At 29.6% G+C, this 60,948-nt stretch overlaps 6 protein-coding genes and 2 non-coding genes across 9 annotated transcripts; 1 reads left to right on the top strand and 7 right to left on the bottom strand.

Annotated features, from left to right (window-relative positions):
* Positions 1–2,860: 2,860 nt before the first annotated feature.
* Positions 2,861–3,758, bottom strand: LOC8276077 (short-chain dehydrogenase ptmH). The gene has a single exon (XM_002533531.2). It carries the CDS (start codon positions 3,756–3,758, stop codon positions 2,910–2,912), a length of 849 nt encoding a protein of 282 aa, XP_002533577.1. The 3' UTR covers positions 2,861–2,909.
* A 4,085-nt stretch (positions 3,759–7,843) lies between these two features.
* LOC8276076 (heterogeneous nuclear ribonucleoprotein 1) lies at positions 7,844–9,667 on the bottom strand. Its single transcript, XM_002533530.4, has 2 exons — positions 9,202–9,667; positions 7,844–8,503 (listed from the first exon to the last, which is right to left on the bottom strand). The coding sequence occupies exons 1-2, from the start codon at positions 9,421–9,423 to the stop codon at positions 7,871–7,873; spliced, it is 855 nt and encodes a 284-aa protein (XP_002533576.3). The 5' UTR covers positions 9,424–9,667; the 3' UTR covers positions 7,844–7,870.
* Positions 9,668–9,798: 131 nt separating this feature from the next.
* Positions 9,799–12,413, bottom strand: LOC8276075 (thioredoxin-like protein AAED1, chloroplastic). 2 transcript variants are annotated; one of them, XM_002533529.3, is made up of 7 exons: positions 11,864–12,404; positions 11,732–11,778; positions 11,516–11,630; positions 10,985–11,029; positions 10,844–10,903; positions 10,643–10,738; positions 9,799–10,179 (listed from the first exon to the last, which is right to left on the bottom strand). In XM_002533529.3, the coding sequence occupies exons 1-7, from the start codon at positions 12,146–12,148 to the stop codon at positions 10,060–10,062; spliced, it is 768 nt and encodes a 255-aa protein (XP_002533575.2). In that variant the 5' UTR covers positions 12,149–12,404; the 3' UTR covers positions 9,799–10,059. The 2 variants fall into 2 exon arrangements, with proteins under 2 accessions (XP_002533575.2, XP_015583491.1); XM_015728005.2 differs by lacking the exon at positions 10,985–11,029 and having other exon boundaries at positions 10,844–10,930; positions 11,864–12,413.
* A 5,893-nt stretch (positions 12,414–18,306) lies between these two features.
* Positions 18,307–21,419, top strand: LOC8276073 (growth-regulating factor 1). Its single transcript, XM_048376469.1, has 4 exons — positions 18,307–18,783; positions 19,544–19,759; positions 19,962–20,322; positions 20,467–21,419. The coding sequence occupies exons 1-4, from the start codon at positions 18,399–18,401 to the stop codon at positions 21,185–21,187; spliced, it is 1,683 nt and encodes a 560-aa protein (XP_048232426.1). The 5' UTR covers positions 18,307–18,398; the 3' UTR covers positions 21,188–21,419.
* A 6,952-nt stretch (positions 21,420–28,371) lies between these two features.
* Positions 28,372–28,465, bottom strand: LOC112536919. Its single transcript, XR_003080829.1, has one exon. It is a non-coding gene; the product is annotated as a small nucleolar RNA snoR8a (small nucleolar RNA).
* Positions 28,466–28,510: 45 nt separating this feature from the next.
* Positions 28,511–28,633, bottom strand: LOC112536920. The gene has a single exon (XR_003080830.1). It is a non-coding gene; the product is annotated as a small nucleolar RNA snoR126 (small nucleolar RNA).
* A 3,206-nt stretch (positions 28,634–31,839) lies between these two features.
* Positions 31,840–33,316, bottom strand: LOC8276071 (cysteine-rich repeat secretory protein 38). Its single transcript, XM_002533525.4, has one exon. The coding sequence runs from the start codon at positions 32,697–32,699 to the stop codon at positions 31,968–31,970; it is 732 nt and encodes a 243-aa protein (XP_002533571.1). The 5' UTR covers positions 32,700–33,316; the 3' UTR covers positions 31,840–31,967.
* Positions 33,317–45,483: 12,167 nt separating this feature from the next.
* On the bottom strand, positions 45,484–46,573 carry LOC8276070 (basic leucine zipper 4). The gene has a single exon (XM_002533524.4). The coding sequence runs from the start codon at positions 46,457–46,459 to the stop codon at positions 45,854–45,856; it is 606 nt and encodes a 201-aa protein (XP_002533570.1). The 5' UTR covers positions 46,460–46,573; the 3' UTR covers positions 45,484–45,853.
* Between the last annotated feature and the right edge of the window lie 14,375 nt (positions 46,574–60,948).

Here is a 60,948-nt window from a genome sequence, read left to right as displayed (position 1 = left end):
CACACAAGTTTATAATAAATAAATAAATAAATGAAAATAGTAATCTAATTTCTTCATCTTGTCTGAATTAAAATACCCAAATGTATTAATATGCATAGTTTATTTTAGGATAATCGCATTTATTTTACGTTTTTTTCAATGGAAAAATGTATTATAAAACTAAATGATGAGTAAAAACATTGGTTAGTTGTAGTTTAGATGGGAATTACGATGCATTATGATTTAAAAATGAATAAATGACTATAACATAAGTGACTATAATTGTTTTGTGTCTTCTCCTTATACCGTCTTAATTGTTTTCCACGTTTCTTACGTTCATAACAAATATTAGTCTTTTCTTTATTGGATTCTTATATTGGCACGGCTTCATGAAATATCACTAAATGGAAATCTTATAGAAAAAATAATATATATATTTGCTAACTAAATCTCAATTTTGAGAACTAATATGATTCTTGGATTCTAATACTTTTGAAGAAAATAAAAATGTTGGGTCCTACATCATGAGATAATGCTATTGCCTAAGAGCAAATTACACTCAAATCTCGAGCCATAAAACGAACGACCCGAACTTTAAATTTTTGATGCTTTATTCAGATAAAATGAAAAATGAATATTTGAAAAAAATATTTATAGGATAATGTTTTATTGACACGTACAGTTCTTCTACAATAATATATGTTCACTAAAAGTTAAAGTACTTATGATCATTTTTTTCCTTTCTTTTCTATAATTTTCTTTAATCCCTTTTTACGACTCTTCTAAGAAATTGATAAATCTTTCCTCGGATTTTCTAGCTGAGCCTGTAAGATATGGAGTTAGAGGAAATATCGGAGTTGTGTTCCGATATAAAGATAAAGCAGGACCAAATCCTAATAGGATTCTTTTTCTAAATACAGTTCGGTTATTACTTTCAAATTTATCAAATATTTATGTGAATAAAATAGTTTTACCTCCTCGATCTTTGAATTACTAGAAGGTCCAATGGTGGAAAATGGGTAAAAATTAGAAATGCCCGTTGTTTTTTATGTGGCTTGTCCTTAATCATGAGTTCAAGTCTAAATATTTTAATTAACATTGTAGGTGTTTATATATTTATTTTTATGGTAACCAAGAATAAAGAAAGGAAGAAAGAAAGAAAGACAGAAACTAGAAATGAAAGAAAGTGGTAGGCTACAAAGTGATATTTTGTTCAATGTAAGGGGGCATGATTGGGTAGCTCAAAGTTAATATTCTTGGAATGATGGATTGAAGGTCCCTTAAGGAACATGCTTTTTGTAGGATATGCATTTTATATTTGTACTACATATCATTTTAAAGGCTTATGAGTCTCAGAAAGCACTTTACTAATCCACTTTAGGTTCTTAATTAATTCCTTGGAGACAAAATTTTAAGCCGAAAAAAAGAGAAGAAGATAAATAAATGAAAGAGACTAAATTTATGATTATTGGGATTGCCTTATTGTCTTAGTTGGGGGGGCCAATCCAACAGGTTTCCATCTTCGGCTTTTCATGGTCTAAGGTCTATAACAATTAACAAAAATGATAATAACGAAACTGAAGCATGAAATTATTTTGACATAATTTCGTTATACTAATCTAGGCAATTTTCCTATGATAACTCAGGACCTAAATGCTGTCCCTTTGCTCTTAAATTACACATTTATTCAAGGATTTATGAAGAGCAGAGACAATAACTTGACAAAAGGAAACATAATAAAGGCCAACTTCTCCAATGATTTTGACATTTTTCATGGTTTTCTATGATGTTACTATAGAAGTAATTACTTCAAAAAGAGAAATGAGTCCAAGGTGGGTATTGTTTTGAGACTGGAATGGACCTTATATTAATCAATAACATCAGTAAGGAACATTGGCAACACATGTATATATATAATTGCCTAACAACTTTCACAATATATTTGCATGCAAAATTTTGCATGACACACACAGGTTCATGGAGACAGATTTTCAAGAGGAAATGATTTGGGTTTTGAAAAGAGAGTGAGTGGGGGGAATTTTAGGGTTGGGAAGTTGATTTAGCAAGGAAAGAGGAGGAGAATTTGGTGAAGTGAGAGAGAAAGAGACCTTCTTTTTTGATTGAAGTAATGATGAGTAGATCCACCCACAATAGCACTTGGGGCCAGTGAGATTTTGCTGGAAATGGTGGGATGGGCCTAGCTAAAGAGCTTTGTTTTGCCTCAACATAATTTTTTGCTCTCTTTCATTTTCACCACCCTTTTAGTGGGATGCAAGATGAGCAAGGATTGGCTGTTGCTGCCTCTTTTCTCTTCACTGTCTGCTTTTAGTAGGGCCTGTCAGTAAACCCTTCATTACAGTTATGGTGATAGCTCAATACTCCTTCCCATTCATTGACTATTATGCCCTTTGTAACAGAATTAATCCCTAAGTTTGACATATATCTAAGGCTGACACTATAATCCAATGCCCCTCAAAAATATTCTAAAGCTTAACTAGGTTTTGAATTCTCACCATTAGCAAGCTATTTTATTAGATTGGTGCCATATTGGCAAGTGAGACATTTGACAGCAAAATTTACAAGTTTGCTCTCTCAAGCTACCTAGAAAGTTCACCTCTTATCTGTTTTTACTTAACAGAGACCTCAAATAATAGAGCTTTAAAGGATTTTTGTGCTCACTTTGGGTAAAGAAGGCACTAGAGCAGGGACAACTCTAAGTATATAAAGCTCAAGGTGCACTTGCATTGCTACAACAGGTGTCTCATAGAAAGAAAAAATAAAAATTAAGCATAGTCATGAGACACTTTATTCATATAATCAGATAATTTCTTTTTTCATATTTCATAATTCTTTATTCAGTCCTACTTGAGTATTTCTTACATAAACTTCTGAAAGCTGATAACAAGTTTATGATTAGGGTACACATATACTTAGGCCTTCCTACTTACATTAAAACGAGTGGAAAAGAAAAGGTCTTTAACCCAAAGGGGAGACCAAGAAAGCACAGCAAACAAACCAGTCATATGACCAAAAACAATTTGTTTTGGTGGTTTAGGACTCAAGACTTTCTTGGCTACATGTCTTGCAAAAATTGTAGCATCAGTTGCTTTGCTACCTTGAGAAGCCTTAGCTCTTTCAGCAATAGCATCCTTAAAATCCTTATACAGTTTCCAGTCCTGATTTGCCAATTCCTCTGATGTAGCCCTACCAAAATTTGATCTTATAGCACCAGGAATAACTAGTACCACATTAATTCCAAAAGGTCTAAGTTCAACTCTCAATGTATTGGTCATGGCATGGACCCCTGCCTTACTAGCACAGTATGACCCTGCCCACGGTGTTGGCACTACCCCTGCAACACTCCCTACATTCACTATTCTACCGCTTCCCTTCGACGCCATGTGAGGCACAACCTTTTGCACCAACCTTAATTGCCCTAATGTATTAATTTCCCAAGCTTTCCTGACTGTGTCCAGCGAAAGTTCTGCCAATGGTCCTGTACTCCCTACACCGGCATTGTTGACCAATACATCAATTCGTCCATATCTTGAGATAACATTGTCCACCGCTGTGGATACACTTTGGTCAGACGAGACATCAAGCTCTAGTGTCTCTATATTCTTCTCCGAATTGAGGTCTAACATGTGGTCGGCCCGTCGAGGGATGTCCGAGGCAATGACATGGCAGTTTTGCTCGGCAAATGCTTTGCAATATTCATAGCCAATGCCACCTTTAGCACAGCCAGTGACTAGCACAATTTTAAGACCTTCCAATTCCATGATATTGGTGTTCAATTAAAATGATTCTTTAGTTCTTATAGTTGGTGTCTTATCAAAATCCGCGAAGGTTTTCTTGCTCGTTGATGTAGAATATGCCCAAGGGATATCCTTGGTTTCTATTATTCGCCGGCTAAAATGGAGCTCCTCTAGTACATGAAGGAAACCAATTATTTGTACTTTTGTTTCTTGTATTCTGGTATATGGTAATACAAACTATGTATACGTTCCATACGCGTAAGGCCAATTTAGAGCACATTTTTGCCTTTTTTTTTTTCTTCCCAGGACATGATTGAGCAACTCAAGGACCAACTTAACCTTGCTAATCTAGAAAGACAACATCTAGAAAATCAGTGGTACCAAGTTGTTTTTATTAATACCCTGTTCGTTCTATTATGAATCTAGAATGTAGAATTTACAATAGAAGACAGACAATAGCTAAAGGTTCAATTATGTTTTTGAACTTTTTGCCACCATTTTCAAACAGGGGACACGGCGAGGTGGAGCTGTGCAGAGGCCTGCAGTGCATTATTATGCATTATTCAGGTCCAACTGATTACACATATACATACATACATGAGGCCTAGAGGACAGCAGAATAATGCTGATCAATTCAAGAATTATGATTATTGGAAAATGATGAACAAAAAGTAGGTGCTATTAAATATATATAATCATTATGGAATTTCTAAAATGCAATCATCACTAGGAGTTCTTCTGCTGTTGCGTCCTTATCTCGTCTTTCATTCGATGGTTTGAACTTTCTTAAAAGATTTTTTTTTTAAAAAAAAAAAGAAAATAAAAAAGTTAAGGAGTTCTTTTATAATACCTTATCATAATTGATCTCTTGGATTTAGTTTCTTTCCCCTCATTCAACTAGTTTTTATTTTACAATACGTTATCAATAATATAAGGATGTAAAAGGTAGAATGAAATTGAGTTTGGAAAAATATTTTTTCAAATTTATTTGTTTTGAGTTTTAAAAGTTATTTTTATAAAAAATAGATAAATTGATTTTAAAAAAAATATATTTTTAGAAAATAATTTATAAAAATTAAAATATTAAAATAATAAATTGAACAATTATGAATTTGTCTTTTCAATACCCAGTAATTCTAATAAATAGACCCAAAATATGTTATCAACAATATAAGAATATTTAAGGTTTTTATTTTTTTTTATAAATATGCCCCATTATGAGATAGCAACTTGACTAGGAAACAAGAGGACACATCTGTCATTCACAGTAAATAAAAAAAGGGAAAAGAACATGATATTAAATAAAATAGATCTGAGATGAGTTTGCATTAAATGAAAAAGAAGTTGATGGGTATTCAGTGAGCTCCAGGAACAGAAAATCCAAACAAAATCTAAAACAAGATTGCAGTAATGGGGAACAGAAAAAGCAGATTATGGATAGCAACACAACTGAGAGAGAGAGAGAGAGAGAGAGAGAGAGAGACTTGAGAACTGTGTTTGTGCAATTACTGTATGCATGGGTATAAAAGGTCATGCCCTTCTTTCTGTTTTCAAGGGACAAGAGAAAGAGAGTAATTCTGTGTTGGGTATATATACATGTCAATAAGAAAGTGTCCCTCCATTAAGCTTTCCTGCCATTTTTCTCTGCAAAAGAACTCTAACCTCATTTACTCTCTTTAACTAGCTTTACCTTCCCCTCCCCTCCTCTCTCTCTTATTCGGAAATGTCATGGTCTCTCTCACCTAAGGCAAAATATGAAATGTCCTAGTCAATAAACAACAAGATTCTTTCTCTCTAGAGCTACTTTGGCCACTGTAACATGCAGCTACCACCTGCATATTATTTATAAAAATTAATAATCACTTTTCTTCTTTTTGAATGAGGATATTGTTTTGAATAGTTTCATTCCGTTGTTAAATAAAGGCTGGGACTACTCTAAAACTCTAGTCCTGATTCTAGCCCTGCTTCACAGATATTTTTCCTTTTTCCCCCTCTTACAAATAGAGAAACCATTATAGATATAGCAAGAAAGTAATGACCCAAATCTCTTCTTTATTATTTATTCATTTATTGAAGTCATCAGAAAGCTAAACACCAAAATACCCACATTCCTAGGGTGCCTATATTGTCTGAAAGAGAGTGCAAAACAGAGAAAGTCATCTACAGGGAAAAACCAAAAAAATTGAATTATTATGTGTGCATGTTTTTATCTAATAAGGTGCATATTGGAGTTTCTTTCATAGAAGAATCCAAAATCCTCAGCTTATCTTGGTTACATGAGAAGGTGCCTTTCATGTCTGCTTCAAGGCCCTGGAAATATGGATGCAATGGATGGACTAAAAATGCTTTCCACTTTTGATTTGTCTTCAAGACAGCATGAGGAATGAGACACAGATAAACAGTTCATTTTTTTTTCTAAGAAATATATATATGGAATTTTGGTATGTTTCTTTTTCTAATTTCTAAAGAGGTACAATGCATCACTTGTTTGACTTGGAAAAGAACTGAAATGAAAAGGACAGGCAAGCAACTGTATTGACTCTGGTGCTATTTTGCATGGTGGAGAAGCTAAGGCATCTGCTAATAATTCTCAAACTAGCAACTGTATGATATGAAATAAGCATAATTAAGAAAGGAGCAGAGACACAATTAACAGAAAAATTAACAAAAGAACATAAGAATAATGAACCATTCAGTGTCTAAAATTCATTAATGAGGTTAAAACAAAAATTGCATGTCCAATAAGAGGTTCAAATTCTAACTTCACTCCACCATTTATGATTGTTGGGGTGGATTTGTTGATCTTATGAACCTTCGGTGCCCTTCAGAGTATGGTACATATTAGGATATGGTTTCTCCATCCTCCATGAAACAGATGCATATGTACCTGAAGGCAAAGAATTTGAGAATGAAAATCCCAAGATTATATTTAAAAAAAGGACAAAAAGAAAAGAAAAGGAAGTCCTTAAGGGAAGATATGCTCAGTTGTCTGGCTATAGAAAAATCAAACGAGTTGGGATCTGCACCCTTATCAATATAAAGAAAAGTCACCGGAAAAAACATATCACCAAAAAAAGTAAATATAAAATTGTTATTTAGATTTTGTGCATAAATCATAATAAATATAAAAAAATATATATATAAGAAATGGAATCGTCTTTTTCAAGATTATGAAAAGAGACTTTTATATATATATATATATATATTTTATACTTTAAAATTGAATGATTGATACAATACTCTATTATTTGAAATTAATAAATATGTGTCGATTATTTATTAATTTAGTACATATATAATAATATAAAATAGAGTTAGAAAAGAATTTTTTAAAAATAACAATATAATGGCTTAATTGCTACTTTGCACTTATTATCAACTCTGGAATATACTATTTAAATTTTTAATTTAAGTGTCACATTTTAATATTAATTTAAGTTTTAATCTCTAATAAAATTATCAACAAAATTTGTTGATGTAGTGTAAATTCCAGCAACAATAACAAGTCAAGCTAGTAGATTTGTCAAATAATCATATTAAATGCTAAAATTAAAATCAACGTTAAAATTAAAAATTTAAAAGTTCTGCATCTTTTTTGTTGACAATTAAACCTAATATAACTGACATGAAAACAAGAAAAACCATAATTGCAATCAGGTTCTAAATGAATAACAGCACAGAGAGTTGCTGATAATGTCAAAGCATTGGGCCCATCATTAACAATTGGACACCTTTTCAACTCACTATAACTATCAAAGCCCACTTACACAATCCAATCCAATTAATATGTGAATGATTCGAGAAATTAGAGCAGGAACATCACTTGTTTTTCAGAAAACAATTAATATATAATAAAAGAATATTTCCATGTTACGAAGATTTTTCATATCCATTATGCAAAGCTTTTACATCCTTAATAGTATATTGATAGTACAAAGAAATCATATATGACAGTTAACTTTTTGTGCGATGATGAGCAGAAAAAAGACTTTAGTATCAAATGAGATTTAACAGATATAAACTATTAATTTCTTTTCAAGAAAAGATATCATAATTAATTTATAAAACCACGATGATCAATAAGAATAAGCAGAAACTTACTAACCTGATTAGCATTAAGAGATGATAAACTGCCATTAAACAGATGGCTGATTTGGTTTTTCATGGTGTTCGAGACCATCACCGTCTGTAACTGCTGAGACTTTATTGTGGTAATTATTTATGTAATATGCCCCATTTGAGTAATATCTAAACATAGAGTTTGGACCATAATAATTATAACCATTTATGTTTATAAATGGTGGTGTAGCTTGCCTATCGTCGGCAAGAACCAAATACAAAGATGGGATTTCGGACCCATAAAGATAGTAAGGCACCATCTGATTATGACTCTGACTCTGCTTATCATTCTCACTTCTAGGTTTAGCCATCTTAACCTCTATTTGGCAATCTTTGAGTTGGTAATATTTATTCCGCAGCACAGTATCTGCTGAATCCTCAGAATCGAAAGTTACAAATCCAAACCCTCTTGATCTGCCTGTTACTCCGTTGTACATAACCACCGCATCCCTAACTGTACCAAATGTACTGAAGAAATCTTTAAACTCTTCATTACTTATGTCATGGGGCAAACCTCCCACAAAAATCTTTTTAGTCCTCAATTCTATCCTATTATCATTCTCGTCCCCGTTGCTCTGAATGGGATCAATAGTATTTTGTTCCTGACTGTTGTGACATGGGTTTCTTGGTGTTGCCCATTTCACATCCACCTGTGTATGCAAAACAGAAAGAAAATTTGTCAAATCATACAATTTTTATTCAGTCAACATTCATAAAGCTTAAACTGGAGTAATGACCGGGAACCCATCAGAGATCTAATGAGAAAAGTAATCAATTAAGTTGTCAAATGTTATCCTAATAACTTTCAAGATATTACTCTTTCACATTATAGCTTCTATGGGCATGCATTGCAGAGTCTGGAGTCTTCTATTTTCTATCAGACAAAGAACGAGGTATCAACTTGTTCTTAGTTTTTCACTGTTGCCCACTCCAGACCAGTAGACAACAAGTACCGTAAATTATTCAATGTTACTTCTGCTATTCAACAAAACAACTGTGTCTTCCAAGAAAACATAAAAGCTTAACAAATATAGACTTTTATAGCTACTGCATTAAATTGATATAAATATTATTCGTATGAAAGTATTAAGATACAAAAAATAAAATACAGTTGCATTCCCTATCAACTGCAAGGGATGACTGCAAAAAGCAGTAGTAACACAGTGTATTAGCATCTTTTATTTTCTTTCTAGTAAACTATAAGAACCAGACTACCCTACTGAAAGATAAATATTCAAACACAAACGTTAACAAAACAATAATTATATGCATTTTGGGAAGATAAACAGGATTCAAGTTTTCATTGATAAAGTAAGATGATACCAAAATTAACCAAAAAAAAGCTAACCTTTTTCCCAAGAATAAAATGTTGATCACGAAAGGCGGTATCAGCAGCAGAATGGTCTTCAAAAGTAACAAAGCCAAAACCTCTGCTAGAGCCAGTTTCTTTGTCCATCACAATTAGAGTTTCTTTGACTTGGCCATACTTACTGAAGTGCAGGTTTAAATAATCCCCATCAGTCTTCGAATTCAATCCTCCTACAAATAATTTTGAAGGGTTTTGTGCCATTGATAAGTTTTCAGAAAGAAAATAGCGTCTTTGTTCTCGCTATGCTCTCTGTGTAACTTAAAAAATCAAGGTATGTGAATGATAGATATTCACAGATAGAGTTTTATTAAAAGGAAAATACTGATAATCTTTATTTTATCGGTAAAAAAGATAAAAAAGAGTAATAGCAGAATCAAGATATAATCTCTCAACCAATTAAGCTGAAAAGGTATTTGTAGTTAAATAGGTCTGTTTCAAATTGTTTTGGATAGAGATATAGATTCTTTGATTGATGGCTTTATTAATAAATATTATTAGTTAATATTGGTGAAACAAAAAACAAACTTATTGTAATCTGTTGTCCAAAATAAAAAATAAAAAAATCCAATGAGGATGTGAATATAAAAGCCTCCAGTACTTATATTTATTTAGTATAATCACTGCAGTATTTTATGGTGCATAATTTAAACCTGTTTTATTGGTCCATAATTTACATAAATAGAGGATTCCCAATATGAACAATTTGAACACTGTGCACAGAGGTACCAAGGCAAGATAAGTGGAGCTTATAAATAATCAATCCACAGGCACAGCAACATATATTATCTTCATAGCAAGAAACCACCATTTATTTTGGAAGTGCTGCTCACCAACGCTTCATGCAACTGGTACCTTGCAACATACGTCAAAGACATCATCCAAGGAAGCATGATCACCTGTTCCCTCATCTTTCCTAGCATATAACAACTGCTTCCCTTTGAAGACGAACATCCCTCCCTAAGAACAAGAAGCAAGAATATCATACACAAATGCCAAAAGCTGAAAACAACACAAATGTGCTTAGATATTCATGAGAACCTTAGCTTTGCTCAGAAAGCTTGTTGGAGAGTCTACAAATGAAAATAATTAAAGATTATTCTTAAACTTATTTAAACAAGCAATACAAACTGAGCTAGCTAGTACGTTGCTGAACAAGCTTTTTAGGGGAATTTAAATTATGTATGACATGCCATACACTTATCCTGATGTGCTCTGCTGCCATTATAAAGAATTAGAGTATGATGAGGGAGGGTGCCAGTTGGTGAGTTAGGAATTGTATTGATCTCTGAAATTTCATTAGTTTTCCTCTGTGCTTCACACCCTCTAGATTGGCTCAGCCAGTTTGCAGCTTACCAGGATAAACCAATTATATGCTACAAATCAATTAACAAAAATCACTAGTTTCTGGAATAAATTATACCTGCTGCAGCACACCACTTCTATCATCTGGCGTGGCTTCAATAGTGTAGTTTTTAACAGCTTGTCTAAGAGAATCAAATCTAGAGAACACTTTAGCCTGTTCCAAACAAATGGAGATATTGCAAACTCCAAGTAAACACCTATTCAAGTGGAAAGAAGCAAAAATTTTTGACAAGAACAAAAAGGCAAAGAAAAAGTTTACACTAGCTGGATTGAAGAATGTGCGTCCAAAGCCATAGTATAATCCCAAGACATTGTAGGCCTGAACCAAAATGAGTGTCTTCAGTATCTACAATCAATTACTTGGGATATGTCAAAAAATGGGCATAATGACAAATATTACCTCACGTTTAGGATCAGCGTACAGGCAATCCATTGGAAATGGTAACTGAAGTGAAAAACTAATCAAGGAAATCCGCATTTTGCAAATACAGTTTAAAAATATAATCACATCATTGAATTCATGATACTAAATACATCATTGATGCAGAACACCAATCGAGAAAAGAGCAAATTGAAAAAGTGAAATGCAAATCTAACACAGGAAGCACAAAAGTAGAAGATGAACTATACATAGCCTCAAAAAAAATCTAATGAGATGCTTTGATGCTACTTGGAGAATAGTTGAAATAGAACAAATTAAAGCTTTATGACCAAAATGAAACTAAATTATTATCCCTTATAGTCCGCCATACATGATTATCCAAATGAATGTTGCCATCCGTCCCTACAGTACTTAAAAAAAAATCTTTAATCTTCAAAACGTTACAAGGACAATGCAATGATTTCTGTTAACTATGGAAGCAAGCAAAGGCCTTCCTTCATAATATAATTAAGCAAGCATATGAAAGAGGAAGAAGAAACAAATTTATACCCGGTCTGCGAGCATTCGAGCTTTATTAGGAGCACCAACACCAATTGCAATTAGTTTAACACCAGCTGAATCAAATTTTGATTTAGCTTCTTTCAATACTGAAGCAAGCTCCCAACTTTACACAAAACCACCGACAACACTTCAATATTGACTCCCTCAGAATAATAATACATATGAAACATTAATAATCAGTTGTGCAAATGGAAACTCAGTTACCAGCAAGGGCATCCAAAGTGCCTCAAAAGCGCCACAACAGCAATTCCCTACAATTTTTCCAAAAATTGTTTAACCCAACGAGAGATAATAATTAATATATACGAAAAAGTAACTTTGTAATTGAAATTAGACCTCGTTTTGGTCCCAAAGATTTTTAAACATGACGGGCTCACCAGCGGCGGTGAAAATAGTAACATCGCCGAGAACGTCACCGATATTCCCGGCGTAATCGGAGGAGGAGGCTCGCATAATAAGACCAGTAGTAGAAGTGGAAGTGTTTGTTATTGGTTTTGGGAAGGGAAACTGATGAGAAGTGAAATTGAGAGACTTTGGAGAAGATAAATTAGAGAAAGGTGGTAAAGATTGTAATTGTAGAGATTTTGTGGACGTAATAGACATGGAAATGGACATAGCCATCTTCAATTTCTTTGTAATTTTACAGCTTCAAGATTTAGGTAGCTGCAACTCTCATTTCATCGTCTACTTCTCAATGCGTGGGAGACAGAGATGTTGATGTTTTGTGTGGCGGGAGGAATTTGTTGGAATATATATTTTTTTCTTCTTGTGTTTGTTTTTATTGCGGTCCGTATAAAATGTTTTTGTTTAACTCACAAATTAAGCCAATTTCAATTGGGAATATGCTATAACCATGAGCTCCAAGATTTCAGTCAAGTTTCTTCTGCTGGGAGATGACTTTGGTATTCAAAGAAACTATTGTGTTTTTACAGATGATTATAAACAAAAAGTGCTTATTGCGCAGTTATACAAAAGTCTCCAGTGTCAGTGTCCATTAAATATCTTAACTGGTGGCAAAAGGTTTCAGTCAGCAATTATGTCTTGATTACGCAGTTACATCTTCACCGGTGGCAAAAATGACGATAATAAAGACACTTATTGCGTTATCATGTATCAAGAATTGCACCTTCACCAATTAGATATCAAATAATGCATCTCTCTGTGTACGAGGTTACCTCCTGGTTTTACAGCAACTGTGTCAGTCAAGAAAGGTGCAAGCTATAGAAATCTCTATATAGGCTTAAGCAAGCAAGTAGGTAGTGAAATGCCAAAACTCATTGTTTCTCTACTTTACTTCATCGAAGTTTTTTTTTCAGCATCTTTCTGATCCATCCCTTTTCCTGATTAAGATTACTACCAATTCCTTTGTTAGCCTACTGATCTATGTAGCTGATGTTATATTGGCTAGTAATTCACTGTAAGAAATCAATTTTATTAAGGATTACTTGCATGATTCTTTCAAAAGCAAGGACTTGAGGGCCCTCAAATTCATTATTAATTGGACTTGAGGTTGCATTATTTTTTGTTAGATATAATATGCTTCAGATCTTCTCACGGCAATAGGGTTCTTGAAATCAAAGCTTCACATCATTCTCTTTCTGATCATAGTGTTAATTAACAGCAAACTGCTCTACTTATACACAACAAAACCTGACCTCTCATTTGTTGTTCAACAACTCTCGCAATTTCTTGATAAGCGCAATGAAGCACATCCAGCTGCAGCTCACAAGGCTATTAAGGGATCTTTTGGGGCATGCATTTTCTTTCCTTCCTCCTCTTCTCTTCACTTGAAAGTTTCTCTGATTCAAATTGGGCAGCTTGGCTTCTTTTCCCAGCTCATAAGAAAATTTGTTTCAAGATATTGTGTGTTTATTGGTCATTCCTTCGACATCTCTTGGAAATCAAGAAGCAAATAATTGTTTCAAAGTAATCTTGTGAGGCAAAATGCATGTTTTTAGCTGCTCTTAACATGTAAAATTCAGCTTTTGAATGATCAAGACATCATTTGTTGCTTAAATGGTTTTCATTTATTGCATTCTTTAGCTTGCATATGAATTAGATAACTGTAGTCTCTGCTACTACTTGGTCAATGTCGTATGAAGTTAGTTTGTGCCCGAAATGCTTAAATATTAATCTGTTCTTAATTAAAATATTAAGTAGATCAAATCAAGACAAGTGTAATTATTGAATCTAATTTATTGCGGATGACCAATTTGATTGGCATTGCACTTTCTAGCCAAAATCGAATTTGCTTATATCCAAAACTTAAAATAAAACTAGGTTCGAACTTAGCCGAAAGGTCGAGATCTTCCATTTTTTTTAGCCTTGAGTTGACAAAATTGTACATTTGTGATTGCATGTAAACCACTTGTCTATCTCTCTCTGTTTTCAAGAAAATAATAATAATAAGACGAGATTAGCAATAGGTTTCAGAGATTCGCTATATACATGTACTTAACCTCAAACGTTAATAATACACTCGTTATAATGTGGATGACAAATTTTCAACACTTTCAAAAGCAAAGGTTTGATCTAAATTTTTTAAATGTACATATCATTAAATATTTATCTCATTATATATAATATTAATGTTAATTTAGTGGTTGAAGGACTTATCTCATTATGTGACAAGCTAAATCCCATTTTCTTTTTGTAATTTATTTTAACAAAGAAAATTGAAGTATATAAACTGAATTACAATAAAAAAAATTTATAGTAATATTTTGTCTTAAATAATTGTATTATAATTATAAAAATTCGATTTTAAATTAATTAAAATAAATTTTTTATCATAATAAATTGTAAATTTTTGAGTTATATTTTAAAAAAATATTTCTCTATATAATATTTATATACAATTTTAAAAAATATATTATATTATATTTTAACTTGCTGTATTATTATTTTATTTTATTAATTTTATTTATATAATATAAAAAATATTGATATATTTTTTATTAGTATTTAAAAAATTAAATTTCTAAATTTCTATAATAAATATAATTTGGTGTGAAATGTATAACTATAAAAAATTATTTTATTTTTAATTGTTGCTAGCCTATGCCACGACGGTAACCTGGCACGAAAGTTTTAGAGTTTAGACAAATGTGTTTAGATTTGGGATGGGCCACTTGGCAAATAACATGTTTCTTTTAATGGCAAAATGACCATCTTTTAACGGGGCGGATAAGAACTCCCGAAAATCAATTGAAACTGCTATTTTGATTCTTGAAGGTTATGGCCAATGGATGCTATCCTGTCAAATCTTAAGAGGACAAATGGCCTATTTGAAAATCTAAAACATAAATTTTCTAAATCAGGTGTTTAATTGGCAGTAGTACCCTTTATCTTCTTTCTTTTTTTCTTATGTCTTCTCGTGAGAAATTGCCTTTCTCACTTCATTTTTTCCTCTTTTTTCTTTTCTTGCGGCGAGACATTATGCAAACCGTTCTTATGCATTTCCATTATAAAAAATTGCTCGCTTTCTGTATATTTTCAATTTATATATTAAATTTATAGATAATAAATATATAATTATTAATATTAAAATATAAAATATTTATACATATATATTTTAATTTAGATAAAAATTTATATATATTAAACATTGTGAACCGATCAACAAAGATTTTTCATTGACCTTTAATAAATTCCAACTTGAGTTGTCATTAATTGAAAATTAAATAAAAGAAAATAATATATAAATGGTTGTATTATTATTATTATTATTATTACTACTTTTGTTGATAGGGTAGTACAACTTAACAGCAACGTTAGCAATTTGACAATGTTGTAACTTGAGAAAAATACATAGATCAAGCACATTAAGAATCATGACAGATTCAATAAATTATCTTCAGTTTTATTTCTACATACTAATTTTAAAAATTGTTTATATACTTTACAAAATTAATTTTGTGTTTTCACATATCAATTATGTTATGAGATATATCTGGATTTTACAATCAAATTATATACTGCAAATGTGTTTGCTTCTTTCATTTTTTATTATTAACATGTGCATAAGTGTATTAAATAATTAAGAATAAGCACCATGGTTCCACCTTATTATGGATATACACCTCATTTTTATTTGTTTGGTCTTTTCTTTCATAATCATTTGAAAGTTCAAGAGTGAGAGTGACGGTAATGATGCGGATAAAGAATAAAAGATAGAAACCAAAGGAAAAAGAAAAAGAATTACAATTTGGTTGCAGATAAGGTCCTGATTTTTATATTATAATACGGAATATTGATTTCTTTTTTACTGTTCTCAAACATATATCTATCATAATATATGGGATTACATCAACTAACTCTATATATTAAAAGAAATTTTTTGTTTAAACTTGGCGTATGTTTTCACTTTTAAGTATAAAATTTTTATACATACTTATTACTCTTTTATTAATTATGATATATACACCAAACTTAAATAAAAATCTTTTTATATTAAAATATATTTTGCTAATAACTTAAAAATATCAAACTGTTATGTATAGTAGTGGAGTTGCTAACATAATTGAAGAAACAAAAAAACAAAAGGTAAGCAAACCTTTTTAGCAAACTTTTATTCTTTAGTCACCTAAGCATGGAATTCATAGCTCAATATATTTCAATTTACTACTACTACCAATAGTGATAAAAACAATAGAAAAAATATGCAATTTTTTTGATATAGACATAACAATTTCATCTATTCCGACTTTTGGCTATTTTTATGAATCTATCCTTACTTTGAAAATTTAACATTATAGTCCATCACTTTTACGTCTTTAATCAAATCTATCCAAGTTCATTTTAAAAATTTAGCATTATGGCCATCACTTTTACGTCTTTGACTAAATCTATCCAAGACTAGGCGTATACCACTAGTAATATGGCGTGCAGACATAGAATCTGGCCTCACTAACATTTAGATACACCATTTTGAGCTGTTGCTGCTGCCGCTAAGCAACCATCATGTCCTCGAGCTCAGCCGCAACATCACCTAAGAAACTCCATCGTCAATTTTTTCAACTTTAAAAAACTCCTCAATGGATGCAGGTTTTGGTTCATCGTCGCTGCAAAGCCTCCACCATCTACGCTGTGGTTGGAGTTCTTATTGGCGTTTTAATCTTTCTTGTTCTTGTTCTTATTTGTGGTGAGTGCAATGGTAGTTCCACCACCACCAACAGCAGTCATGTGACTGAGAAGGAGCTCTGAATGTAATGGCTGGGAATGTAACGCCCATTAACAACTTGTTATGATGGAGGTTTTTGAAGGTTTTATAAAGTATTAGAACCTCTAACCCTTGTTTGGGAAGAAATTACTATTCTGCAGGTAAGGTATTTGAAGGTTTCTAAAAACTTCCAAAACCCTTCAAATCTCAATCTATCAAATTGGTGGATTGAGGAGGTTATAGTTTAAAAGACTTTATGTTATCAAATAAAATCTTTATTTACCATCCATTCTTCTCAAGAAAGTAAAATTAAAACTTTTATCTTTATTTACTTTATAAAACCTTATCTTACCTTACCTTCATTTTTTTCCAAACATAATGTGAAGTGATTGATACTGTGCTTCTATCATAAAGAAAGAACCCATGGACTATTAAACATAAAACGAAGAATAAACTCAATAATTAAGAAGATCAAGAAAATAGAAAAGTTGGGTAATAAAAAGAGAGACCCACAAAATTTAAAAGGAAAAGAATTAAATATAATATTGAAGATGTACCTCAATGCGGAATTTCCATCGCGTCATTGCTCGTAAGGAATGCGTGCCTCAGTGTGGACTCTCCGCTTACCTTGCTCGTAGTCCTTGAGCGACGTCGCATCATCAGTTGTACGGCCGTGATGGAAGAACTAATTCTAGGCTCTAAATTTTATCTTTTTTTCTTCTTTAATTTGAAGCTCACACGACGTGTTTTATGCTTGATGAGGTTGGATTTTATATTGGAAAAAAAAATGAGATATGTATGCACGCCACGTCATTAATGACATATTACTAAATGAGTTTAAATAGATTTAATAAAAAATATAAAATAATAAATTAAAATATTAAAATTTTAAAATAAAAATAAATTCGCGTCAATAGCAAAAGGTCGAGATAAATATGATCGTTTTGCCTTTAAAATAAAGGTGTATAAGCAATTTGAACTAGAAAAACACTTTTTATTGAATATTATTATATTTAATTTCTATTAAATATTAGGAATGTTGTATGTGCCAATATAAGACTTATACTTCATTTTATTTTCTTTTCTTTTTAATAAAAAATAAGGACAACTTTGTATATCTAAAAATGGACGAATATTCTCTTACCTTTTATACATTAATAAAAATATTATAAATCTGACATGGCAAGTTGTTGTTGATATTCTGGCAAATACATTTTAAGATATCGGCATTGAATTTCATATCTAAAAAAGATAAATAATTATGAATTAGATATCAAACTTAGCAATTCAGTCCTAAATAACCTTATAAACATCTTTTTAAGTTAGGTACCTGTCTTATAAATTTTGAAGAATTTTCTTGTATATTTACTATCTATACATCTATTGGTGCATTGTAATTTTTCATGAGGAAAAGGAGGGTTTGGTAAATTAATCTTAAAAAGCATTTACCTAAAAAATCCAAAAATAAAATCCAAATCTAGTATCATATGAGAAGGATATTGTTGTAACTTATAATTTTCTCTAAAAATGACCAAAATGATACTTTTTATTGACCTATAAAAACCATGGACATATATATGTGCTAGCATAATATATCTAAAGATTTTGAAGAGTGTGCTTGGTACTTGCACCTTTGTCTTCTCCTTCACTTTCAATTCTCCTCACCACATCCTTCTACATCAGGTTATACTTTAAAAAGAGTTCATAGATATGGATTTTGGTGTTTCTAGTTTGGTTGGTTTTGTCTCCTCTGAAAATAAGGAGACTTCACAGTTGTTATCAATGGAGGCCAAACCAAAGCTGGTTCCTGATGAATTTAGGTTTGGTAATAAGCAAGAAAGATCATCAGCTGTGTCAGATGATTGTTATGTTCAAAAAACAATGCTATTGCACCGGAATAATACTCCTTTGTTGAGATCTAATTCTATGGTGCATGGTGATACTCAACAACAAGGGCTTATATCCAACTACTCTTCATCTAAACCAGAAGTTACAACACTAACAAGGAAAGATGATGGATTTGTGCAGAGAAGCTTCAAAACCCACACTGGCTTTCCTTACTATCGATCACCATCTGCTTATGCTAGAAGAATTGGTATGTCAAACATTCATGTATTTAATAGACCAAGTTTTCTTTTGTTTGTCAAAATATTTTTTCAGTGAGTTTTGTTGCACCTTTAATTTGATGATCGGAACTGGGATGAACTATGAGCCAGCATAGTTTTCAGCATTTCGAGAAACGAATGATTCTGAAACTTTGTTTTAATTTTTATTCTATAGTCTAAATATTTGTTAAATGGATTTGCTCTCCATCGTATTGATCAGAATTGAAACTTTATGATTCGTCTGTCTTCAACTAAACTAGAGATGTAGGCTTAATGTAATGCACAAAAGCTTCTTTCAGATTGTCAAAATAAAAAAAAAAAAAAAAAAGAAGAAAATTCCTTTCAAATATATGTCAGATCTGTTCTACACTTTATGTACATTTTAGTATTTTACGAGAAAATTTATAATATTAGCTTAAAAAAGATGAATTTTTTTTTTGTTTAGATATGTCTCTGCCAATATATCAAACCGATAAAAAATCGATGCATAATTATTTTAAATAATTGAGTATGTATCAATCATTCAATTCTAAAATATAAAATATTTATATATACGTGTCATTTTTCTATTCATTGCGGTGTATACATCCGGTATAGGTAAGAATTACCCAAAAACATAATTATAAACAGTTTTCTTATCATTGTATGATCAATCAGTTTATTTTGTGAAAATTGGGGGGAAAAGAAGACTATGATAGTAATTGTTTGCATGAATATAAAGTGGTAAAACTTTTGCATCTAATTTTGCAGGCAATGTTACTGGAAATGTGAATAGGGCTTCAAGTGGGATAAGAGGACCATTCACTCCATACCAGTTGATGGAGTTAAAACACCAGTCCTTGATCTTCAAGTACATTTCCGCAGGCGCATCTGTGCCTACCAATTTGCTCATACCTCTAAGAAATAAGTCGGTTTACCCATATGGCTTGGCTCCTCCTACTGCTTCATTACTCAGTCCCTATTCATGTAAGCTTCTTCTATTAGACATGCAGTTTGTAAGGAACATTTACCCCATTGTTGGGTTAAGCTGTTGCGAATAGCTCGTAGTTGTCTGACTAACAGTATGCGTTGTTTGACAGAAGAAAAATATCAGCAGCTGTTAGCTATTGGGTACCGACTCGATTATATTCTTGTTATATTGATCTTTTTATTTTTCTTGTTCATGTAGTGGGAGGGAGTAATCTCGGTCTGAATTATGCCAACACTAATGATCCTGAGCCTGGAAGGTGTCGTCGAACCGACGGAAAGAAATGGCGGTGTTCAAAGGACGTTGTTCCTGACCAAAAATACTGTGAAAGGCACATTAATAGAGGTCGCCATCGTTCAAGAAAGCCTGTGGAAGGCCAAACTGATTCTGCTGCCAAAGCCGGTAGCAGCAATTCTAAAGTAGTGTTGCCCGTTAACACCTCCATGGCGCCATCTGTTCTAACCAACCCTGGTGCCACAAACAGCCTTGTGATCACACAGCAGAAGTTCAAGAATTTAGAACCTGAAAGACCTAATTCTTCTCTAGATGCCTTTCTCAACAGGTAAAAAGACTACACTATGCACTTATCTAAATCATTTGCTAGCTATAGAGGTTATAATCTTGAATATTCTTATCATCCATGCCATTGACTTTTCAGATTGTTTTGCATTAATGTTCTTTATTAAATTTATGATTTTATTCATAGGTATAGTCAAGGCATAAGGAATGTCCATGACAGTGGCAAACCACAAGATTTAATGGGTTTTTCTAATAATGTGTCTTCTACCATGAACCTGAAACCTGACCAGTCTGCTCTCATTCTCCCTAACAAAAACATCCCTATTCAAGAATCCTCTCAATCAGAAATTGGACTTGTTTCACCTGATTCTGATATTACTCCTACTCAAAGTGTCTCTTTTATGAATTGTAAAAGTTTTGAATCTTTTCCAAGCTTCGATGACCTAGAAAACCAAGACCAACATCCTTTTTGCCAGTGCTTTGATGACTGGCCTGAAGACCAATCTAATTGCGCCATCATTACCTGCCCTGAAGAGTTGAACTCTGATTGGATCCAACAATTGATGTCAATTCCGACCACTTCAGATTTTTCATTATCATGTTCCTCACCAATACAAGACAAGTTTGATGAGTTTAACCCCATCCAAATGGGAAAGGGAGTGAGTAATGACATACTTAGTGAAACTCCAATGGATGATCCCTTAGGCGAGGGGTTAACCAACACCTCATGGGGTGGCAATTGCTGTACACAACTGGAATATTCTTCAAATGGTATCTTGCAAAAAGAGACTGAAGGTTTCGCTTCGAGTAGCAGCCCAAAAGGTGAGACCAAGCTGAAGAATAACGAAGATGGGGTCCTGAATGATGATGCTGTCGGTTCGTCATCAGTTAGCTCTTCTACCATTTAAGCTACCAGAAATACCTTAAGCAATAAAAAGATTCAAACTTTTAAGTGAAGATTCCTGGAGTTTGTTTATCTCATAATAATATAGAAAATTGCGAATGTCAAGAGTAGGCCATTTTTGCATATTATATAGTTTGTGATTCAGTTAATTCTGCTTTCTTAGACAGAATTTCCAAGAATGTAGCTTTGCTTATCTTATTTAAATATAGACAGTTTCTAGGGTGACTTTGTTTAAAATAAAGTAATTTTATTTTGTATTAAATATCATTGATTCTTAATTAATTTAAATCTTATCTTTTAGATTTTATAAGTAAAGATGACTTGCAATTTATTGCACCCTTTATAATTTTATATATAATTATAAAAATAATTAATATTTTATGAAAAATAATAATTCTCTTTATATTTTTTCATAAATTATACTAATTTTTTTATAAGTGTTACTAGTTGCAAAAAAATAAATAATATTGCGAATAAATAATTACTTTTGCGAAATTTAATAATTTATGAAAAATTTGACAAATTTATGAGAAATACTAAATTTTTTGAATCGCGAAATATATGACTAAATCTGAAAAATAACAATTATCTTTATATTTTTTTTGCAAATTAAACTAATTTTTCATAAGTGTTACTAGTTGCAATAGATTAAATGATACTATGAGAAAATGAATGCTTTTATGAAATCTAACGATTTACAAAAAAAAAATGATAGATTTACAAAAAATACTAAATTTTTCGTAATCACGAAATATACTGTTAAATTATGAAAAATGATAATCTTCATCACTTCTTTTTGCAGATTATACTAATTTTTCATAAGTGTTACTAGTTGCGAAAAGATAAATGATATTATAAAAAAATGATTAATTTTACGAAATTTAATGATTTATGAAAAAAATGACAAATTTATGAAAAATACTAATTTTTTTGTAATCGCGAAATATATTATTAAATCACGAAGAATAATAATTTTTTCATATTTTTTCGCAAATTATACTAAAATTTTGTAAATGTTACTAATTGCGAAAAAATAATTACTTTTGCAAAATTTAGTGATTTACAAAAGAATTAATAAATTTATGAAAAATATTAAATTTATCCTAATCGTGAAATATATTGCTAAATTATAAAAAAATACAATTCTCTTTATATTTTTTTCGTAAATTATACTATTTTTTCATAAGTAAAACTAGTTGCGAAAGAATAGATAATATTATGGAAAAATGATAATTTTTGTAAAATTTAATGATTTAGAAAAAAGTTGGCAAATTTATAAAAAAATATTAAATAATTTCATAGTTGCGAAATTTATTATTGAATTACGAAAAATAAAAATAATTTTCATATTTTTTACAAATTAAACTAATTTTCCGTACATGAAATTTTTAAAATTATCTTATGTTACTCTAGTAAATCTTATTTTAATTGATAACCTATAATCAGGTTATCAATTTCTTCTAAAAAAATATATAAGTTGTTATTATTTTATTGGTGAATTAACATATTTAAAATAAAATAATTATAGAATTTTCCCTAAATATATCTTCAGCTTATATGTTTGATGTATTATATCTATGCATGATAATTTATTTATGTTTATTATCGTGACTAGAAAAACTTTTTTGAACCATAACTAAAAACAATCTAGTGCATATAATGATGAGTTATTAAGTGGGTGTTTGATTCAAAGGCTTGTTGGAGCTGATAGTTATTTCTCAATGAATAACTATATTAAAGTATTTGATAAAAACTTAAGAAACAGAAGCTGATAACTAATTAAGTCACAATCAGCTGATAACTGATTAAGTCACAATCAGCTGCTGATTGTATCAGCTCTATTTTAGAGTTTTTTCTTATCAGCTGAAGCTGATTTGATTTTTTTATTTATTTAGATACTATTATCCTTATTAAAATTTATTAACAATAACTTATTTTAATTTGATATTATATAATTAAATATTTATATTTTAAAATATGTAATTATTATTTTAAAATTACTCTTAATAGTTAAATAATTATAATATTTAAAATTATGGTATTTGAAATTAGAAATTTTTATTAGTAGAATTTGACTTTAAATTTCTACTTTTAAAATAATTTTTATAAATTTTTAATTATTCTAAGTTATTTTTATTAATTTATATCATTAAATATAATATAATAAAATAAAATATATTTAACGATAAATTATACTTTAAATGGTCATTTAACATACTAACACTAACAGCTAATAGAATTTTATTAAACGGTTTAATTTATTAGCCATCAGCTACCAGCTATCAGCCACCAATTATCAGCTGCATTAATCGGTGCAACGAAACAGGCTTAAAATACCATTTCACATTCAATTTGATATTAAGAAAAAAAATAATTTATAAAAAATGTCTACAGGACCCAACTCAAAGTAACCAAAAAGAGGCAAGATGGTATCAGCGTCTGCGAAAGGTGGTAGAGGGAGAAGGAGCTGAGACTTCATGGACTGGTTTCTCGTTCTTCAGGGATGATAGTAGCATATGAATCTCCAGTTTTGATGTAATAAAAACTCTTTAATTCTATGAGTCTATTTTATAATGAAAACTATATAGTTTCAGAACTTATTTTCGTTTTAGATGTTTTCATAAGACAATTATGTTTTGCAGGTGAAAGTTGATGCAAGTAAGGTTCCCCAAAATTAGTTGAAGTAATAGCAGATGATTTTAAGGTTGTAATTGGTTCCACTGAATTTAGGACTAGGTGGGATATTTTTTTTTTGGTCTACATTATTATTATTTTAATGAAATATTATTTAAATATTAATTTATAAAATTTTAAAAATAATAGCAAACTAACTATTTTGAAATATTCTTAATTTTTTTTAAATCTTAGAATTCTGTTAATGCAATAATATAACATTATTTATTAATTAATTTTAATATTATATAAATTAATCTATCAATATAATTGGTATTACTATTTTTTAGATTTAAAAACTATTATATAATTAAAAATTATTTATTATTAAATAATATTAAAAATATAATTAAAAATATTTTTTTAAAATTAAAATTATTATCTAATTATAAAATTAATTTATTAGTCAATATGATATTAAAATATAATTATTATGCTATTTCTTGGGATAAGATTAGTATCATTATTTGATTAGAGAACTATTCATTAGTTAATATAATATTAAATATAATTAATATGCTATTTTTTATTATTAAAGTCGGTGTTTAATTAAGAATGTAACTTATGAATCGATAAATTAATTGAAAAAATTATAAAATTTTATGTGTCAAAAGTAAATATATAAGTCAAAATAAAAATTTTATGTGTCAAAAATCAAATATCTATGTCAAAAAAAAAATATTAATTTAGAGTATGTTCGATATGACTTTTATAGATAGTAAATATTTCTGAATGACTCTTGTAGATAGTAAAGTATTATACTTCAAAAGTTTAAAGACAATTATATACCAAAGACTTAAATTCGAAACCTCAGTTAAATTAGAAAATTTTTTAATCCTCTTATTTATAGACTATTATGGTAGGTGTAAGTTATTTGCTTCGTAAAAGGTATCTAGATTCTATTCTAGATATACGAAATCCTCTAAGATTTTCTTGATTCAATTATCACTCACTCATTTTACGTATATTTTTCTTAATATTACGGTAAATTATAGCATGGATCCGAGAGCACGTGCAGTTACATGGTTCAGGGGTTTAAACAACAATGTTTTTAGAGGACATGTTATCTTATACACGTGTTATTTAAAATTATTAGTTACTGTATTTTTATTATTTTTTATCATATGCATATTAAAATATTTTTTTGATTGATATAAGCATTCATCATTTATAAGCATAACATTTATTAATTTATTAATGAATATTTTTTCTTAATTTATTTAAAGAGACATATATAATATAAACATAATGTAATTCGTCCTTACAATTAGTAAACAAAAGAATATCAAGCTATAAATTAAGTTAATAAGTAATAAATATTTAAAAATATGTTTAATAAACATAAAAATTAATAAACATTTATTACAAATATAATAAATATAAATAATTTTAAAAAAAGACGTGCTAACGTCTGCCGCACGTGTGTATCTAGACTAGACTATATGCTTGTAACTTATTTACTTCAAAAAAGACATCTAGATTCTTTTCTAGATATATGAAATCTGAAATACTGCCTTCTATTTTAAAAATTTTCTTGACTCAATTACTATTTGCTCATTCTAAATATATTGTGGTCAATATAGCTGGACATACACAAAAGGAATAAAATTGAAATATGAGATTATTAAGATTAATTTGACAAATTCGCATGATTACCTTATATATCTATTTATCATTTTGATCAATAGAAATGTCTTATTTCAGATTTTTTTATTTTTATTAAAATTGGTGATGATGCATTGATATACTTCTCGATCATGCTAATTTAATTCTTTCTCTTTTTAGTGCTTATAAATTTGTGGTCTAATATTTCTTTTCTTAACAATTGAAAGAGATTCATTTAAATTCAGCTCTCAAACAAAACCTCAAGAAGACAAGGAAGGGTAGCAAGCCAGCAACTAGGGATAGAGTCACTCAAAGTTGCTGAGGCTATCCAACCAACTAGGAACAAAACAAATATAATAACTAGAAATATTCAAACATCCAACCCTAATGGAATAAACTAAAGGTTCAATCTCCTACGGGGAGGAACAAATAGAGTTTAACACCTGACCGTAGTGTTAGATTAACAGTTTCAAAAACACAACCTTGGTTTGCTGTATTAAATAGCCAAGGAGACAACCTCCAACATATTAGAGGAGAAGAGACTTGGACTTTCTTAGCCCTACGATCAATAATTTTCTCCCTGTCAGCAGCACCAGTAACTTTACCTCCAAGTTTGAAAGCAGCATCAATATTAAACTTCAGTTGAGCACCTGCTGGAGGATTCCACTTCTGAGGTTGGGATTAAGCTTTAGCTAGAAATAGTCCTATACGATGATCAAGCTAAAAGCCTAATTATTGCTTGTCTGTACACACAATCTAACTAATGTCAATGTAAACTTTATAATTCAACTTATTTTTATATATATGATAAAAAAATTTATTGAATGTTAGTTAAAATTTGGGCGAGCTCAAAAACTATTTTTTTTCTTTTTTTAACCGAGGGACATAAATATATAGATTTAGAAGGAAAATACAGCTTTAACAAGATCATGAGCTAGTGAGGTATACATACGAGGGAATTCTATTAATATATTCTTAAAAATTGCTAAAAAATTTAAGAGTCATCTGGATTATAGTTAGAGCATCTCCTTCAAATATATCTTGACTTCAATCTATGTCAAGAGCCTAGGACATACTACGTGAGAAAAATTGTTAGAGATCAATTATTTATTAATTCGTAAACTAAATTAATTACATGATGACATGTGGCTTTATTTATTAACTATTATATTTTTATTTTTATTAATTTATTTATTATCATTAATAATTTATAATTATAAATAATTATTAAAAATATAAAAATTAATAAATAAAATCATATATCACCGTAAATTGATTTGGTAAACTAAATCTATCTAATTTTTCTTTTAATCCAGATTGCAACATATTCCAGATTAAAAGGAGCAGTGGTGCTAATATAGAGACGAGAGTTAGACAACGAGGTCTGATCATTTGGTTGGTGGGTGTGCTTTAACGTTTCCATCCTGATTTTTGATTTGCTGTGGCCTAAGGCGGGATGGCACCTCAGAGTTTTAATGCAAGGAAGGAACCTGGGTGTCTGGCCGTCGGTGCTCGTGGTAATGATGATGGACTTTAATGGCAGTGCTATTTTACTCCAGGAACCGAATTGTTATTTTCTTTATATTGTAGGCCGAGTGCCGATTTCAAATTGGGCTGTATTGCCAGGTTGGGGGTTTCCAAACCCTGTTATGTTGCATTCTCTTGGGTTTGAAGCCCTTCTTTATCTATTTGATGGGCCATTCTTTTTGTATTAATCTCTTTTGTACTATTTTTAGCTTTTTAGCCTAGTAATCTAATAGTTTTATTTTATTCTAAAATAAAATTAAAGTGTGATAATTAATTAAATTTGAATTTTAAATTGTTTAATAATTTTTAAAATAAATATTATATTTATAAAAATATTTTTATTAATAATTTTTAAAATTTTATAATTAAAAAAATAAAAAGTCAATTCTATTTATTAATATAAAAATTAATAAATTAATATAAAATTTACTATATTTAAATAAATATGTGAACAATGTATTATAAAATTTAATAGTCATATTATTAATTTTAAAATAAATTATTTTTACTAATTAATAATTATTTTTTTAATAAGCATTCTCCCATTATCTTATTTTACCATAGACTTTCAAAATATCAGCATCAAAAGATATTTAAAAAAATATATTTATTCTTAAAAATTTTAAATACATTCTCAGTAGTATTTTTTATTTTAAAAATTTAATTTTTATATTAAAAATATCTCAAAAATTTATATATGCAAAGTACTATATTTTATTTAAATCTTATAAAGACATTTTAATATATTTCTATGAGTATTAATAGTTTTATTTTTTATTTTCTTCTTTTATTAATAAAAAATAAAAATTATAAATATTAAATTTATAATTTATTTATTAAATATAAAATAAATAGTAAAATTAACTCTTTATTTTATATTAAAAATATTAAAATATTTTACAATACAATTCTTTAAAATAAAAAATTTAATATATATAAAAAATATATTAGAAATATATAAACAGATAAAATTATTATAAAATATAAAATATAAAATTCAATTTATTAATATAATTAATAAATTAAATAAAATTATCAAAAAAAAATTGAGAATTTAATTTATAATTAATAAATTATACTTTCATTTTGTTAATTAGACCTTAATTTAGTTATGTTATCTCTAGTATCATTTTCCTTTCCCGAGAATAATAAGGAAAAAGAGTTTGCCGACATACGGTTCGCTGCGAACCAACTTCTCGGATTTAACTTATAATAAATGACAGAAAATTTATAAATTGAACCTGAATCACAATAGCAGTTTTGGTTATTAAAATTAGAACTTCTACCCGAAAATAAGACCTAAAACTTTTACACTGTAAAGAGTCAAATACGTTTGAAAAAACTAAAAACAGAGCAAAAAGAAGAAGATTAAAAAGGAAATGGGGAGCTCAGATTCTATGGGTGTATAAGATAGTCTGTCATGCCCAGAAAGAAGGCATTTCAGTACGAGGAATTTATTTATAATCACTGCATCCCCAAACACAATACTTTTTTATCATATAAGGATCAATTTCAAAACCATCAGGCTCAGACACGCACAAACGCAGTCATCAAACAGACAATACAAAGCTTTTATACAGGTCCATATAGAAAGCCAAACACATTTAATATCAGTATCGAGAAATGAAATCAGTCATCACAGCCCTCTTTTTTTAATTCATCACTGCATTTCAAGAAATCGAAACTCCGATTCAAAAGTTGAGCAGTAAATGAAACAAAAAGTGAACAGACGAATTAGATTTTAGAAAAAGAAGAACAAAAATAACGCATTTGAAAGAGGAGGGGAAGAGGGGGCTTCCGTTCTGCAAAAACCCTAATGCTATGGCGGAGGTTATATAGCGGATGACTTTTCTTTCTTTTCCGCTTTTAGCCATAACTGTTGCCCGTAGTTACGTTACTGTCCTTTCATTTTGTTTCTTTCGGCCCAGGAAATCAGGCTGGGCTCATTCTTTATATCTACGGCCTTTTTCTCAGGAAATTGGATCGCAGGCCAGTCTTCTGGCACCATACACAGGTTTGCAGTTCAAAAAGCCTTTTAAAATTGAATTACAATGAATGGTCATCAGGCCTTCAAAATTCAAACTACATTTTAAAAGAAGAATCAATTTACAATGGTGCTTACAATACTCATTAGGAGGAACGTGTTTAGCATTGAGGTTAGAACATTTTATTTTTACTTTGTTTTATTTTATTTTTGCAGAAAGTAAATAAATTATTTTTAAAAAATAACTTATATAAAAAAAAATAAACCTGTTTTTTCAATATCCAACGACAATCCTACATATTCATATCAATTTTAAAGAATTTGATGTTTTGATCTATTTTTTTCTTAAGAAAATGTTTTGATATATTTTGTAATAGTAAAATTGTCATAAATCTCTTTTCGTTAAAAATCTAAACTCAAAGCATTCTCAATTCTCATAATTAAGAATAATAATCAGACCATTCTAATTGGCTTAGTTAATAAAAATAATAATAATAATAACGGTAGTAAAATATATAAATATCTTCTCTTCTGATTTTATTACGAGTTGCATTATATTTCGAAATCCACAAATTAAAACAACTTTGTGCTGACAAAGTTGAGACCTAAAATCTATCCATGTCGAATACCAATGAAGCAAAACTGTTCACCATCCAACATGATTCGCAGTTTGAAATTAACAAGTCAAGTCATTTTCAACCACCATAGCTATTACTACCTGTTCCTGTAATAAGCCATTTTCTCAAGAAGAGAAAGAACAGAAAGACATGGTGTTTTCTTCCCCTCTCTTGATGACAATTAAAACATTACGCTACCCTTTTTTATTTTTTTTTATGATAGCTGACTGCTATATATATTGTTTTGTGTTCTTATCCAATCAATGTTGTACCTTCCATCTGACTCCAATAAATTGCTTTCAATCCAAAATATTTAGCAAATTTTTTATGGTTAAGTGGTTGTATTCATTTCTCCACTTCTGAATTCTTCTTATACAAGTTATACAAAAGATCATGTAGGTACTTGGGAACATATTGTTCCTTTTATGTTTTTAATTAATTTTCAGGTCTTACCTTGTAGTACTACTGCTGCTACATGCAACAAGTTTTTGTGATACGAACCTTCCTCTTTTAGAAATCTGACTGATTATGACTTCTGAGTTTTGTGATAAATAAGTTTTAATAGAAAATGTTTCATGGATTTGGCAGCTGATCATTGTTGTAATATCAAATGCAAATCCGCAGTTACTGTAGACTAGTGATTTGTATACATGGTGACCTAAAGAGCTAGAAATGACCTAAAATTTATTGAATTTATCTTAGTGACTTTTATTCTATGAATATCACATATAAAATATATACATAAATTTGTTATTGTGTAACATTCATCTGATAATTTAGTGTAAAATATTGGAGTGGAAAATAGTCTTACTAATTTTGTTACTAGATATTCCATATTATTTGAATTTATTATTATGTCATATAATAATAAATTATTGTGTCAATATAATAAAATATAAATCTAATTATAAATAATAAAAAAGAAACCGGTTATCATTACTAAAGTAGCATTATTTATTAAATAAATATAAATGTGAAAATGCATCTTGTATTACTTGTGAAAGATAATCAAACATGCATATAAAGTTAAGAATTATGAATCTCACAAGAAATAGTGAAATACATTTCCAATGACTATATTCTCATGATTAATTAATCACATCAAATCCTTTGTACCCATTCATGAACCTATCTTGTATCCGTTGCCAGAAATTATAGCCACCAAACAACCACCAAGAACCTTATCTTCTATTTTCTCCTTATTCATCATATCTCAAATTCTTTGAATTGGTCTAAAAGCTAAAACCCAGCTGCACCTTCACGTTTCCTTTGCTTGCTTGCCCTTGTGGTTTCTTTGCGGTTAGAGGGCATGGAAATTGCCCTATACCCCTCTCAGTATAAAACCTAGCCGATTGCCCTTAAGATGCAATATGCACAAATACAAAAACAATGAGCCACAGAAAAATCCATTCACAAGGAAACATACCCTTCTCTTGGGAAGACTCGCCTGGAATTTCTAAGGCTATTCACCAAGATTTCCCTTTAGATAAAGGGCTGCACGCCTTTGACCTATCATCATCGCCACCAACATCTCCCACTCCATTTCCTCGCAACTTGGGTAGCTCCTTCCTTAAGGTTTCAGCTCAAGATACAAAGATAATCCCTCTTCCTCCATGTCAAAAGTTACAGCTACCGCGAAGAAGCACTTCCGCGAAAGGGTTAGGATGGTGGCAAAATGACCCGTTTCTTGCAGCTTACAAGGAATGCACAAAGAATCAGAGAAATGGTAACCTGCCCAGGGAAAACAATAAGAAGAATGTGTTTGGGCATAAAGTCAAGAAGAGCAAATTGCTTATCTTTTCATGCAAGAATTCGTGTGATGTTAAAGATGATAATTTGGTTAATCTGTGTAGTCTCCCTCCTATTCGTAGAGATAGAATGAGAGGAAGATGAAGCATATTCAAGTTTCGTGGGTTAGGATCATATTTCTCTTGTCAAAATGGCATAATTAAACTAATGATTGATATCTATTGCACTAATTCCTTAGCCCCACATCCTAACTCAAAGAATTAAATCCTTTTCAAGTTTGATGTTGATACAGTCAACTAGATTTCACTTGTATACATTTGGGCGGATTCATCATGTATATATATGCATAATAGAAGTAGGTTTATGATCAAGCAGGATTCTGCTTGAATATTCAACAATATCTGAGAATGTAGGATATAAAATTACTCGCACAGGTTGTTCTCCTCCATATCAGATTTTGTTGGAAATATATGTTAAAAAGGAAACAAAAAAGAAATAAAATGAACCAACAAATCTTGCGTGTTCCTTTATTTCTGCTATGAAAACTTATTATGGAATAATAATTAAAGAAAGTTTACATTTATTTATCCAAAGAACTTACACCCCACAAATAGCATAAAGAAAAAGAATTAAACATTAACAAATGGATAAATCTCATATCTAACAGTGCAACTCCCACCAACAACCCTACCACCTTCTTTTCCATCACAACAGCTTGGTAGCTCACCTATAGCACGATCAAGGCAGCTCTTGCAATCAGCACTTGAAAGATCCCTAGTGCATTGAGCCATTCCATAAATTTTCTTTAATCCCTGATCACCAAACTCCAAGTCTCCAGCTGCGTACATTCTTGGAGTAACAGAAGCATCCACAGCTAGTTGAGTTAACAGCTCCTTCGTCTTTTGATTAAATGTCACAGGGTCACTTACATTTCGCAGATTCAGTAGGTAGACCTTGTTTTTGTTGTCAATTTGGCCAAAGAAATCTTTGTTCGAGTACTTCAAAAGACAATTGTCATACCATATGATTGCTTCTTTCTTATATGGGCAGCGTCTTCGTATTTCAGTACTTGCTTCCGCAACACAGGTTATGCAATCTGAGGCTGTGATATCTCCTCTACAAAGAGTGAGTCCATAGGGTAGGTCTTGCCTATTCATACCTAAAGAGCCAAGAGCAAAGCCCTTGGCTGCAGCAAGATAGTTGAAATTGCCAATGAGTTTGTTCAAACTTTTGTCGTAATGGCCATTGGCAGTGAAGTTTTCATTGGTTGAACATGAATGGAAAAGGGGTTCAATTCCGTAAACGGATTGGACAAGCAGAACTGTACTTAGCAGATACAAGCTTATTCTTGAGAAATACATGGTGGAAAACTCCAGGCTAGCTTAAGAATTTACGTATATATTGATGCGATGATTGTTGGATATAAGATTGAAAGAAACGTAGCCTGTATTTATAGTGTTAGTCTCTATGTAGATTAAGGATTAAGGTTTAATTTATGTGGGCTAACTGACCTATTCTTTTGAATTCGCCAACTGCTCAAGCTGACAAGATCAGAAGAACACTTCAAGAACTTCTGGTTATTCTTTTTTTTTTTTTTTAAAGTCCCTGTTTGGCTCATCTCAATTTCTTCCAGATTTCTTTAGAGATGTGTATTTGATATTGTTTTCAATTCCTGAAATTTATTTGATGATATCTCCATATCAACTATAAGTATATTATATAATTGAAATTGAAAACTTGAAGACATAATCAAAAGATGATTTCCTAATACGAAGTAAGATATATATATTATAGCACACAAAAGTTGAAACGATAAATCTACATAGAGAAAATGTAAGCATACGCAGGTATTTACACAAGTAATAACCAGTCACTCTTGACTTTGTCTATAACAATTTCTTTTTTCTTTTTTTTACGAAATCTCTTCGTGAAACTGCAGAATTTGAATTATTATACAACTCTATCCATTAAAGAATACTTTCGTGCAGTGCCACACTAGGTTTGACCGAGAAAGAAGAAGTAACATAGCAAGTTTTTGTCCTAGTCTATACAATGATTTGGCCTCCAAATGTTTCGAGAAAATTTGTTACAGATGATGCTGAAACTTCAACTTCTCCATTTCCATAATGTTACTGGTTCCAGGTTATTTCATGGTCGCTCATTAATTAGATTTCCTACTCTTTTACTTTTTTGATGTTTTTCTTTTTCGTTTTCATTTCCTATATAGTAAAGGTCGACCTTGCTGGATCAAATTGTAGTTAATACAGGCCGGGAAAGCAGTCCACAATAAGCTAAACTACTAGAACATGGGCATATAGCCACATTAGATTCCCCACTTCAAATAATATATATATATAAGTAAAATTAAATTGAAATTTGATATATAATGGAATATAAATATATGTTCATGATTATTAGTCACTATTTTAAATTGTTATAGCTGTAAAAGATAAATGTTAATCTCTAGTCATTTTGGTTATAAGATTCAAAATCTTAATTTTATATGTATATATATATATATATTAAATTATAGCAAACAGAAGACAAGTTAAATTTATTTACGATCTAATATCTAATGTGACATGTTGAATTTTTGTAGGTGTTTTGCTGACAAATACAAGCTGTTATCATTAATTAACCAGTTAAGGATTCTTTGATAAGGAGGGGAAGAAAGAATTTGCGTTTATTTTCGTTGATAATAATATCACGTAGGTATGTAGAACAAATGCAAAAGTTATACATTTCTTTTCCTTTTCCAAAGTATGTGTATGAAGTATATAGAACTGGGAATAACTGGAGCTTCACACCTTACAAGTTCCAACTGATGTAATGTAACCGGCTAACCAATGAGCTATTTATAGAGGACTGGATTTATCAAATTATTAATCAGAAAAAAGAAAAAGAAAATGTCTAGAGACCCACATAAAAGCTTTAGCCTTTAGCTTTCAAAGCTGACACTAAAAAACAAAAGCCAAAACCACAAAATCAACACACACTTGGGTCATAGTCCCAAAAAAAAAGAAGAAGAAGAAGGAAGGGTTAACCATAATCTATTTTTCTTTTCCCTCACGTTTTCCTTCTTTCCAAATTATGAATGAAACTCTTGTTCTCCATCCTTTAAACTCTTCTATCAGTTTTCACTCTTCCTATTTTCTCTTCCCCCACTCTATAATTTAGTCAATGCCGTAAAACATAATACATTATATAAAAGAACATTAAATTCTATTTGTTTTACTATAATAAGTAACATTTTCTATTGATTAATTCTTCTGCTATACAATTCAAAAACACCTATATAATCATGTAAACGTCTTGATTGCTCCTTAAATATGCGATGCATATTCCATGCAAGTGTATATGTATATATGTGTGTGTGTGTGGGGTTTCCACATTATGCAAGAGAAATGAGGCAATTGCTTATTGAAACCACTATATATATCACTTTCAGATTAGATTAGTAGGGGGGGTGATAGTGGTGAAAATGTTATTTGATTTGTTACCAAAATAAATATGTGATTTTATGCACTTTTTATTTGTTTCCGGTCGTTTATGATGGAGGCTGTATACTGTCATCTCTTTTTCTTGATTTTTTTATGATGCAAAGCAATGGATTCAGCACAAGCCATGTAATCACATAAAGAAGATAATGCGAGATTTCATTTCACAAGATCCAAAAGATTGTTATCGTGTCCTTAGTTGTTGATCACTGGTTTTTTCCTTCTTTCCTTTTCTTTTTCTATATGCAATAATATATATATAAATTTCAAGTCTTAATGATGCCCCTATTCGAAGTGGTGGAGTTGCATAGGATAGAAGCCATTGGTGAATCGACCTGGGCATGTCTTTGCACGCGCATCGAGAATGAGATGATGTTGAGAATTTTTGCTTTTGACAAAGTTCCTGGCTTTAAGGAAAGGCAAATCAAAGATGTTTGGAGTGCTGCATAATTAATTAATTAATTAATACTATATGTTTATACACTTTTCTATGGTTTTGGCTTCCATATAAATCCCCTTAATTATTGTCAAATATAAGACACGTAATCCCAAAACCTAATTTGTAATGTGAGACTAGGATAGATCGATCAACTTGGAAAACAATTTTCAATTCTCATTGCATCTTTAGATTTTTTTTTTTTTTTACAATACTGAATAATTTGTCTAGTTTGTTTTTTAAAATTAAAAATCATCGATAGTTAAGGATTTTACTGAAGAAATCTCTCCAGCCCAATAGAAGTAATAGTACACCAGTTAGAATTATATAATAAATTTGGAGTTTTAGATTTACAAAAGGTTATAATATTGCTATTCCAAAGAATATAGCTATTAGAGAGCACGTAAAGAACTTCTTTTGTGGATTCAAAATGACTAGCTGAATCTCTTAAGGGTTTTCCTTCTAATGGTTCTTAGTACCAGAAATGACCATTAAGGAGTCAGTCTCGCAAACGATCTCATTTGCCTACGGATAAGAGAGTGTCTTCAAGGAGTTCCTAATCGTAGGCTTTCAACATATAGATTTTAGGAGCCACATTAGATATTCTACCTCTGATTATACTCTTTAATGCATGAAAAATTTCTGGAGCAATTATGATATATTCATGAATATATTTTGTTTGCAACAAATGCTCATTGAACCGGTGAAATGATATCATGCATATAAGAATAGGTGAGATGAAAACACTTTTGAAATCTTCTTATAAAAGAAATTGGTGCAGCTTATTGGCCTATAAATTCAGTAATCTAACTTTGGTATTGTGGTTCAGCCATATCTAACGATAAGAATGATGATTTCTTAGTTCAATATTGTATGACTTAATTTGCTTCGTATATGGTTAATCTATCCGAGTTTCAATACAAGTTTTCTTATTCCTAATTATTTTGTAGAATATTGACTTGAGAAAAACAAAAATTAATAAAAATACACTAATATTCTGGTCGATTGAACCCTACAATTTGCTTAAATCAACAAAGATAGCAAAACAGTTTCGCCCTAAAAATTGTAAGGCTTAATTCACAAGAAAAAAAAATATATATATATATATATATATATATATATATATTGTACTTTGCATTTTTATAAAATTTAGAATGTAATTTCTTAAATTTTAATTTTAGCATTATGTTTTAATAATTATTTTAATTTAATTTTCAGTAAAATTATCAACTAAATTTATTGACATAGTATGAATTCTATCAATAATAATAAAAAATTAAATTAATATTAAAATTATTGACTCATATCATTATTAAAATATTATCATTTAAGTACATAAATTTTTAAAAAAAAAACATTTTAGAGTTTTACAATGCTAAGAAATTTAATTAATAACCTATATAAGAGTAAAATTTAGAATTTTTTAAAATTAAATTAAATTGTAAACATAGTTAATGAAATATAGATTAGGAGAAAAGAAAATGGAAGATTGCCATTAATTTGATGAAGGACAGGCATGACTTATGGCAGCATGGACAGAGGAGTAGATCGGGAAACACCTGCCTGAGGCAGAGTCTTTGATGGACCAAGAGAGATGAAGTGGGACCCACCTTGCAAATGAGACCCGCCTCATATCTCTTGGTCCATGGCTAAGACTCGTCCAGGCAAGATTTTTCCGAGTAGGATCGGAACAAGACGTATATTTTCACTGGTTAACTTTTTTTAACTTGTTTAAAATATAAATTATTTCTATTTTCAAATTATTATTTTAATAATTTAGAGTTTTAAGAAATATATATCAATGTAAGTTTATAATTAATTTTTATTTTTATTTTTTAATTTTAATATTACATATTATTATACGAAAATTTCAGTTGTACAGGTGTACTGTTTCGAGAATCAAGTTTTAGTTTCTTTATCTTGCTAGAGAAGGGGAAAAGAAAAAGAAGAGCCAAAGCAGAGGACACCTTGATGCCCTGAACCTGCCCTTTCGGTGGGAGTTATCATGGATTACAGTCCTTACCTACCAATACCATCACTGATAGCAGTTCACTTCTCATTTAGTATATTAACACCCAGCTAACAGACAATTGGGCATCTGATATTGTTGTCATGGAAAGTGTTCTTTATTTTAAAACAAAAATAAACAAAATTATGAGTTTTGATAACTAATTTTTGAAAAAAATTAAATTAATGTTATTTTTTAAATAAATTTGAAAAAAAAAATAACTTATATGAAATAAGTCTAATAATGTCTTGAATAAAAATTGATCATTTATTTTTAATATGTTGGAATAGTCTAAAATTGCCATATTTAGATTTTAAGCGAAACGTCCACATAATTGGACCACTTCTCAATTTTAAATAAGTGCTATTTTTAATAAGTTAAAATACGACTTACTTTTTTAATAAAATGCAATATATTATTCTCATGGTGTTAATTTTTATTGATATGTCATTTTTTTTACAGTGATGGATGTTTGTCGCACCTTTCACTTATACGACACACGTGGAAAGTGTTTGAAATTCTAAATACTTAAAATTAAAAATATCTTTATTTTTTCAAATTATTACCTGTGATTTTGCTCTATCAGGTTCATATTTTTCTACAATTGGTATAAGAGCCTGGTTGATAAGAAATTTTTTAAAATTCGGTGGTTGCAGCTCAGTTTGATCTTTCACATCAAAAGAGGATTTTTTGAGGTTTCTTTGGTGCAAAAGAGCTTGTGTGGAGTAGTAAGAATACTTACAATTTAGAGAAGGTTCTGTCTAAGGAGATTGGTATTTAAGAGGTCTGCTTGTGACCCTCCAGTCTTTCCTGGGAACTTACCTAGTGAGTTGTGTTCATTACTGCGGTTCATTTTACAAGCTAAAAGGCACCGTTTGTGATAGAAGCAATGGCGGCAAAATTTGAGATTGAAAAGTTCAACGGGAGTAATTTCTCACTGTGGAAATTAAAGATAAAGGCTGTATTGAGAAAAGACAATTGTTTTGCGGCTATCAGTGAACGACCGACAACACTCACAGATGATAATAAGTGGAACGAGATGGATGGGAATGCTATTGCAAACCTTCATCTGGCACTTGCAGATGGGATCTTGTCCAGTATAGAAGAAAAGAAAACGACAAAGGAGATTTGGGACCACTTCACTAGACTATACGAAGCTAAGTCATTACACAACAAAATTTTTCTTAAGAGGAAACTTTACACATTAAGAATGTCAGAATCTACTTCAGTGACAGAGCACCTTAATGTCTTGAATACTCTATTTTCTCAACTCATATCTTTGGGCTATAAAATAGAGTCACAAGAACGTGCAGAACTTCTACTCCAAAGTCTACCTGATTCGTATGATCATCTCATCATCAGTTTGACAAATAATGTTGTTACCGAAATTCTAGTCTTTGATGATATAGCAGCCGCTATTCTTGAAGAAGAAAATCAGCAAAGGAACAAGGAAGACAAGCAGGCAGGTTCACAACAGTTGGAAGCCTTGATGGTGATGAGAGGGAGATCAACAGAACGTGGTCCAAATGGGAGTCACAATCATGGTAGATCAAAATCAAAAAGTAAGAAGAATTATAAATACTACCATTGTGGTAAGAAAGGTCACCTGAAGAGGGATTGTTGGAGTCTAAAAAATTCCAATCCTCAAGGAAATGTGGCATGCACTTCGGATGATGGAAATGTATTGTGCTGTGAAGCAGCAATATCAACTGAGAGCAGGAAGAGATTTGCTGATGTATGGCTTCTTGACTCATGAGCAACTTATCACATGACCTCTAGAAGAGAATGGTTCCATCATTATGAACCTATCTTAGGAGAATCTGTGTATAGTTGTGAAGATAATGTCTTAAAAATCATAGGCATTGGAACTATCAGGTTGAAGATGCATGACGGTATAGTCCGCACTATTCAAGGAGTGCGACATATGGAAGGTCTGAAGAAGAATTTGTTATCTCTGGGACAGTTGGATGATCTTAATTGCATTATCAAAGTTCAGAAAGGAATCATGAAGATTAGCCGAGGAGCGCTTGTAATTATGAAAGGAGAAAAAATTACGCTAATTTGTATATGTTTTGGGAGAGCTGTGCATGGGCGAAGCATCTGTTGCTTCAAGTAGTTCAAGCGAGAGATCTGCACTGGTGTGGCATCAGAAGCTTGGACATATGTCTGAACAAGGCATGAAGGTTCTTGCTGAGAAAAATCTACTTCTTGGTCTCACAAAGGTGTCATTACCCTTTTGTGGGCATTGCATAACAAGCAAGCAGCATCGACTACAGTTCAATACATCCAATTCTAGAAGCAAGGATGTTCTAGAATTAGTTCGCTCTGATGTATGGCAAGCACCCGTTTCATCACTAGGAGGAGCTAAGTACTTTGTGTCCTTCATCGATGATTACTCCAGGAGATGTTGGGTGTATCCTATCAAGAGCATGGGAGATGTATTTGCAGTTTTCAAAACTTACAAAACGCGGGTTGAACTTGATTCAGGCAATAAGATCAAGTGTTTGAGGACAGATAATGGAGGAGAATACACAGGTAATGAATTTAATAGCTTTTGCAAGCAAGAAGGCATCAAAAGGCAGTTCACTACGGCATACACTCCTCAACAAAATGGAGTGGCAAAGCGGATGAACGAACTCACATTAGAAAGAACTAGAGCATTGTTGGGAGACTGCAGGCCTAAATAAGGCATTGAGGCGATTAACACACTTTGTTATGTGATTAACCGCTCTCCATCTACGATGAATTGATCAAAAGACACCGATGGAGATGTGGGTGGGAAGCCAGTTGATTATTCAAACCTCCATATATTTGGAAGTCCTGTGTATGTGATGTATAATACCCAAGAAACTACAAAGCTGGATCCAAAATCCAGGAAGTGTTTGTTCTTGGGATATGTTAATGGTGTGAAGGGGTATCGCCTGTGGGATCCCACTGCCCATAAGGTTATAATCAGCAGGGATGTAATCTTCTTAGAAGAGAAATTGAAGGGAGAAGATGATAGCACTTCAAAAGAAAATTCAGAGACTACAACTATACAGGTGGAAAGAAAGTCTACAGAAGAAGATTCTTCTAAAGCAGCACCAGAGCAGGAAGAGGAAGAACCAGTCGAGTTTGAAGAGCCAGCCGAGTTTGAAGAGTTAGAACTTGAAAAGGGAAAACGTATAAAATTTACACCAACCTGGCAGAAAGATTATGATATAGGCGTGATAGCATCTTCTAACTGAGGAAGGGGAGCCATCAACTCTCCAAGAAGCAATGAGCAGTTCAGATGCATCTCAATGGATGGCAGCAATGCAAGAAGAGATGGAAGCTCTACATAAAAACAAGACTTGGGAGCTTGTGCCACTACCACAAGGAAGAAAGGCCATTGGCAACAATTGGGTCTTTAAGATCAAAAGAAATAGTGATGATCAAGTGGAGCGGTTTCGTGCAAGAATGGTGGTGAAAGGATATGCTCAGAAGGAGGGGATTGACTTCAACGAAATATTTTTCCCTGTGGTTCGATTAACAACTGTTCGAGTAGTCTTGGCGATGTGTGCTACATTTGACTTACATCAAGAGCAGCTAGATGTGAAAACAGCTTTTCTTCATGGAGATCTTAAGGAAAAAATTTATATGCTCCAGCCAGAAGGTTTTGAAGAAAAAAGAAAGTGAAACTTGGTTTTTAGGTTGAACAAATCTTTATACGGTTTAAAGCAGGCACCGAGGTGTTGGTATAAGAGATTTGATTCCTTCATTATGAGCCTTGGATACAACAGACTTAATGCAGACCCTTGTGCATATTTCAAGAGGTTTGGTAAAAGTAATTTTATTATCTTACTATTGTATGTAGATGACATGTTGGTAGCATGCCCCAACAAAGATCATATTGAAGAACTAAAGGCACAGTTGGCTAGGGAATTTGAAATGAAGGACTTGGGACCAGCAAACAAGATTCTAGGGATGCAAATTCACCGAGACAGAAACAATAGGAAGATTTGACTTTCTCAGAAAAATTATTTGAAGAAGGTCTTGTGATGCTTCAATATGCAAGATTGTAAGTCAATTTCTACCCCACTTCCTGTTAGTTTCAAATTATCCTCCAGTATGAGTCATAGCAGTGAAGAAGGAAGGATGGAAATATCTCGAGTACCGTATGCATCAGTAGTGGGGATTTTAATGTTCGCAATGATTTGTACACGACCAGACATTACACATGCAGTGGGAGTAGTAAGTCGGTACATGGCGAATCCCCGGTAGAAACATTGGAATCTTTGTAAAGAGGATCCTAAGATATGTTAAGGGAACCTCAAATGTTGCATTGTGTTATGGAGGATCAGACTTTATTATCAGAGGATATGTTGACTCAGATTATGCAGGTGATCTTGATAAAAGCAAATCTACTTCAGGGTATGTGTTCACACTTCTTGTGCAGCTGCGATCGGTTGTGGCGACATCAACAATGAGAATATGTAGCATTTACACAAGCTAGTAAGGAAGCGATATGGTTGAAAATGATGATGGAGAAACTCGGGCACGAACAAGAGCATATTTCTACCGTGCAGCGGTCAGTGCCTTGCATCTCGCAAGAAATCCAGCTTTTCATTCAAAGTCAAAGCACATACGAGTCCAATATCACTTCGTTCGTGAAAAAGTGGAAGAGGGCACTGTGGATATGCTAAAAATTCATACTAAAGACAACCTAGCAGATTTTCTGATGAAGGCAGTTAACACTGATAAATTTATTTGGTGTCAATCCTCTAGTGGCCTGATAAAAGTATAAGCAGCATGGAAAGGCAAGGAAGAAAGAACAGTGTGAAGATCTGACTGATTCTCAATCAAATCTTCAAGTGGGAGATTGTTGATATTTAGGGATTTGTATCTCTCCCACATTGTTAAGTTATAAATTTTTAAGGAGTATTTCTCCCACATTGCTAAGTTAACAATGTTGAGGTACCTTCCAAGCCTATATAATAGAGGCCTCACCTTGTTATTCTATCATCCCAAAAATAAGAGAAAAATATTAGAGAGTTAAGCAATTATTTTTCTCCTATTATAAAGAGAGAATTTTAATGTTTTCTCCTTTATAAATAGAGAGTTTGTAACTCCTATTATTTTCTTATAGTAAAATTCTTCTATCCTTGCCCGTGGTTTTTTATCCTAATTTGTTTAGGGGTTTTCCACGTAAATTTGTGTGTTCTATTGTGTATTTTGTCTTACTTTATCTTTATTTTCTCAAATTATTAGCTGTGATTTTGCTATATCAGGTTCATATTTTTCTACATTAAAGTTTCTGTCCACATTTTCAAAATTAAAAGAAAATAAAAATTTTACCCTTAAATTTGAATATATTAATACTTTTCTTCCTCTTATTTAAATATCAAATAAGATAATTGTGATCCTCTTCTATTAGTTTTTGTTATTAGTCAGTCAAATGACTTAATAAAGTAAAAATTCAATATGGTTGTTAAAATTAATAGTTGAGTTAGTTCTTTGATTGAGTTGATTAACACCAAAAGCTAAATAAAGTGGTAAATAATGGAATAAGAATCCAATGGGTGCTTAAAATTCACGGGTGACTACATCATAATTTTCTCTAAAACGATGGGTCTTTATTTGGTATTAACATATAATATTTGATTTTAATGATTAAATATATTATTTCAAATCTCAATCATTCAATTATACTTTTTTAAATAACCAGTAATTTGAACAACCAATTATAATAATACTAAGTATATATTATAATTTATTATTGATAAATATCAATTTTAATTATTTAAATAATTAAAATTTTATATTTTATTTTATCAATTTTTACAATTCAACATAAGAATTTTATTTCATATTATTTAATACCATATTAAGTATATAATGATAAATGTGATTCTATAAAATATTTTCTATTTATTACAAATTTTTTAATCATAAAAGTGACTTTTAATTTTCAACTCTTCATAGTAAAGAAAAAGAAAATAATACCTACGTGATTAAATTCTAAACCTTAAAGTTAAATTTTTTAAATCTAAAAAAATATAAAAGATAAATACTCAATTTATGAGTTTTTTTATTCCCTCTAAGTTTTTATTGTCATATTATTTCCTTACAAATTATATGTTTATACTATTTTAAATTTATTTGCAGTATTTTTATATATATTTTTATAATTTCAATAACAAAATTTTTATTTTATAAACTATATCAAATCAGTTATTGACAATGAATCAATTGAATTTAAAAAGAAAAAAAAAACATGAATTCATAAAAAGATAAAACAAATTATTTATATTCTTATATCATATAGATTAATGGAAACATACATAAAATTGCAATTATTGAAAAGTTAAGATTAAATCTTTTTTTGATATGCAATTAAAGATTAAATTAAAATTTATTTTTTTATTATTGCTTAGAGATGGTAAGAAAATAAAAAGTAAATCTGCTAAAGGCTTAAGTTGATTAAAATATATAATACTTATAAATTACACAAAAATATTTTAAAATAAAAATATAAAGACGGAAAGCGCTTTTAATCAAATTTAATTTTTTAGTAATTTTAAATGATATTACATATAAATAGAATTCATCTCATGCAAATTTAAGATTTTAAAAGGAAATAGAATATTGTTTTATTATTTGTTTTACCTATTAGTGTAAGTAGTGTCATAGTATTAATAGCTTTATAATCTTGATTAGCAAGAAGCAGTTATAATGTCAGAAATATGAAGATTGCTGTCCCACTTAAATGGGTCAGGTCAATTTTGAGCTTGCATCTCTTAGTTTTGGATTTATTTGTTAATGATTATCATTTTAGATGGGTGAAAATGAAACTTAATTATTACAAGTCTAATTAGCTAATTCTATATTTCTTTTCCAAAAAAGAAACTTTTAGAATATTTTTTCAAAAATAAAATATCTACGATCACTGAGTATTTAAAAGAATTTTTATTTCACATCCAGAAGCAACTATGGAGGACATCGACATATATGTGAATGTCAAATTTCAATAAAGTATAATATGATGCCAAGAATATCCATTGCACCTTAACATCAAGTTTACTTAGTTGCACACTATAACAATTACTCCAAAACATTACAAATGCTTAATTAATAGAAACAATCCGCATCATCCTTCATTTTTTAACCATTAATTTTATTAAAAGGTAAAAATATAAATAACAATTTGGGAGTGACGATTCTTGACGAAGACACCCATCTTTTGCTATGGGCTGATTAATCGGATTACGTCTTCAATCACAATTTTATTGTGGACCCTATCTCCTTTTCCCATTATTAATTTTTAAACACAAAAGCCATTACATTATTCTGTTTATTATTATACACTAAAGCACCCGCATTTCTTTTCTTTACATATATATATATATATATATATATATATATAAATACTTTATCCAAAACTAATCAAATTTAGTAAAGAAAAAGAGTCGCAACTTGCTTAATTTTATACCAAGTTACAGAGGCGGTCGTCTCCTGTGATATGATCAATCCCTGTTCATAACTTAATTACCGGTTAATAGAAATTGTTATTAATTACTTGCATGATTTGGGTTGGTGAGAACAATTTCTTTTAATCTTTTTCATTGGTGCATCTTTCTTCTTCTTCTTCTTTTTTCCCCTTTTGAACTAGTGTAATTGCGTGGATAAATTGTCCATCAATCATTGGATCTGAATTATTTTGGAGAAGGCAGGTGGAGTAGTACGTCAAAGTAAATAGACCATCCATGGCTCTTTTTCTTTGCTTTTCTTTCTTTCCTTGGGAATAATCACCTGATGTTTTGGTTGTATTAAATGAAATTATTGTACGAGCGACAAATGCTTCTAATAATAAGAAGTAATAAGCATTTCATTTTGTTATAGTTAACTTAGAACTGCCATTTATTCAGTGATTATTAAACGTAATAAATCTTGAGTAGACTGGCATTCTTTGGCTAAAATATCAGCATCTTCAAAACTGGAAGGACAGTGTTATCCCTGGAACGGTGATTTTATTTCCAATGCTTTTGATGTTTACACAAGTCAAAGTCGAGGACATTTGAGAGAATTCACGTCCTCCAGTTTCAATGGAGTGCCAAGACAAATCAAAGCACACTTAGCACAGTCCATAAGAAAACACCACATAGAGTTCTGTTCTTGCTGTTGGAAATTGCAGTGATCATTGACGGAGTGCCACTACATAATAATTACTCATATGAATATAATAATTACTCACAATAACTAGTGCGACTTTTACTGATATAACTATTTTTAAAAGAGACAAAAAGAGAAAACAACATTGGGCAAAACTACATATATGATGCATTTAATAAGGCAAACACTGACTAGCTTTTATACACCACATATAAATCTGGTTTCACTAAAAACCCGAGATATTTTCCCAAAAACACCCTTTATCATCAAAATTCAATCCCCCAAAAAACCTCCACCATTTAGTTTTCCTTGCTTTAGCAGCTTTTTCATTTACACAGACTCTAGAGAGAGAAAGAGAGAGAAAAATATTTCTCTTTGTTCCCTTGTTCGTGATTATTTATTTTTATGGATATATGTATATATATATAGATGTAGCTTAGTTTATTAAGTGATTAATGATGGTGGGATTTGTTCGGTTGTGACTGTATTATTGCATGGCCATGCAGACGTGAATTGTTGGAGTTGCCGGAACATCAAAATTTGACGTATGTTCGACAGCTTTTGTCTGAGCATACTATGTTCAGACCGGAGTTGGTCGTTTTCCCTTCGTACACTTTGCCAATGGTACAAAACAAACCGCAACCGGTTCGTCATTTCCCGGTTCTCAACCCTCAGTCGGTTCACTTGGTTCCTTAAGTTTTCTAAGTGCTTCTGTTTTCGCATCCTGGACCGCCTTGCTGACTCCCGGTTCGATATCATCCTTCTCCTTTTCCGCTCATCGATCACCGAAGCAACGGTTCTTTGGTTAGGCTCCTGATCAGAGCTGGAGTTAGAGTTGGCAGGGGTTGGATCAGATCGGTTCGGTTCATTCGGTTCCTCAGAACCGGAAGTCGAACCGGCCGCTTTGGTTGATGAATATTGTGAATCAAGATTATTCTCAAAGAATTGAGAACAATCATCCCACGGGGTGAAGCCGCTTTCGAAGGAAGCAAATGGGTTTCCGATCATGGAATCGGGGGATAAGAAGCTAGCCGAAACAGTAGACAACATGACTATTAAAAAAAAAAAAGTAATAATAATAAACAAACAAACAGAAACCCTAATTAACAGAATTTTGCTTAATAGAGAGAGATGAAAGGAAGGAGGAGAAAAGGGAAGAAATGCAGCATAGGGGGCTCATATTTATGGACAAAACTTGAGGCATGAAAAATGCCGTTCAAGGGTATTTTGGTCCATAAACAAAAGATTTGGCTTTCCAGTCAGTGGGCACTACCATGTTTTTATTAGCCTCCGCCTTTTTGTAATGTATGGTGGTGATATCAGCTAATGGGTCCGTTGAAAGATTGGTTTTTTTAATTTAATTTTTACCTTAGTCATGAAGAAACAAAAGTAGTTGGGTCCCCTTATATATACGTGTCATTTCGTGATAGGTTACCCCTGTGAATAGCCAAAACTAGTCGGGTCCCCTTCCACTTTCTTGGCTTGGCTAACTGGCTATTCGGCTAGCCGAGCCAATGTTATTGGAGCACTAAACTGGTTTTTGATTTTTAGTAGCGAAAAATTAACTATGGCCATCACTATAAAGTGACGTCGCATATGCTTTTTATTTAATAGAGAAAAAATAATATTTTCTGAGAGAGAAATTAAATATTTTTTTATTTCAGGAAAAGTTAGGAATTCGGCACAGTAACAGTTCATCACTTTTTGATATTAAATAATTAATTAACTAATTAGGTCACTATAAAATCAATATGTCATGTTGTATAATAAGACAAGAAACTCCACCTTTTGTATAGGCTCTGTCTGTTTTCTAAAAAATAATGAATTTTATAAAATAATATATTTTAAATTATTTAACTGTATTATAAAAAATCACTTAAAAATCTATTGTTACTTAGAAACATCACTTATTTTTGTTAAAATATTATCTAAATACTACACTTATTAAATATTTTATTTTTTAAAACTAAATATGCATGAATTTGCATCATTAGATAACTGATTCCGATAACTAGCGATCAATGATTATCGAAAGTAATTATTGGTAATTGATGTATTAATTCTTTTTATTCTTTTAATCAAGTAATTGATGTACTGATTGGTGCATACTAATAATGATTATTTTATCATTAATTTTATTTTACTCACAGGATTGTGTTAGTCCGTAGAATGATTTCCCCTTTCTAATTTACTTATTCTTTTAATACACCAAACACTATTTTTTAAAAAAATCTACAAAGTATTTTCCATGAGACAATACCTTTGTAATTTAGAGGTATTTTATAAATTAATTATTGACCGATACATAAATTTTTTAAGTGATCAAATAATTAAATTTAAAAAATATTTTTTTCTATTTTATATTATTACTTTTTAGTAGTTCATTTAGATTAGAAAATATTTAATTATAAAAAAATTAAATTAATAATTAAATTTATTACATCTATTTCAACCCATGAAATTTACAAGTCAATGCTATAAATTTTTGTCGTGAAACTCACAAATTGTTTAATATTTAGCTATTAAAATAAAACTGCAAATTGCAAAGGTACTTACTGAGGATGTTTCCCTCTAGAAGACTTGCCAAAACCACTTGTATATATATAATATATATGTCTTCCTTTGTTTAAAGGTTTTTAATTACTCATGATGGAGAGGCAGGAATTTTCTAAATTTCGTTTTGTTTATTTTTTTTTCTTCAAATAAAAAAAAAAGAAATGGTTTGTTATTTTGGTACATACAGGTTTTCCACAATCGTTACATCTTGCAATTAATTATGTGTTGAGGAAAATTGTCAATAGGAATGCTGGACTATATTGACATTTGGAAGCAAAATTAGGAATTGGTAATAATTGTAATTAGAGAGAAAGTGACGTACCAACTTCTATATGATAATGATTAATTAGGGAGGGTTTGATAACTTCAATATAGCATGGCGGCACTCTTAATAAAAAAAGCTTGTCAAAGTCAATACTGTTTCTCTTTGCCGAAAGGCCCAAAAGGGCATGTCTATGTACTTCCACAGGCTGCTGCCAAATCTTGCATATTGTAATTTGACATGAATTTCAAGATTTAACTTTTGCTAAAATGATAATGTTTCAATTATCAAAAGTATTTCCATAGAGGTGCTACCACAACTAAAATGCTAATCTTGTAAATTAGCAAAGTCAGAATATAAATAGTATAATACATATAGACATTTGCTTTTCATTCCCGCCAGCAATTTTATATACAATTTATATGGATAGGTTTTCTTAATAATTAAAGCATTTTCATAATAAAGGATAAGGAATCTAATCCTTAATTTTTTTTATGATAATTAATTTGTTAATAGGAGCTAGGTGGCAATCAATCATTGTGAGAACAAAATTTGAGGCTAAGAATTTGGGACATGGAATCTATATAACCGATGAGGACGGAGTTAATATAGAATCTATGAATGGAGCAGCAGCAAAAAGAATTCTCAAGAAAATTAGAAAAGAATTTAATCTGTTGTTGTATGGTGCAAATGGTTAGCATGAGGCCGACATTAAAAAGCATGATTAAATTTAGAAAACATGGGCAAAGTGATGCCCCATCTATCAATAATATTTATGTAACTGGATTTAATTAATTGGAATAATAAAGACAAGCACGTAACCTGTTTTCTTTTTTTCTATTATTTTCTTTTCTAAGTGCATGAATTTCTTTATATTCTGCTTCCAGGTTAAATTAATCACAAACGCAGAATATTCTGTGGCTCGGTTCCTTAATAGCAAAAGCTAACTGTTATATAACTTCCATTTCTAAGAACGCATTGGTTGATGAAATGATGGGCATCTTTTGCATCCTATGGTTCCCCATCTCTCTTGTAGGAAAAATATTATTATTATTATTTTTTTATCCAGAAGACAAAGACGAAAACAATTAATAGACAATATATAATGTATTAATTAAATTCAAAATAAAAAAAAAATAAAGTGGGTTTCATTTCATCTTAAAATGGAAAGAGGATATAAATCTGATACAAATATAGAAACTATCCATTAGAAAAAGAATTTTCTTATTTGTGATTTCCGTATGTATGTATAATAATTTTCTATGATTAAATCTGTTCAATAATTTCCATAACTGGATATTTCCTTTGGAGAGTGGTTGCATCTTATGCAGAAAATAATAGCTAAAGAGAACATGCATACCAAAGTAATGTGAAGAGGAAGAAAGGGAGGGAAAAAAAAAAGTTAATTAAAGGGTTCATCCATGACATTTGTTTTGTTAATACAAACTCAAAGAACAAAAAGAAAAAAGAAAAAAAAAAAAAAAAGATGACCATTTGAAGGGGTTACTTTTGCTTTACCTTTTTCAGGTTTGCTTAGAGTTCCCAATGGCTGAGCACCAGCTTAATGCTCGACCCATATCCACCACACATGAAAAGAAATATCCAAAGAGAAAATAAACTATCATCCATATGAACTTTATACTATAATTCACTTAATAAAATGAAAATATTAGCACTATTCCATGCTATATGGTAGTGTAGCTTTCAGCCACAAAAACACAGTGTTGAAAAAAAGAAACAAAGGCTGCTTTAATAATGGAGAAACCAAATGGTCATGTTACTTAGTACAAAATATTTTGCAGCTTAAACAGCTACACCTTCATAATACATGTCACATGGAAAAAAACTAGACTCTTCAGTCTTTTTCTAGTCCAACTCTCTCTTTTATACCACTTCTGTTTTCCTCTACTGTGTAACTTAATTTGCTCATACTTTCACTTTGTAAGCTTGCTAATTTTAGTCACAAGCACTTCCTACAAAATTTGTACTCAAAAAAATATTGTCCAAAAACTCATAAATATTTTCTCAATCTATAGTTGTACTATTAATTTTATACAATGACCAATTTTTCTCAATCTTTTCGACCTCTTGCTTCGACTAGGCATTCTACCCTTATTGAATCGGAATATAATTAAAATATTGAATAATGAATATTTTTAAATATCAATTTTCTTTTGAAAAAAGATATTTAAAAAGTTTTATATTATTATTTTTTAAAATATTAATAAATAATTATAAAAAATTGACTATTAAACTTGATCTATAAACTTATTTTATATTTATTTTTATAATTAAAAAATAATATCTGCCTTGTAATACACAGGTGAACTAAGGTAATTATTGTATTAAATTTAATGTCTTTTTCTTTTTTGTGCTTCCATTTCAGAGTTCAAAGGTTTCCTATCTGCGAAGAAACTAATCTATTCCTGGCCACTCAATCGTCAATTTCAAGTACAATGGAAAATGCATAACATTATTAACTGTATATATTAAAACGATGAATATGGGCCACACATCAACAATTCAAAACCTACCATTTCCTTTTAAAACAGTGACAAGCAGTGGTAATCACTTCACTAATCATCGTTTACTTCAGATTATTTTTGTATTAATGGATCCTAATCTTTATATGCACTGCTGACGTTAATTATTAACTTATTTTCGTAATTACATGGTGGTTGATCGAGGCTGTAAAACTAATTTGAAATTGTAGATTTAGACTATGAATTTGGATTTAGAGATAAAACTGAGTAAAAAAAAATAGAATGAAGTGTCGTAAATTCATGGGTTGAGCTTTTTGATGCCAAAATATATCATGTCCCTATAATAATTTCTCCAACTATTAACTATTTTATTACAGTTCCTAAAATCTCAGAGGAATTCTTAGTGGATTTTTTAGAAAAAATCAGTTGATAAGAATTTAAAATAAACCCATAGACCAGTTAATGAGAATTTAAAACAATAATAATAATAATTCTACTATATAGAAACGGAATATTGCAAGTTTTAATTTATATATATATATATTAAATTCTGAAATCTAAATTTTTTTGACACGTATATTTAATTTTTAATACGTAAAATTTTTATTTTGACATGCGTATTATTTTTAACACGTATGATTCAAATTTATGTGTAATTTTGTGATTTTTCTATTAATTTATTGATTAATAAGTTACATTCCTAATTAAATACTAATTCTAATCCTAAGAAATAACATATCACTAATTAATTAATTTTATAATTAGATAATAATTATTTTTCTAATTGGATAATGATTATTTTAAAAGATAGCATATTAATTATATTTTAATATTATATTAATTAATAAATTAGTTTTCTAATTAGATAGTAATTTTAATTATAAAATAATATTTTAAATATAATGTTCATTAATAAATTAATTTTTAATTATACAATAATTTTTAATTTAAAAATAGTAATATCAATTATATCGATAGTATTGATTTATATAATATTAGAGTTAATAAATAAATATTTTAAAAATAATTTATTGATAGTATTAATTTAAAGATAATATTAATAAATAAATATTTTATAAATGTAATAATATGAATAAAATTTTAAAAGAATTAAATACATTTAAAAATAGTTAGTTTGCTATTACTTTTAAAATTATTATAAATTAATATTAAATATTGAACAATTGATTAAATTGTATCTATAAACTTATTTTTGTAATCGAAATAATAATAATAGTCGTGCGATGCAACGTTGTTAACCATTAACCAAATTAATACTTATATTAATACCCAGTCAATCAAAATTAAAGGTGAAATCTTTTCTGGAAACTTGACTTTTCTTTTTGTTCAAAGAAATGAAAGAGAATATGTACATACACCTACCCATATCACCTGATCTGGGTAGCTAGGTAGACAAATTTGTTTTATGTCCTCCTAACTGGCAACTCTCTCAACAATTAATCAACCATTTTCAAAGTTAATTAGCTGCGTAATGAAAGTTAGATGAAATCAAGCTCGACAATTGCCGCCACCCATGTGTACGTGCGCGTTAAACAATAACATGTTAGCTTCTTTCCTAAACCAGCTGCTGCATCTCTTAGAAAAAATGTATGAGAAATGTTAAACATGAAAAAGAAACAAACCAAAAAAAAAAAAAAACACAGACTCAGACACAATCATTGACATTAGTAACATAGCATTTCCCCGTTTTTACTTTTTTCCTTTTATAATAGATGGACTAAATTAAGAAAAGAAAAAACAAAATTAAATTAAATAATATTAAAATTCCTTGACCAATTGTTTTTGGTAGATTGAAACATTAAGTTGGAGATGTTTTCTTTAGAACTCTTACTTTTTTTTATACATTGTATTTCAATATCTAGCTGAAATTAAATTGGAAGATTTCAGATGGTTAATTAACTTTTGGTAGTGCCAAATGAAGGGTTTTCTCCTCTTTTGTTAATAAAAATTATTGCTTATGAAAAATAAATATATTTTTTAAATAAACATGTAGCCATGCACGTTTAATCATTCAAAATTGAAATTAGTAATTAGAATTCAGAATTGAATTCGGTTATTGTATATAGATTGATAGGAACAAATACATGTTAATTTATGAACAGTAGGATCCCCACCATCGCCATTAGTACATGACATCTTATAATTATTGTGCCAGCTTTTCAGCAATTATTTATAAAGAATTCATGGTATGGGCTCAACAGCAATCATGTTGTCAATATTAGCCATCTCCTTCCTTCTCAGTTTCTGCTACCCTTTCCTCAAATTCAGCCCTGAAGTTACCATTTCTATTCTTAATAGAAATTAAGGCCGTGCGACTGAAATCATCAGAATCATCTACAGTGTCAATATACATGCAATAACACCTTTCTAGCGAAGAGAAAAACACCGCGGCAACCCCATTTAGGAGCCATGAAGCTACTCCGTCGAGCTTTCTGCATGCTGGAATGACACAGCTTGATGGTGGCATTGGCAGTTCTTTGCGCTCGACCACACTGCTTCTTTGACAATTGCAAATACAGCTTCTAGAAACAAAAGCTGTAACCATTCTAATTGAGAAGCTAATTATCAGATGAAAATTCACTAGGCATGGCAGGGTTTTAAAGAGTTTTTTAACAGATTATACATACGTTAATTATTCTATATATAATTAATAGAATTAATCAAAGTTAATGTTCTAGAAATTCAATTAGATGCCTTACATACCCTTTTGGACATTAGTAATTCCAAGTTGTAATATGATAATGATACTTTTCTGAGATTGGAGGACACTTTGATCACAAAAGAAAAAAGAAAAAAAAAAGAATAAAGAAAGTAAAGAAAAGGACAGAATAATTTGTAATTTCTTCAATTTTTATTCTTAGTGGGTTAGTTGAGATGCATTTCGTGAGCATATAGGGTTGCAATAGAATCGTGATAGAGTGTAAGCTTGTTTACTAGTTACTATAATTCATGGAAGATTTCTGCATAAATTTAGTTAGTATAATTCATGATATATTCGTTAGTTTTAAATAATAAATTCTGTATCAATCATTTAATTTAAAAATATAAAATATTCATATGTAAATGATCACTTTTTCATTAATTATGGTGTATATATTAAAAAAATTAATTAATTTGCTTAGTCAAAATAGAAACATGGGTTCAGTTTAGTGGTTTTTAGTTTAGCTAGCTATGGAGATTGAGGGTTTGAAAATGAAAATTGGAAGTGTAGTGTAGGTCAGATTTCATGTGTGGCTTTGAAAATGAAAATTTGGAAGTGAAGTGTATGCATAAAATTCACGTGTTGTGTTGAACCGATATGGGAGAAGAAAGCTCAGTGATTGTGACTGATAATGATGAAAAATTCATCCCTTTTTCTACCAAAACAAAAAAAGGAATCATTATAATGTCGCAACTTGGTTTTACTTATGTAACTTAAGAGTTTATTTGTAATTATTTAGAGTTTGAATTCTGCCTACAATTTAGCAGTTCGCATTAAATGTCTCAAATAACTAATCCAAATTTTCAGGTTGGCCGATTTGTGTCACTTATTAGATTAATATATATGTTGATCATGATTATGTTAAAAAAAGAAAACCTATACAACTATAAATTTAAATTATTATAGTTGAAGTTATAACATAATTTTGATTATCTCTATTATTATTATTATCATTATCATCAGCCTTAGTTATAATGATTTTTTAATTTTTAATTTATTGGTTTCAACTCATCGGCCTTTATATATGTATAAGATTAAAATTAAATGCACTATAATTCCTATAAAATACAGTTCAACCACTACTCGACTGTATTCATCAATTAGATTACAAATTAGAGTCCGGACTGATTTTATATTGAGATTAATATAAAATCTCGTCATCAATAGCAAGTTTCATAATAATAATAATAATAATAATAATAATAATAATAATATGACTCAACGGGTATCTTCTTGTATACAGAGAGTAACATTAATGAATTTTGTGTTTTCTTTTCTTTCTTATAATTTAATTATTATTTTTGTTTAGTTATACTTTTACTCATTTTAATCTATTTACAACATTTATTTTTTTTCAATAATTTATTTTTTATTCATTAATTGTAAAAAAGTCTAGATTTTTTATAATGTTATAATATATTATAATTTCTACTTACAAACAGTATTAAAGAATAAAATAAAATAATTTATTTTAACAAGAAGGTATTAAATCTATTTAATTTTTTTAAATGATTCAACTTTTTCTCTTTATGCTTCTATGCTTCAATTTTACTTTTATTTTATTTTCTAATTAGTAATGAATTTAGAATTTAAGTATAATTTTTTATTTCTTTTTACATTTCATAAATTCTCACAATATTTATATTAATTTTTAATATTATGTCAAGAATTTATAAATTAGATAATTGGAACAGGTTGGTTAAAAGGAACTGGAATCAACTCATAATCAAGACTGGTTCAAGATCAATTTTTCCTCAATTGAAAAATTCTAACTCGTAAAAAGTAAATTATTAATTAATATTTTATTTTTTAAAAACTGATTGGAATCGGTTGGAACTGAAACTGTGAACCAGAATCTGCCGGCTCCATTACCATAGTGTCTACTTTTATATATGCTAGGATACTATTATATTTATATTTGATATACAAATTAACATTAATAGAAAATATTTAACATATATGTTCTATTAACTATTTAGTATATGTTAGAGATTATAATAATTTGAATAAAAATGACTAATATAATTATTATATAAGATATACTAAGTTTAGTATAATATATAAATATAAAATAATTCATAAATATAATATATATATATAATTTATTAATAAAATATTTAATTAAGCTATGTGCAAAGTGCAGGTATTAAATTAATTCTTATAAGATCTTGTGATTAATATAGGTATCATAATATATTTAATGTAATAATAATAATACAGCTGAACAGATCGTCTTCTTACATATGCGTAGGCGAAGAAGTCACAAATAAAGAATATAAAATTAAAATAAACATAAAAAAATGAGAATAGTTTAACCACTTTTATCTTAGAATGCAGTACCATCACACACACACACAAAAAAAGTAATATTTAGAAGATATTCTTTGCCTTATAATCACTATAAGTATCAAATTGGGAAAAAAAGGAACAAAACAAAAGTAAATACATGTTTATCATGTTTTAAAATGAATAGCTAGGGTTTGGAGTTTGGACCATTCTAGTTTTAGTTTTCAGTACATTGCGCGCCCTACTATACTTTGGAGTTATTATATATAGTGAAGCCGAAAGTGATGCTTTTTGAGTCCGGGGACCATAATTAATTAGTGGTCTAAAATGGGCCAAACTTAATTGCAAGATTAAGCCGTTTTTAGAGCATTAATTCTAATGAATCCAAGCTTATAGTAATTGAGAAATGATTGACTTTGTCTTTGGGCTTTACGTTCTCAAGTAGCTAAATGAAAAGAGTGCAATTAAACAGCTGCATTCCCCAGTTAGGAATGAAGGGGTTTAATTTTAAGAAAGTTTAGACTTTTATATAATATGTAAATAACGTCTAATAAGTTAATAACTAAAATTAAAATTATTATAATTCTGAACTTAGCATCAAAATTAAAATTATAATAAGAAAACATATAGTTCACTAACATATGTGTCATTTTGTAATTATTTAAAAAGAATCAAGATGTTTTATTTTCTTCTTAGCCTAAGTATATTATATATTATGTACTCTTAATTTAATTTTGTAAATAATTTTTAACTAAAATAAAAATACAATTTATTAAATTATAATACTTTTTATTATTAATCAGTTATATTTTTTTACAGTAAATGATATTGTATATTAATGTTTCAATATAATATATATATACATACATTTTGTGATGTTGTTCTTTTATACAATTGGGAAAATATATCAAATAAGAAAGATTTTCAAGAATCTTTATCGCCCATCACTAGTTTAATTACTTTGGATTGGTCCCAACTCTCATTATCACATTTATGTTTGATTGAGGCTTAAACGAGACATGAGCTAGTAGATCTCTCATAAATCATGGCAATTCGGGAGTCATAATCAAGCTCTAAAATGTCTTTCTTTGTAATTAGTAGGATTATTATTTAACAACGGTTAAATGTATTCTTAATATACTTTTATTACAAAAGAACTAAAATTAGAATCATTTATTAACGATATGAAGTTATCACAGTTAGTAAAAAAAAAAAATACATTATTTCAGATAAAGATTCTAATTAAATTAAGTTAATCGCACATTTAGATGTTGCAAATGGCCGATTTGACTCGTAAATTTAATTGAAATCAACATTATTAACCTTAAAATTTGGCTCAAAATCATGATCATGCTTGAAATATTTAAATATGGGAATGAGCTCGATCAAGTCCAGTAATATGGGCTTAAACTTTTTACCAAGCTTGATCCGTCATTAAAAAATTTAATATTTTATTTAATAATTTTAGGATCTTGCCAGGCTTGTTGAACGAACTTCAAGAAACAGATATTTCCAAATCCACCCACAAAATAATTGAACTTTTACAGACTCAGATTTAGAAAGGCCTAAGATAAAAATTTATATGTCCAAATCAAAAAATTTCAAAAAAATACCTAAATCCATAAATAAGTTTACTCAAAACTAAAAATTTTAAAAAAAATCGATTAAAACTCAATGAACTTATCCCAAACCCTAACTAAGACCGAAGAAATTTTCTTTATCTAATGGGCCGAGGAATTTTTTTTATCCCTTTTCAAATTCTGCTTTATATTTTCCATGAAAAAGTTTTGTGATTAAGACCAAGATTTATCTTTCATTATATCTTTATATCTAAGAGACTTTTTAATACACACATATATATATATATATATATATAAATTATTATTATTATAAAAATTATAATATAAAATATTTGATAAATTATTATATAATATAATATTTATAAAATATATTTAAGCATTTCTTTAATGTATAATAAAAATTCATTTGTTATTATATACTTTATAAATTTAATAAATAATTAGATTTCAAATAAATTTATTTAAAATTATAAATACTTAAATTTCTTTCTTTTATTAAGGACATTATCAATATTAAGCTTTATATGCTTATTTTATTAATTATATTTTTATTAAATTATTATTTATTAAAATAATCTCTTTAATTAGATAATTATTTTTATCTGTTTTCTTAAAATGATTTAATTATATTATTTTGATAATATCTGATAAAAATATTGAAAAAAATATGAAAAATTTCAATATTTTAAATTTAGTAATCCTTAATTTTATAATATAATACTTTTAATAGCAATTTTAATATAATTAAATAAAAAGGAGTGAAATATTAAAAAATTATTAAATAGTAAATAATTGTACAAATGAAGTATTATAATTATAATAAATACATAAGTTAATACATCAATAAAAAAAATCATATCTTTTTTTGATTATTTATCCTCAATTTTCTTTTAAAAAATATATATTAAATTATTCGAATTCAGTCATAGGTATGTATATATATATATTTATTTATTATGATATAGTAATTCATTATTTTCTTATACAATTAAAAATATATATATATATATAATTTTATTAGATTAATTACTAATTAATTTTAAAAGTAGTTTAGTCAGTTGACAAATTTCTCCTTCTATTCACATATATATATATATATATATATAGGAATTTTAGTTTCTATGAAATATATAACACTTCAACAAAATTTGTTAAAAATATAAAATAAGGAAATTAAAGAATGTAGTAAATTAAAATATATTTTTGAAAGTTCTGATTTTTAAATATGTGCTTTTAAGTTAATACAGATATTTTTTTTTTCTATAAAGTTGCAGGTTGAATTATTTGTAAGAGTTTTGGAGTTTAGCATTGGGGGAATTTTGTTCTATGGAACTCAAAACAATCCCTTCTAAATATTAGGTTGGGTTTTGTAGGCAAAATGTCAGATTACCCACTCCGAAAAATTAGGCCCATATCTTCGTCTAAAACCCTTTATGCCCAATTCCCCCTAATTGGTTTAATATAATACATTTGTTATATGAGACTTAGTGCTTGAAATTGCCCTCCAATTGTCATCATCGGAAATTAATAACAGTTCAATTACTGATATAACTATTGACTGCTTCTTCCTTCTTTGTGGCTGAGTATTATTAAAAGCCAATTTTTATATAATATACTAAGTTAATTTCTCTAACAAAGTCAATACTAAATTGTTAACAATAAAATTAATATTGGGCTAAAAAAATTAAATTTGATTCATTTAAAATGTGAATAATCTCAAAGTAGCTTCTGTAATCGAATTTATGAACAAGATCAATAATTTAATTTTTATAACATCTTGTTGTTTTATATTTTATGAGTATCAAAATGTAATAAACTAGTGAAACTAGTCGAACAGAAAAATGAAAAGGACACTAATAGATCTATACCCCAATTTCATGATTTCTAGTCTTTACAATTGTAAAAGTATGTTTTCCTTTGTTAAAGTTTATTTTATAAAATTATTAAAAGTTGTTTGCCTGTTTTCAAATTATGACTTGGCAATTATTATTGCCTTTAGGTTTAGTAATGATCAAATTTTACTAAAGAGCAACATCATTAAAAGAAAAAGTGAAAATACAATACAAACATTACTATTTTAACTATATCGAGTTTACATTACTAGTTTCATTCTTATTTTATTTTAAATAAAGTTATTTTGCTATTAAATTTTTTTATGTGTTTGATTTATATTTAATAATAAAATTTACTATATGAGCTTTCGCCTCCACTTTTATAACGAAGGTAATAAAGTAACTATTTCTTTTTATATAGTTCACGACTTGTTAGACTTTTCACGAAAAAAAAGAAAATTATTGCTATTTTCACGAATGACATCATGGGTTGCATAAACATGGCTTCAACAGACCTTTTGGGTCCTACACAGAGTCCTTACAAGAAGGGAACATAGAGTTATGTATATGATCATAAATTTTTTGTGTTTTCCCCTTTGAAAGCTGGTTTGTAAATAATGGTAGAGAAGTGTGTGACAGAATTTCTTGTCACAACAATAAGCCCCCACAAAGCTTTTCGTTAGATAGATGAAGATCCTTTTCACCATTATTATCCTCAACATTTCATATTGAAGAGAGTAACCTATAACCCAGGGTATGGAAAGCCTATTTAATTTCTCACATCAAATCTTTTTTTCTTTTCCTTTTGGGTATTTTGGAAGTTTTTCTTTGAATCATAATATTAATGTTTGATGCAAATCTTTTATTATTATTAATTGATTTTGATTACAATTCAAACTGATATCTTACAGTTTTAGAGATGTTGCTAATAGAAACTGAGTTATATATATATATATATATCATAAATGAGACACAGTATTTGGCTCTTTTAAATCAATTTGATGCCCATGTTCACATTGCACTGCAAGTAACAAATTATTTAATCTCTTTTTGACCATCTTTTTCTAAAGTTAGACAATCCCTTTTCTTTTTCCTCTCTGAAATAGAAAGCAAGATCACATCATATATTTTCACATCAGAAAACCTCAATCAAGCACCACAGCCACAATAATAATTTTATGATTCATTGCCTTAAACAGCTTCCTTTGATGGACAGGCTTTGGTTGCGTATAAAGATATGGCCCTTCTTTGCTTGCAATTGTACGTCCAGTTTCTTTCTGCCGACCATTACTAGCTTGATAGATATGTATGATCATTGACGGTGAAAACACACTCACAATCAATGCCACGAATTTAAAAATCCAGAGAAAAAAATATTTATAAGCTTTAAATGTAAGTAAATTAAAAAAAAAAAATTAGAGTTTTCTTTTGTTAATCTAAAATTGAAAAATATAATTCTAGCTAGCACCATTGAGTTGATGTTTATTGATAAAGATGATAGAGCTAATAAAAATGGTTTCATAAAGTTGAAGTATTGAATGGTAAGATTTTTACCTAATCTAATTACGGATCTTATATCGCTAAATAATAAAAAATATAAATAATTTATAAAAGTAAAAATCCCACCAACTAAATAGCTAATTCTAGTTATTTTAACATTAATTAAATTCAAATATAAATATATTTAGTGAACTTTATACTTAGCCCATTCTCATGACTGCCACTTTAATTAAATTAATTTAATTTATAATACAAGCACCGTTAAGATTGTTAACTTATGATGACATATTAAAGTGTCAATTAAAAAAAACCTGTCAC

This window comes from Ricinus communis, chromosome 7 (assembly GCF_019578655.1).
Source record: "Ricinus communis isolate WT05 ecotype wild-type chromosome 7, ASM1957865v1, whole genome shotgun sequence".
In the NCBI taxonomy this organism is placed as follows: Eukaryota; Viridiplantae; Streptophyta; class Magnoliopsida; order Malpighiales; family Euphorbiaceae; genus Ricinus; species Ricinus communis.
This window is presented reverse-complemented; position numbering and strand designations above follow the sequence as displayed.

Excerpts from the sequence above, each read along its gene's own strand:
- LOC8276077 (XM_002533531.2), bottom strand. The coding sequence starts at position 3,758 with ATGGAATTGGAAGGTCTTAAAATTGTGCTAGTCACTGGCTGTGCTAAA.
- LOC8276076 (XM_002533530.4), bottom strand. The coding sequence starts at position 9,423 with ATGGCACAAAACCCTTCAAAATTATTTGTAGGAGGATTGAATTCGAAG. Across the intron at positions 8,504-9,201 it reads ATTTTATTCTTGGGAAAAAG|GTGGATGTGAAATGGGCAAC; the intron begins GTTAGCTTTTTT and ends TTGCATACACAG.
- LOC8276075 (XM_002533529.3), bottom strand. The coding sequence starts at position 12,148 with ATGGCTATGTCCATTTCCATGTCTATTACGTCCACAAAATCTCTACAA. Across the intron at positions 10,739-10,843 it reads CATTCTTCAATCCAGCTAGT|GCTAAAGTGTTCTCTAGATT; the intron begins GTAAACTTTTTC and ends TGTTTGGAACAG. Across the intron at positions 10,180-10,642 it reads GAAGTGGTGTGCTGCAGCAG|GGAGGGATGTTCGTCTTCAA; the intron begins GTATAATTTATT and ends TCTTGTTCTTAG.
- LOC8276073 (XM_048376469.1), top strand. The coding sequence starts at position 18,399 with ATGGATTTTGGTGTTTCTAGTTTGGTTGGTTTTGTCTCCTCTGAAAAT. Across the intron at positions 19,760-19,961 it reads ATTACTCAGTCCCTATTCAT|TGGGAGGGAGTAATCTCGGT; the intron begins GTAAGCTTCTTC and ends TTGTTCATGTAG. Across the intron at positions 20,323-20,466 it reads CTAGATGCCTTTCTCAACAG|GTATAGTCAAGGCATAAGGA; the intron begins GTAAAAAGACTA and ends TTTTATTCATAG.
- LOC8276071 (XM_002533525.4), bottom strand. The coding sequence starts at position 32,699 with ATGTATTTCTCAAGAATAAGCTTGTATCTGCTAAGTACAGTTCTGCTT.
- LOC8276070 (XM_002533524.4), bottom strand. The coding sequence starts at position 46,459 with ATGTTGTCTACTGTTTCGGCTAGCTTCTTATCCCCCGATTCCATGATC.